Below are 72,089 nucleotides of genomic sequence, written 5' to 3' on the forward strand. Positions count from 1 at the left end.
TTTGCCCCTGATTTAACTAATCAGCAGATATATGATGATCAAGTTCGCATGAGCTATGAAGAAGAACGAGGAAGGCTTGCAGAAGATCACAGAGATCAGACTCTGCAACGACTACCACAGCCGGACAGATACATTGCAATTCCTTTAGCTCCTCCTGTTGCTCCACCACCAGAACCTGCACAGCAAGCAGAAAATCAGCGACATGTTCGCATGATTATGGAAAGAAAGTCCACTTACCCGATGGTATGTAATACACGGTGGATTCCAGATACCAGGATGCTGACAAAACAAATATATGATGAACTCCGATCTGTTCATTTCACAGCCAGCAGACAGCTTCTCACTGATGCACTCATCATCAAATATCCATGTCAAGAAGCCGACCCAGAAATCTCTGCTGCTATAGGAACCATTGCTACATATGCATCCTGTTACGAATGGCCAATTGCGTTTTCCACAAATACGCATGGTTCGTAACAGGATGCATATGTAGCAATGGTTCCTATAGCAGCAGAGATTTCTGGGTCGGCTTCTTGACATGGATATTTGATGATGAGTGCATCAGTGAGAAGCTGTCTGCTGGCTGCGAAATGAATAGATCGGAGTTCATCATATATTTGTTTTGTCAGCATCCTGGTATCTGGAATCCACCGTGTATTACATACCATCGGGTAAGTGGACTTTCTTTCCATAATCATGCGAACATGTCGCTGATTTTCTACTTGCTGTGCAGGTTCTGGTGGTGGAGCAACAGGAGGAGCTAAAGGAATTGCAATGTATCTGTCCGGCTGTGGTAGTCGTTGCAGAGTCTGATCTCTGTGATCTTCTGCAAGCCTTCCTCGTTCTTCTTCATAGCTCATGCGAACTTGATCATCATATATCTGCTGATTAGTTAAATCAGGGGCAAAGTATGAGCTATTATACAGATTACATACAATATCCGGCAATGTCTGAGCAATAGGATTCGCTCGAGGACGGATATACTCCTGGTATTCTTGTTCTTCATTTAAGGCGTTCACATGGTAACCTTCTCTGCTGAGAAAGTCTGCTAGGACATTTTTGACGCCTTCGACATACTCAGTCTCGAAATCAAATGTATCAAGGAATTGTGCCCATTGCAGCAAGCAACCACGAGCAACCTTGTGTTTAGATTCCTTTTTGAAGAAACTTGCTAAGTGCTTTAAATCACTTCTTAAAAAAAATGGCTTATCACCGATAAACAACTGGAATTTGGTGAAAGCATGAATAACAGCAAGTAACTCTTTGTGTGTGCTATGATAGTTAAGTTCTGCACCTTTAAATGAGCCAGATTCATACCTGACTACTTCTTCTCGAACCTTACCTTCATGTGGAATTTCTTCGAGAAGGACAGCTCCCCATGCTTCGTTGGAAGCATCTGTCTGCACAATCTTTTTCCCATTTCCTGGAATTCTAAGAGGAGGAAGCTGCTGACATTGATCCTTGATATTCTGGATGATCTGGTCATGTTGTTGAGTCCAAGCTGGTGCATTCTTCCTTAGAAGCTTATTCAGCTCCTTTCTAGCTTCTGCTATCCTGTGGTAATATCCGGCTATGTAGTTAACCATTCCAAGAAACCGTTGAAGGGTTTTCTTATCTTTTACCTCTACCTTAGAGATGGCAGTCAGGAGATGGTTCTGCGGATATAATCGACCATTAGGCTCAATTCTAGTCCCAATGAAGATGAGACTCTCGGTACACCACTGAAGCTTGGTTGGATTCAAACATAAACCATTGCTTTGGCATATGCTCAGGAACTGCTTTAGATGAGTCATATGACTCTGGTAATCCTGGCTAAAGATCAAAATATCATCAATATAAGGCTGAATGAACTTTGCATATGGACTAAAGATTCTGTCCATGTGGCTCTGAAATATTGATGGTGCTATCTTGATACCGAATGGTAGCACATTCCATTCGTATAGACCTTGAGGCACTGAAAAGGCAGTCTTGTATCGATCTTCTTCTTTTATCTGGACTTGCCAGAATCCTTTGGTCAGATCGAACTTAGTAAAGATATTGCAACCTTGAAGTCTCTGCCAAATGTAATCCTTACTGGGAAGTGGATGCTGGTTGTTCTGAAGACATACATTTAGAGGTTTGTAGTTTACAACCAATCTTTTCTCTGGGATTACATTACCATTTTCATCCTGCTTTGGTACATACATTACATGGCAGGAGAATGGGCTATTGCTTGGCCTTATGATGGATTTGGCTAGAAGCTCTGTGATATCTTTATCACACAATGCCTGTTCCTCTGGAGATAGGATAAAGTAGTTAGCTTTACTGGTAGGAAGCATTGGCTGGTTATTTCCATCTATCTTAAGGGGAAGTGTACAACTCATGTTGCGCTAATACTTATTGAGATCTTTGGTAAGAACAGTAGCGCTAAAGTCTGACTGAATGTTGGCTAAATCCCCCCGGGCGGCAAGAGATTGCGTGGCTAACCAGACACGCGATTGTGGCGGAATGGGTTTCGGCACAGAAGGAAATGACAATTTTGGTGAATATGCCCGAAACTCATTAATCTGGGACACACGACCAAACTGAAAGTCGATAAAAGTACCTTGGTGTCCGACAGTATAAGGCGACCATTGCTGCAGAGTATGGCTGCCAATAATGCAGTCATATTGGTCGACAGGAAACTGAAGAAAAGTAACAACACAAGTTTGCGAAGCAAACTGGATGGGGATATGTGCTTGGAAGCGTATTGGATTGTTTGAGTGGGTGACTGAATGTATACTGGTAGACGTGGGAACCCAACAATCTAATGGAAAAGCTTCCTTTCGAGCGAGATTACAGTTTGCGCCTGAATCTAAAAGAGCACATAGCTGGTATGGTTTCAACCCAGATAGTTTAACAGTTAACAGAAATGCTGGGCAAGGATTTCTCATACCTTTTTGGTAACCGAACACTTGCTTCGGTTCTTCCTCTGTAGATTGCAGATGAATGCTGGAATCTGCAGGTTCACTCATTGTTTCTTCAGGGACTGGTTCCTAAATTAGTTCGCTTTCCAGAAGCAATTTGTCGAAAGCAATCATGGAACTGCTGCTAGCTTCATATTCTTTTAGCTCAATCTAAATCTGATGGATCTCACGGAAGATATCGGCTTTTGCTTGATACAGAAAGGCTAATCTTTGAGACAGCCATTCCTTACGCGAAGCTTTGGCAAAGGCTTGCTGTCCTTGCTCATTATGCACATAACCATGAGAACCGGATCTGGAGCTTTGGCCTGGAGCATCTGGATCATATACAGGTAGGATCTCTTCTTGCTCTCGCAATAAGAGTCTATTCCGTTGCTCTTCTAAAGAGGCTAGCTCTTTCTTTATCTGTTCAAACTGGTAGGGAGTCATGAACTCCTCTCTTCTTTTCAAAAATTGATTACTACGAGCTTGTATCCTGTCAAGCTCTTGCTGAGGAGTCAATTTCAACCATTGAGGGTTGATTTGACTGAGGGATCGATGTCGATTTGTGAGACGGTCAGCTCGGTGAAACATATTACAATAAAAGGATACATCCGACTAATTATCTTCATCTGGTGAGAAGAAATGATCACTTTCTTCTTCTGTAGATTCTGAGGCAATATGCAAGTGCCGAACTTGCATAATCTCTTCGTCATCTTCTGACGAACTTTCTTCTATGCAGAAGTCTTCAGAATCACTGGCATTTGAAACAATTGAAACTGGTTCATGAAATAGATTAGCTGATCGTAACGCGCGGACGCGTTTACCTTTCTTGTCACGATTTGGACATTTGTTTGCAAAGTGCTCTCCTTTGCAGATGTAACAGATAGGCTTGAAATCTTTTCTTTTTATCTTTCCTTTTCTTCTCAAGAATACCTTTCTTTTCTTTCTGAATTTAGGCTTATCTTCATAAGACCTATGAGCCTTATATTTCTTGAAAGATTTGGACTTTGATCTATGCTTATCACAGCCATAGGAGGTAGACTGGCAGTGACAGAGTCCAGCTTTGAGGTAAGGTAATACCTCTTTCTTCTTTTTCCGATTTTTCTTTTCGCTGCAAAGATCGCTGTTGATCTCTTTTATGAATTGGCAAAGCTGCGGAAAGGTTACATCATTTATACTCATATCAGGAGTATTCATTATACTATACAAAATCTTTTCCCTATAGAAAGATTGCAGTTGTAAGGGAAAACCATTGAGAAACGTATTATACATCCAAACATTATTATTAGTTTGGCTAGATCTATAGAGGTTGGTGTATTGATTGCTACAGTACTGATCCAACTTACTCATGTCACAGATTCTATTTTCTATGAACTTCTTCAGCGCTGCTCGCTGTTCATTGTCATGTTGACCCACGAACATTCTGTAGAGGGCACTGCTAACAGTAGTGACACCGGCATTGATGAGATCATCTTTGTAATCCATTGGGAGACTGTCCCAAGCACTTCTAGCAATGCCTATGAGGGCATTCAGGCCTTTTCTAATTGCCTGATCTGGTGTCATGTCGGCGGCGTAAATGGCATTATCCATCCAGGTACGCAGTGCATCTAATGTTGCTTTATTCTTCACAGGGTCATAGCTGTCAAGATTAATGTACGGAGGTACATTCTCATTGAAGGCATACAACTGATCATAGGGGTCTTGAGAGACCATGTTAACTTGTTTCCAAGTCCCAGTCTTAGGATCAAATTCTTGAGGTTTAGGCTGAGGGACATGGATGACTAGGGCTTTACCAGAGTGTAGGGCTTTCAACCTTTGGTGATCTGCCTGAGAACTAGGAAAGCTACTTGGTGGCTTGGCAGGTGGAGGTTGTGGTAAAGCATTCAACTTATCAGTAACAATATCCTTAACAGACTGTATGCTACTATGGATGCCTTGTGCATCTGCAAGTTGTTGAGAGCATACCTGTGTAGTGGTCTGTTCTATGACTGATAACTTCTTAGCAATAGTCTGTGTCGTTGTGGTGATGCTTTGTGCTGTAGTGGCTATGTTATGTGACGTTGCAGACAAAGAAGACAGACGATTGGTGCTATCTGCCCACCACACTTCGCTGGAGGTGCGAAAACTCTGATAGTTAGACCTGAGACTATTGATGTCAGACTGCATTATGTCAGCAAACTGCGTAGAGAGGCGCGACTCAAGGGATTGCAAGGAAGCCATCACAGTATGAAAGTTAGCGTTGGTGCTGGCTTGAGCTTGCTGGGCGGCTAGTTCCATTTGAACAAGCTTTTGAAAGGCATTTTGTTGAACGAGCAAAGCTTTTTGCATACACAGATTAGCATAGTTTAGCATTTTGATTTGTGTTGGAGCGGCTGGTTGGCCAGAGGCGATGACATGCTGGGGCCAGCAAGGGATGCTATACTTGTCGTCGGCAGATTGCAGGATGAAGTCATGGAAAGTAGGGACTTCAGGGGATTGCAGTCGAGGCTGGTCGAAGGTAGTGTGTTGACTAGAGAGTATCATACGGATATAGCGGGGACGGATGAACAAGCAATTAGTACATTGCATTTCTCCATTATCCAACTCCATGAACTGAGGGTGTTCACATGGAGCAGCAAGAGGATTAGAGACGGCTGTTGGAGAATGCTTGGGAACTGGAACAGTTGGGTTGACAGGTACTATAGGTGGTATTCTCATTGGTGGCATAGAAGGTTGTCTGACTATATTGGGTACAAAAGAGGAACTCAAAGATGATTGACTTCTAGACAGAGGTTGTCTAGCAGGAGTAGAGGCTGAGGATGATGTTTGGGAAGAACCAAACGAAATACGGGCCTGATTGTAGTCTTCTTGTACATTGGTAATTGTAGTCATATTGCTAGGACCTTCTAACTGGCGTAAAGCCTTCATATCAATAATCCACTCTTTAGGAACTTGTATGTCTGTCAATTGCAGCATGCGAGGTGCAGTGATCTGCGCACCCTTCGCATCTGTCTGCCAGAGCAAAGAATATCTATTCTGGCTTTTATCTATTCTTGGATCTTTAACTATAGGAACAATAGTGTTAAACAGACGGCCATAGAGGGCAAACCATAAGGCATGTGTTCGTGAGCCCTTCTTCATATTCAAGTATTGTGTTCCAAACTGGAACATTAGCACTTTGTCTAGGTGGTCATCTAGCAGACTAATTGCAAAGTTAGGGATGACGTCAAATGCGGTGGCTCCTGCGGCCATGGGTGCAGAGATGCCTCCCATGAGCATATCGCAATACCTATTGTGTCTAACATCAAGCAAAGTCATCATGACTGTTGCTGGTATTCCTTTGCGATATAAAGGTTCTATACCGGCCATGATACTACCTATGTGTAAATACTTGTATCCATTTTTGGTCTTGGCTTGTTTAACAAGGTTCTGTATATCTTTACTAGATAAAAGATTAATAAAGCTATGTGGCTGATCATTCTTAACTACTACTTGCAACTCTATCAATTTACATATGGTTTTAGACTTATAAGCTAACAAACCCAAATCACTGTAAATCTCATTCCATTTTTTTACTGGTAACTTAAATCTATCTGTAGGCATGGAGTATGCCTCAGACGTTGATGCTTCTTCATCCATATTGATATCTTGAATAGAATCAAAAACTGAACTTGGAGGAAACTCTGTAGTTAAGCGCACTCAGGCTAGAGTAGTACTGGGATGGGTGACCTCCCGGGAAGTCCCGGTGCTTCACCCCTGTGAGCATCACCTAGATCCAATGAGTGCTAAGTGTTCCATTTATTCTCATGAGAGATGGATTCATGTTGAATCACTACTCATGAAATATGGGTCATCGAGTTTGACTCAAAATCACACAGTTAAATCTTGATATTCATATCACAATTTGACTAGCTATGGAAATTATCTCCTACTTATCAATTGATGAGCTTAAGAGGCTTTCTAATGAATGGTTCATAAGGCGCAACACTTGGTTGCAAGCTTTGGGTTTAACTATGGAGGAAACTCTGTAGTTAAGCGCGCTCAGGCTGGAGTAGTACTGGGATGGGTGACCTCCCGGGAAGTCCCGGTGCTTCACCTCTGTGAGCATCACCTAGATCCAATGAGTGCTAAGTGTTCCATTTATTCTCATGAGAGATGGATTCATGTTGAATCACTACTCATGAAATATGGGTCATCGAGTTTGACTCAAAATCACACAGTTAAATCCTGATATTCATATCACAATTTGACTAGCTGTGGAAATTATCTACTACTTATCAATTGATGAGCTTAAGGGGCTTTCTAATGAATGGTTCATAAGGCGCAACACTTGGTTGCAAGCTTTGGGTTTAACTATGGAGGAAACTCTGTAGTTAAGCGCGCTCAGGCTGGAGTAGTACTGGGATGGGTGACCTCCCGGGAAGTCCCGGTGCTTCACCCCTATGAGCATCACCTAGATCCAATGAGTGCTAAGTGTTCCATTTATTCTCATGAGAGATGGATTCATGTTGAATCACTACTCATGAAATATGGGTCATCGAGTTTGACTCAAAATCACACAGTTAAATCCTGATATTCATATCACAATCTAGACCAGTTTCAATCTGAATTTCAATAGAAATAGCAATACCGACAAAATCAAGACTCGTATGAATGCCAAGGAAACCTACAACAGTTATGATGCTCCTAATAGTCCACTTCTGTAGTAGAAGTCAACCGTTTGGTACTCAGTAATAAAAAAAGATTAAAGCTAAATAATTCCTCAGATTGAGACTTCTATTCATTCCCAAGATTTGTTACTCATGTTGATATGCTTTCATCTCCACTCTCACATATCTATATAGGGGAAGAATTCCTCCTGGCACAGAAGTCTTAGACCTGATGAGCTCTTGGGTAAGCCATCTTCTAGTTGAAATTCAATACAAGAGAGTAGTTGGTCACGATCTTAATCCCCAAGAGCTTGCAAGGAACCCTAGGCTTGATTATTTTTTCGTGAAAGACCTAAATGAAGATCAAACCTTAGAGGTCAATGATTGTAGCTTCGATGTTGTTCTGTGCATAGTTAGTGTTCAATACCTTTACTAGCCAGAGAAAGTGTTAGCAGAGATTTATCAGATCCTTAGACCTGGTGGGTTGTGTATTGTGAGCTTTAGCAATAGAATGTTTTATGAGAAAGCAATCAGTGCATGGATAGAGGGTACAGATTATAGTGGAGTTCAGCTTGTTGTGCAGTATTTTCAGTGCACCATAGGCTTCACACAGCAAGAGGTGGTGAAAAAATCACTTGGATTAGAGGCAAAGTATTCATTTGGTTAGGGCTATTAGGGATAAAGGCTAATGACCCATTCAATGTAGTTATTGCTTATAGAAATTTCAAACTTGTCTAAGTTTGTAGAAATGTGGGAATGGAAGAGGGGATGCCCTATTAACAGAGGATTTCTCCTATTACACAAAAATGGGTCTGCTGAGCACTTAACTATGATGGAAGATCACAGAGAGGAATGTGTGGTTGAAAAAAGCATAAACTCAATAAGTTTTCCTAGGTTCTATATTTTGGGTTCTAGTTTGCCCTTGTTGAGAATCCATCCCTGTTTTATCATATCCACTTTACTTAGAGTGCTACTATAGAATGGAGTGAATTAGGGTCTTATGAGAAGATTTTACTGCTTTGTATCAAAGCCAAAATTAGTTTGATGTTGTTATGAGATACCAGAAATACTCAAATAAAATCCAGAAATACCCAAATAAAATCCACAAATACCCAAATCAGTATCCAAAAATACCCAAATAAAATCCAAAGTCATGTGACTTAAACAAATACCTGAGAATGGATCACAGAAGATACGCTTTGTCCCATAGCTCCAGTATACTTCCCCTCCCAGCTTCTAACGATGACAGACGCAGACGATCGAGGTTTATAACAAGCAGACAAGCAAAAACCTAGCAAATTCAGAAAGCTCCGCCATCTGCAAGTAGATCCAGTTTCGTATTTAATCCAACCATTGAACGTTGCATCCATCGAAGAAACTTAATGCCGCATTGAATACTAATTATTAAGAGAAAAAATATTGAAGCATCCAAAGCCAGACAACTGTCCTATCAGATAGTAATAAAAGCTTTACAGTTGGCCACTGCTCGTTTTTTAGTCCCTATTTTTAATTTAGAAAACTAATTAAACTATTGGCAAAAAACAACCGACCAATAAGAAAAATACATAAATTTCCATAAATTTCAAAATTCAAGATCTTAAATATTATGAACCTAAGATATATTAATAATTTGGAAGTTTCAAAGCACATTTAATTGTTTATAATTCAAGTGAAAACAATAGTCGCCGCCTTTTAAAAGGCAGACTAATAATCAAGTAATCTGGTAAAAGACTTCCCATCTAAAACTTGAACTCGTAATAAGAAAGACCGAAGTGAAGAAACGTTAGGATATACCTCTCTTTAGCTTTCACTTTCATTTTTTTTGATTTAAAATATACAGTTTTTGTGGGGAAGCCATGAATGTTTTTCGCAGCTCTATGAAGATGCAAGATCTTTGGTGAAATATTATTCTGGAAAGCAACTCAGCAGAACATAACATGTCTAATAAGATGCGTAATTTTTTCGATTCCATGACTTCCTTCTTTGGTGCTGGGGACGATCTTCCTTGGACAGATGCTCATATCATATCAGTAATCTAATTTCTCCCTTCAATTTCTATGATTCGGGTTTTCAATTGACTTAGAAACATTCATGTTTGGATCTTTCCTTTTAATATTTCTCTGAACGGTGGGAATAATTTTCCAGCTCAATTCGGCTTAAAAAATGTATTTGTTCCTGGCAAATTAAATTTGTCAACTCAAATCGATTTCTAATGGAACTCCAAGCCAGGTTTTTTCTATGCTATCAAACAATCATTATCGAATCAAAATCTAGGTAGATTTTGGTTTCATGTTTAAACGCTAACTATGCTAAATCAACCAATTCTTGTATGATTATAACATCACAGCTGGGTTTGTATAGCATTAAGAAGGCTTGGACAAATAACGGGATTGGCTGGGTCTGAATACAATTCTGAAAAGCAGTGCGCCGAAAAGATTGATCTGAAGATCGAAGGCTGTTTATGCATTTACTCATAAGGACATTGTATATCTCGTTTTATTCTAAGCTAGTGGAATATTCAGCAAACCCTAAGTTCGTGTTATGGAGATCTCGAGTAAGTTTAAAAAGAACACATCTCTTACAATATCTATATGGCGCTTAGTGTAAACTGGGATTGCAATTGCTGCGCAGAGCATCCTCAGGTAGACATGCTTCCATGATTATATTATACGAATAACTACAGCTTAGCCCTGTTGTTTGAGATCTGAGGTTTTCCATGGAATGAAATCAAAATAGTGAGTTGACATACTCTTGTGGACCTTGAAGAAACACGTGACTTGTAATCGAAAAATATCGTGTATAAATTGGTCGAATTTAGCCAGCTTTTATGCAATCTGTAAGCATAATAATCGTGTCCGTTGACAACCTTGGAGCCTGACGCACACTTTTTGTGATGATATGATTGCTATTAACGCGTAAAGATTGCTAGGTCGTTGCACCACCATTAAAGGATTTTAAGGTCTCTATTTTTCACAAAGAATTATGTAGGAAGAAGTTAACAACCAAGTTTACCCGTCCAGTTTGGGTACAGCGGACAGGTTTGGGCAATTTCTTTGGGGGGTTGGGTTCGCTTTGGGTTTGTCCATACAAAAATATATACATATGTGTAGCGGTAATTAAGTTCAAAATACACTACTATACTAATAATTGAATAACATAGCAAAATACACTACAACTAAATAGTCAATATGCAGATATATATTAAATTTTAAATTCAAAAATAAGTCAAGAGTCAATAATCAGCCACCGTTGATCAAATACCATGTGGGTCATCAAAAATATCCTCCTCCTCCTCGATATGCTATGATAAATTAGAAGAACCACAAATAGTGCCACTCACGTTGGCACTAGCACTGGCACCATCATGCTTACTAGGTGGCTCATAGCCATCGTCAAATCCAAGTGCACCAATGTGAGAAATTGTACTCAGTATGGTCTAGCTTGATAACTTACTTCTTTTTAGGCATTTTCTATCAAGACAAAATTAGAGAGTTAAGAGTCAAAAATAAAATCAAAATATAAATAAAACTTAGAAGTTTTTTTTTTAATAGTAAAAACTCTCAGTTTTTTTTTGATGGCGGAGATTGTAGGTGTTGGTATGATTCTCCATGGAAGTAACACCAACTATGAGCATCAACCATATACTTGTTCCAATGAGCATCAAGATCACAATCATTTGTGCTTGTGAAACTCATAACTCATTCCTCATTGCATCTTGTATGTCAAGATCATAGAAGAGCTGCCTTGTACCCTTGAGGAACTTCAAGATCTGTATATTGGGCAACTCTTGTGCCACTACCACCAAAAAGGTGTTGAGAACTATAATATTTGGGATTTAATGCAAAGGCAAAATGATGCAATAGAGTGGTCATTTTGTTCCATCTCTCTACCATGATTTGGTGTTATTCTTGAAGAATTTTTCTTTAGGATATCGCTCTTGTGCATTTATGATGACATTCATCCTCTCAACCTTTGAGTTGATGCTATCATATACTTCACCTAAACAAAAGCCTATTCATGTCAATATAATGCATCATGCTCAATATAGTCTTAGTGAAACTGAGGAAATACTCAACACAATCCCACCAAATGTCATCTATATGATCATTTTCCTAATCTTTGAGGCCCTTGTAGTGCTATTACCTACATATGGTCCAATTAGTGCCGATTGCCATGTTAGATAATGCCTTATGAACCTTCAAAAGTCGACTCAAAACAATTATGTTGGAGGCGTAATCAGTCTATTTCAAATTCAAAATAAGAAAAAATAAAAACTAAACTAAAATAAAAAAGTTTACTAAAGTAAAACATATTTATTAATTTAATTTACCTATAGAAGCTCCATTCTCGAGGATTGTCTGAATATGCCTTGTGACATATGGCGGTTGGTGATGAACACTTAAATGTCTTTAGCATCAACATGCACCTATTTGATCCATTCATCTTTCTTGCCAATTTTTTGCAGCATTAGGTTGGGGGAGTAGACAACCCAAGGCATCTAAAAATTGTGTGAATAACACTTAACCAATAACCCAACAACTTTGTAGTTTGGAAATGTATGTTATTTAACTTGTACAACATTTCAAGGGGTAGGGCGTAATGGTGAATTTGAAATCCTTAGCGCGTGCGTAGTCTTAGCCCTCTTCCTTAATGAAGCCATCAATGGAGGGTAGTGTTGTTGCAGGTGGACCTGCTAGGGGTGAGCCTTTGACTGTGCGATCTAAGGATCATGATTTCCCTTCTAATGTGGAGGGGGTGTTTCTCCTCTGGTTGCTGGGTCTGAGGTGCTTCAACCAAGGGGGATTCTTTTTAGGCCCTCGTTATATCACTCTGCTGTTGATGAAGCAATCTTAAGAGAAGCTGTGACATGGAAAGAAGTTGTGGTGGGAGGTTTGGGGGTTTTGAATGGGCCCTCTTACGCCCTGTTTGTCAAAGGTGGGGGTTTGAGGGCTAGCAAAAAAACTCGTCTCTAATGCCTTTCTGACCTGTCAATCCATTGTAATTGATTTGGAGGAAAATACTATCTCAAAGATTGAGCGAAGGGCTGCCGCCCTTGAGGAGGACGCTGTTATTTGTCGTTTCAGGGGCTTTTGGCCCTCTCTTAAGGAGCTTCACGCTTGGATTGTAAAGCATTGGGAGTCATTTCTTTCTAGTAGTGTTCAGATCTTTCCTATGGTTAAGGGTTTCTTTGTTGCTAGATTTGATGCAATAGAGGATAGGAAAACCTTTCTATGTGACCATTTTTTCACATGGGAGAACTGTTATCCTGTGATGGTCAAACCTTGGCACAAAGACTTCAATCCTGTAGTTGAATCTTTTTGCAAAATACCTTTATGGGTACCTCTTCCTAATCTCCTTCTTCATCTATGGCATAAGTTTGTTCTTGAGGAAGTAGATGATGCTTTAGGTGAATTTTTAATGGACTCGGATTCATCTGATCTTTTACATTCTACCTATGCTCAGATTCTTGTGGATGTTGATGTGTCTAAAGGCCTACCAACACAGATGAAACTATGTAGTCTTATTGGATCCTGGATTCAGTCCTTCGACTATGAAGGTCTTCCGTTCAGGTGTAGGATTTACTTCAATTCTAGGCATGTTGCAGCAAAATGTGAGGCTAACAAGGTTAAATCTAAAAAACCGTCTGAATGGTGGAAGGGTGCTTTGTTGTAACATTATTCAAGAGGCAGTCTTTTGTGGTAGAAGAAGTTGCTGAGGCTATTGCTGATTGTCACGAAGGAGTGGTTGTCCCTTCTCCTGATCATGCTGGTATTCGCAGGAGGATGCTGGTGCTGCTGTCCTTCTTGTGGATGGTTGTGTGGACCCTGGATTTACTTCAGTTGCTGATGTTGATTGGATCAATGATGGTGCCTCTGCCTATATCTGTTTGGTGATTTCTAAGGGAAGATCTCAAGTTGATGGACCAGTCCTAAATTGTGGATCTGGTGTTGCTGATTCTAAAACTTTAGGCCCTATCATTAATGCTGATGGGGTTGTTGAAGCTATCAACTCTTTTGATTCGTCGACCTGGCATTTTGTGGCTGCCAAGATTGAGGAAGGATGTGTGATGTTCCTATCTTAGTATTTCCATCGATTGCTGAATGGCTATGGAAGGAGCAAGGGGAATAGTCGTACAGCCTGTTGGTAACCCATACAACAGATGGAATTCTGCCTGTACGGTAGGCTGAAGTGATTGTACGGTAAGTAGAAGATGGTGTACGGTCAGGGATGAAGCCGTACGGTAATGCAAGGGAGACAAGGTGAAGTCTGTACAGGATCCTCAAGAGGCCAAACGGTAGTGGGGACAACATTGAATGAAGTCGTACGGTATATGTGTAGAGGCTGTACGGTAAGTATATGGAGGCCGTATGGTTTGTTGGAAGGCAGTACGACTTAGCTTGGAGGTTGTACGATTGAGTAGTGGTAGTTGCACAGAGTGTCGTGAGAAACGGATGGGGTACAAAAGAAAGAATGATTTCAGATCTGCACTTTAAACTATTAATCTCAAATTTATTAGACAATGCCAAACAAGAATAGAGATTTGAACACAAACAACCTTCAATTAATAATTGCCAAAAGATGGTTTTCCACTTTGCTAGATCTGAGCAAAGTATTACATGCAACAGAATAGGGTAAGGGATGAATCCCACCAAAACCGCAGGAGCTAAATAGGGAAGGTCTTTTACTTCCGAAATGGCGAACAACAGAGAACTCCAACAGAAATTCGTAGGACAAAGAAAATAATCAAAATCACATACCTAGCAACTACCTACAAGCTGTGCTTAAATATCCATTGGGGAAAACCTTTTTGAGGATGTACAAAGATAGCCGATGGCAATACCAACTTACGGAAACAAAACAAAAATGGGTCTGAGATAAACTAAATCAAGCAACCCATTAACAATAGTTGGATTAATAATTTATTTTATGACGGGAACATTATAGTCCTCCCGTCCCAAATTTTGCTTGTCCTCAAGCAAATGCAATGCCGGATGCTGCAGAATGTGCTTGCCCTCCCACATTGCGTCGTCCAACGACAGGTGTCTCTAGTGTACCAAATATTTCTTCACCGTGCGGTTCCGCAGGGTCTTCTCACGTACTTTGATGATCTTGGTTGGTTCCAATATGAGCTTCCCTTCTTCATTAAGTAGTGGAAGGTTTGCTGCTACCGTGACGCTTTGTCCCACAACTTTCTTCAAGCAGGAAACATGGAAAACATTATGAATGCGACTCCCCTCCAGAAGTTCCAGCTCATAGGCGACTACACCGATGCATTGAACTACACAATAAGGGCCATAAAATTGTGGCTTCAATTTTTTTTCCCTTTTCCATCAATGAGGATTGTCGGTATGGCTAGAGCTTGAGATAGACCAAGTCTCCTACTTCGAAACTCCTCTCTATTCGGTGTCTGTCAGAGTACATCTTTTGTTGATTTTGTGCCCATTTCAAGTTTTCCTTCAAGCATCTTAGGATGTCCTATCCCTCTTGAAGCTAGTCCCTCACCCTTTGTGCGCGACTGTCACCTAGAACTGTGTCGATGAAGGAAAGGGGTTCGTACCTGTATAAAGCTTTGAATGGTGCCATCCCGATGGACATGTGGGACGTGGTAGTGTAACAATATTACTCTAGGTGTATCCATTTGATCCACGTCCGTTGTTGTGTCGAAACGTAGTTCTGAAGGTAACCTTTGAGCCACTTTTTCACAATCTTCATTTAGTACTTGGTGACAATTCTGTCCCTGCCAACCAAAACAGTTTCGTCCAGAAAATATTGATAAATCGTCCATCTCGATTACTAACAATGTTTCGGGGTAACTCATGTAGACGAATGACTTATCTGAAAAATAGATCGACTACTGTGCGGCTTGAAATTTTGAAGGGATGGTGAAGAAATGTGCGTACTTCATCAGTCTGTTAACCATTACGAAGATACAATCCTTTTCGTTCACCTTGGGAAGTCCAATAATGAAATTCATCGAGATGCTTTCCCACCTCTGCTCTGGAATAGGCAAAGGTTGCAGTAACCCGATAGGTAGAGTATGTTCAGATTTGTTTTGCTGGCAGACCGTACACTCTCTTACATACTACAATACGTCTCCTTTAAGACCTTTCCATGAAAATTTCTCCTTGAGACATCTGTAAGTTTTGAGGAAGCCTAGGTGTCCTGCCAAGGGTGAGTTGTGAATCTCCAAAATTTTTTGCTTCAACTTGGATTCCGACACTGAATATATCCTATTCTTATAGTAAATGATGTCATCCACCACTTTGTACCTATCATTCTGAGTGTTATCATCCATTAGCTCACAAGCAAATGCGTTTCTGGAATATTCCACCAACAAATGTGCTTTCCAGTCAGTGGAAATCTAGGTCAGTAAGCAGATGGTGGGTTTCCTAGATAAAGCATTTGCAACCACATTGTTCTTTCCTTTCACATATTTAATGTCAAAATCAAAAGCCTGAACTTTGCTTACCTATTTTCGTTGCCCCTCATTCAAGTTCCGTTGCTCCAGAAAAATATCTCAAACTATTATGATCCGTATGAACGACAGACTTGGCACCCAGTAGATATTGCCGGAACTTGGTCAGTGCGTGAATGATGACCAACATTACTTTGTCATAAATGGAGTATAAGTGCTTTGTTTGTGTAAGCTTTTGACTCATAGGCTATGGGGTTTCTATCTTGCATTAATACCGCGCCAATGCCCTCTCGGGATGTGTCGCACTCTAGAATGAAAGGTCGAGTAAAATCAGGTAAGGCGAGTGTGGGACAAGTGCTCATGGCTTCTTTTAATTTATCAAATGTGAGTTACGCCTTTTCATTCTAGTGAAAAGAGCCTTTTTTTGTCAGATTTGTTAATGGTGCATTGAGCTGAGAGAATCCTTTTACAAACCTCCAGTAATAATTGCATAGTCCAAAAAATCCTTGCAACTTCAAGAGTGATTTTGGGGGGGGGGTGGTAGTCAAGGATAGCCTAAATCTTCTCCTAATGAACTTGTATTCCATATTTGTTGACAACGTGCCCTAGGTACAATATTTCTGTCATACTGAATTCACACTTGGATCATTTGGCAAACAAAGATTGATCCTTCATGATCCTTAGGACTTCATCCAGATGCTTCAGGTGTTCTTCCCATATCTTGCTATAAATAAGGATATCATCTAAAAATACAAGTACTTACGTAGTTGTTTGTTGAAGATGCAATTCATGCACGACTGGAATGTAGTGGTGCATTTGTTAATTCGAATGGCATGACCAGGAACTCATAATGCCCGTAGTGACAACGAAAGCCATCTTCTCCACGTCTTCTTCCCTCATGCAGATTTGATGGTATCCGGAACGAAGATCAATTTTTGAAAAATAAACTGCACCATGTAATTCATCCAACAACTCATTGATCCTCAGAATAAGATATCTATTCTTTATTGTCTTTTTACTCAATGCACGATAATCCACACGCATGCGCATCGTTCCATCCTTTTTAACCAATACTGCTGATGACGCAAAAGGGCTAATTGGGATGGATCCATCATTTCTCAAGTAGTTCCCGAATTGTCTTTTCGATCTCATCTTTGAATTTCTTGGGATGGCGGTAGGGTGTGGTTATGACTAGCTTGGTGCCTGCTTCCAACTTGATAGTATGTTCAAACCCACGATGGGGAGGTATGCGAGGAGGAATGTCTATAAAAAATTTATCATGATCACTCAAGATATTTTGGAGATCATCATCTTGGTAGGTGTCGTCGGTAGAAATTGTGTCAGCCGACGGAGTGATTGTCGTCGGTGTTTCTGTAGCCGACGGGGTAATTGTCGTCAATGTTTCTGTATTTTGTAGCCGACGGGTAAATAGTTTGTAGCGGACATAATGTTTGTGGCCGACGGACTCTTTCGGGAAGGTTCGACAGATAGTATTTATATCCCGTCTGGGATCATTGTAATTCATCTTCTTATCTTATGAAGCATAATATAATGTTCTGGCATATGCGATTAATCTAAGGAATTTTGCTGTTTGTGTTCCATTGTCTGTATGCATTCATTTATTTTACTCGTACGATAAACAACAGGGTGTCTGTTGCCCTTTTATAGGTTTCGTGAGACAAAACAGTGTGCAGCCCAAGCAACGTCTTCACGCCGAAAAATTCCTCCATCTGATGTGCAGAAACTTCCTTCGTACCCTCATTTGCCATTCTGCGGAGAACAATCTTCTTTCCATCGACAACAAAAGTGAAGTCCATTCGTTTGAAGCTTTGAGTGTATTCATCAAGTGTCTCCATCCACTGTATGCCCAGAATAACCTCCATATCATCAAGGTCTACTATGAAGAAATCCTTGGTCACCGTGTCATTCGCCATTGTGATACTTAGCTGAGGAACAAGGTGTGTGTAGGGCAGGGGGGTCCCTCTGGCAACCTTGACTTGGAATCCTACGTGTGACTCGGTAGGTAGTTCTCTTCGTTTCACTAGGGATGAGTTTATGAAGTTGAGAGTGGCTCCGCTATCAAGCATCATTGTGCTCTTTGTCCTTGAAGGGTTTCTCGTACACGAAACACCGTACACCTCGGGCTCTTGGCCAAGGCGATAGTTCCTCTGCGCTGTATCAATGTTGCAATCCTCTTTGTACGGTTTAGACTAACCATTTTGGTGTCTTTGTGGGACTAGTTGCCCTCGGAGGGTGGATCTTCCTGTTCGTCCTCATCATCGGACACAACTTCAATGTAGTGAATTTTTCCTTTCTCGAGGCGTTCGTGCCCAGGTCCCATGGTCCCTTGCAGTTGAAACATAGTTTCTTCCTTTAGAGCTCTTGTTTGGTAGCTTCATCCAAAGACGGCTTCCTCGGCGAAGGTTAATTATCTTTGTCTCTTGGGAACACCTGTAGTTTGGAATGTGAGTAACCTCGAGAGGATGACGCCGATGATGAAGCCATACTTCGTGCCTTCTTAATGGCCTCCAACAGGGTGGTAGGATTGAACCCGTTTACCCAACCTTTTAGTGGTTGTATCAGTCTGTCCATGAAGAGCACTATCCGTCTTCTTTCAGAAATGTACGTGACCAAATTAGAGTTTCTGAAATTCTGCAATGTACTGGTCAACCGATCCAGTTTGCCTCAACTGTGCCAAATCTTTGTAATTGAGTTCTGGATCTTTACCATCAAATTGATCTATCAGTCTTTCAGTGAATTCCGCATAGGTATTTATTTGATCGTGCCCTAGTGTGATCGTACCGTGATGCCACCATTCATGCACTACTCCCTCTAGGTGTAAGGCTACAAATTTAATTGCTTCTTCTTCTAGCATGGGATTAAGTTGGAAGTAAGTATCCGCTTTCATTACCCACGCTTGTGTAGATATGGATCTAGATCCATCAAATGGTGATAGATTTACTTTACTCAACTTTTTCTTGAGATCATCATTAAAATATCCTTTGTTTCCGCCTCCCGAATATCTCATTCTTAGAATTGCGTAATCTTTGTAGGATATATCTTCCCCCAAATTCACATTCTTCTAGTCTTCTCTTAGCGTTTCTTGCATTTCTTTAAAGGTCGGCTGCTTCCCTCCGTGTGGTGCCTTCGTTAGTAGGGGAAAAGATGACATGGAAGGTCGAGAGCATGTTGGATGAGGGTTTGCTTTACCTGACACTGAGTCCACACTGTGACCATTTTGTTCATGGAATATTGTATTGTCTGCCAACTTCCCGAGTGTTTCTTCCATGAATTGTTGAGTATCATTGATTTGTGCCTGATTCCTCGCAAGTTCTCTTAGTAGTGCTACAAGATCGACAACTGTAGGTTCTGGTTCTACAGCCATTCTATCAACGGAATGGGTTCTTCTTCTCTTCCGGCTATAAGCTCTCATTCACTGTCCACAGGTTGGTAGGATCAAAGCTCTGATACTACTGTGATGTTCCTATCTTAGTATTTTTGTTGATTGTCGAATGGCTATGGAAGGAGTAAGGGGAATGGCTGTACAACCTGTTGGTAATCCATACAATAGATGGAATTTTGTCCGTACGATAAGCTGGAGTGACTGTATGGTAAGTAGAAGATGGTGTATGTTCGGGGATGAAGCTATATGGTAATGTAGGGAAGACAAGGTGAAGTCCGTATAGGATCCTTAAGAGGCTGTACGGTAGTGGGGGCAACAATGAATGAAGTTGTACGATATATGTATGGAGGCCGTACGGTAAGTATATGGAGGCTGTATGATTGGTTGGAAGGCACTACGACTTAGCTTGGAGGCCGTACAATTGAGTAATGGTAGTTGCAAGGAGAGTTGCAAGGAGTGTTGTGAGAAGCAGATGGGGTACGAAAGAAGGAATGATTTCAGATCTGCACTTTAAACTATTAATCCTGAATTCATCAGACAATGCCAAACAAGAATGGAGATTTGAGCACGAACAACCTTCAATTAATAATTGCCAAAAGATGTGCTCCAAATTGCCAGATCCGAGCAAAGTATTACATGCAATGGAATAGGGTGAGGGATGAATACCACCGAAACTGCAGGAGCCAAATAGGGAAGGTTTTTCACTTCGAAATGGCGAACAACAAAGAATGCCAATAGGAATTCATAGGACAAAGAAAATAATCAAAACCACATACCTAATGACTACCAATAAGCCGTGCTTAAATACTCGTTGGGAAAACCTTGCCGAGGGTGTACAAAGATAGCTGATGGCTATACCAACTTACGGAAACAAAACAAAAATGGGTCCGAGATAAACTAGATCAATCGGCCCATCAACAATAGTTTGATTAATAATTTATTTTATGATGAGAACATAACGTGACGGATTACGGTAAAAGGAAAACATTCAAAGAAGTTTCCATCCAAATCTTCTCCTTTTGTCCATAAGTCGGGGCCTAAGGGGAAATCTTAATTCTTTTGCCTTTCTTCTTTGTTATCATGAGCTTATTTCTTTTGACCACCAGCCAGGGTGTGTGGGGGTGATGAGATGTCAGTATCCCCCTTTTTGGTCCGTGTTTTGTTGTTTCTATGTCCTGTTTGTTCTTTGTAGAACTTAATGCATATCTTTCGGTTATATAGCAAGCTGCCTAGCCTTGCAAAAGCTATGTATTCGGGTTTCAGGGCCCCTTCAAAAATTGTTTTTCTAATAAAAAATATTTCAAGGGCTCACTTCCTTAATGGCTTGGCATGTATTATTAATAGTAAATGCATTATTTTTCACTTGTTCGTCAAAATCCATCACTTTTAAAAAACATTGCCTGTTAGGGGACATTGCAAAACATTAATCAACGATGAATTTCTTGCATGTTTCTGTCCTTCAAATATGATGAACCTTGTGTCGACCCATCAATCCTTGATGGGTTTTAAGGAGTCCATTGCATGTTTCACCACTTTGTCCAATAAGGCAAAAAAGAACCTTTTCATACACATAGCCTAGGCCATTGTACCTCTCAAGAACCACATTCATTGATCCCACTATTTTTTGCCAATATGGTGATTGAACAATATTGAATGTTAATCCATTGGCATAGACACATTTAGCTATTAATTTATCGGAAACCTCTCTACCCTCATTGTTATTAAAATTATTGTAATGTTTCTTTGTAATGCCCCTTTTAAGATTTCTTCAATTCCCACAATCCAATGATTATGTTTATGAACTTTGGGATTTTATTGAAGGTTCTAATGGATTCCTTTATATGCAATGTTACAAACTTAGAGAGCTTGGTTTGTGAGATCTGTATGTATTGAGAATGCTATGATAAAATCATCTTATTCAATTTAATATTAAATATGTGGTGAACCTAAACTTTGGTGTTCTACACAATATATTTTCAGATCTTAATTTGACATAGTTTGCTGTCTTAAAGGAACAATGCCAAACTTTCAAAGTTATAATGTCCCTTATTATTAGATCTTATAAAATGGGATAATCCATTTACAAAATGAATTATATTGTTATAAATATCCAAATGTATTATATTACCCCTTATAGTGTTATGCTGTTGTTCACGAAATACTCGTCACAAAGATATATGATGCTGCCGAATTCGTCTTGATGTGCTTGCACCAAATTGGGGCCTTTACTAATATTGAGTTTGTTCTATGTACAACTAATTTCCATACTAAGCTAAGTGCCCCTATTGAGTGATCCCATGAAGAAAAAAGAAGATAAAAGATTGATGATGAACTCAACCATTTGGAACAATGAATTGGAGGACTAGTTGTTCAATGTTTTTACTGTTTGATTGATGTTCTAATTTATGTAATTCTCCTCCTATGATCCCGTATGAAATGAAATTGAACTTCATTTTATATCTTGTACCTGGGAGCAGTTAAAACAGATGTCTTTTCATACTAATTATTTGACTTTTCTTTAAATGGTTGACTTAATCACTGCCATTTTCTAATCTAATTCCCCCTCATAGTGATCTATTTTTCATTGATTTAATTATAAGCAGTTATCACTGTAACCCTTCTAATTCCCTATTTGTTGTTCTTATTAATTGTTACGGTTTAATAATATCTACTAGGCATGTTCAATGATATGTATTGAGCTCGTTTTATTGTGCTGCAGTTAGAAGCCATCTCTAATGCTATCGCTGAATATGAATTATTAATTTTTTTTATGTTATGTGCATATGACTGCATTGACAATCATTCATATCTGATCTGAAGAAAGAGTTTGAACTGTATACATCATTAGACTAGATGTGCATTGCGAAAGATGTGTATAACATTGCAGATAAATGGAGAATTGTCTTCTCCACTCAAGACACTGAATCGTGCTGTGTATAGAGTGATCAAGTCATCCATCGTTGACATTAATTATTATTATGTATTAAGCTTGAGTAGACTTGAACCCAAGACCTCCCAGATGAAAGGTTCACAATTTATTGTTGTATTTGTAGGCTCCTGCCTAATATTAATAACATATTTATTTATTAATGTTATCATTATTATTTTAATTCAACTATTTATCATCATATTGATTATTATTTATTATATTGTATTCCTTTAATTGTATTTATCTATTTGTTAGATCCTTGCTCGAGAAGGGGACATCACATTCTTTAAGGGTCATCTTAGTCTTTAGTTTATTAGGTAGTTTCTATTTTTCGTCTTTAGTTCATGATTGTTTCATAATAGAAACATCATCTTTGTAAATCTATATATGGAGCTTTCATTTCTTCTATTTAATATAATATTGATTTACCATAACATGACATTAAAGTAGGTCAATGGGATATCATAAAACTTAGCAAATTTTTTAAGAAAAAATTGAGCCTCTTCTGATTTGGATTTTTGTTTTCAATTTTTTAAAATAAAATTGTTGGAGGCAGAAAAATCTGTAATTTGTCTTGAAAGATTTTTGCTAAAAATCGTGAGCTTGGTTGAAGGTTTTGGTCGTGCAATTTCCTGGTTTGAGCAAAAATTTCTGATTTTTAGGGTTGCAAGCACTTTACATATACTTGCATGTGCTTTTTGTGAGTTGCACGATGCTTTCATGTGCTATTTTACCACATGAGGCCTCATGTTTTTCTGCATGAAGGTTTCTCTAATTGGTTTTCTTAAACTTTTCCCTTAAAAAGTTCTGATGGGTTTTCTTAATTATTTTCACCTCATATTTTTTATGGGTTTTCATATTTTTTTTCCCTTAAAAAATTTCTAACGGGTTTCCGTAATTGTTTTCCTTTTCCCTTTAAACTTTTTTTGTTGGTTTTTAATAATTTTGTCCCTTAGAAGAAATTATTTCAGTTTTATAATTTTTTCCTCAAATAATAAGGATTTGCTCTTGTCAAAGAGAGCTCTTTGGTTTTAATAAAGTTTTACTGATTTTTTTTCCTAAAAAACGGTGTTTTGTATGCTGATCCATGTCTCAAATTTTGTGCCAGCTATCTATTTGCTTTTTTGATTTTGTCCTCAATAATTCTTTCTAGATTTTGTAATTCACAAAGTTGTGTGGGATTCCTTTGTGGATTTTTACCATTTTTTCCAAAAATAATGATGATGTGTGTAATCTTAGGTTTGGTGATCTTTTCTTCAAAAATGGCGAGCTTTTGTAATCTATTTTGGTGCATTGTGCTATTTTGCAAAAGTTTGGAGGGTTTGTGTATCTATCCACAAAATCATCGAAGTTGTTCTTGGTGTGTGTCTTTGGCTACAGGGACCGATATCTCTGCTATCCAAAATCTGGTTGGACATCTTGTGATGATTTTTGATCAAAAGTTCTACAGATATTGGGAGGGCTTCTAAAATCCCCTTTTCCCGGGCCTTTGCTAACAATAATCATAGCACTAAGCAAAATTACTTTTCTTATTCATGAGCATGAGAAGGAAATTATAGTAGTTATTTTACATGTTCATAAGAAAGCGATCAACAGTTATAATAGATTAATTGAATTTCCTTAACCAACATTTGGAAGAGCATTTAACCCACAATGCAATACATATATAACTGTCATCATTACTAACCATTACTTAGTGGAAATAAAGATACTTTACATTATAAACTCACATGAAGATAGTTTTACAACTACTTACATATTTGGATGGAAGAGAACCAACGACTATAACCAAGTAACTGAAAATAAGATAACTGATTAAATGATATTAACCATCTAATATATCTTCAATCTTGATATTGCAAATTCATAAAATTAAAATACATGTTTCTAGCAAATATTTGAATGCATACCATAACTCTATCTTGTGCAAGTCTTGGTATTTGATGCAGAGGAGAAGAATTGTTTGGGGCTTAACCTCCCAACTGCGGACCCTTAAGTATCCCCACACAATCTCAACTGAGAAAGGCCCTCCCTACCCTGAATGGACATGGGATACCTTGTCCAGCCATAGAGCATCCTAGTATTAGAGTATCAACCCACCGCTTGACTAGACAACAAGATGTAAACATTGATCGATCATGAGCTGACTCAATTTAAACTCTTTTTGACACGCTGTCTAGCCACGAAGCATCCTAGTATTAGAGTATCAACCCACTGCTTGACTAGACAACAAGATCTAAACATTGATCGATCATGAATTGACTCAATTTAAACTCTTTTGATTACTTGCTTATTTGGCATTGATTGTTCTTTCCCTTATCGTACAGCGATGTACCCGTGGTTTAATGAATATCAATGCACACCCTTCATCTCAACTATGCTGGTCTTCCTGGATGAATGTCTGGGGTGATTTGCCTTAACATTATATATATTCACAGCCATGCATACTGCCCGACTTGGATCTATGGCTTCACCAAAAGATTCATAATACTTGACTTTCATAAGAGTACTGAAACATTTTATATTCATAGCCAATGCATTATGCCCGACTTGGGCCTATGGCATTATAAATGTGAATTATAACTCTTTTCAGATTAGTTCATTATTATACAGGTGCGTCACTCATCTCGAGCACATTTGACAGAGATTTATTAAGAATGCATGATCATACTCGATATGCTTTCATGAACATTTTTTGCTATTAACATGGTGGCTCCTTAATTATATCAGTTCCAGAGGGAACAACAAAAGGAATACGCAGGCTGAAAAGCATTCCAAATTCTGGACTATGAAGAATATTGAATCATTCCTTGATAGGAAATCGATAATTGAAATGTATAATTTTGGAAGGATGCAAAGAAGTTTAGATTATAATGCATGACTTGGTGAGAGGTATAGCTCGACTTGCAAAAATAACCAGGTGAAGCTGAGTAGGTTGTCTCTCTTGTGCAATCTAGACTTATGATATCGTCCTGTATATGGATGTTGGGTATCTAGTCCCATACATGACTCTTTAGAGCAATGCCGATGATTACTCACTGGCTTTAGATAGAATCAAAAACTATGGAAAACAAGAATGGTTCTCGACACAAATGAAACTTGAGTGTTGTAGACCGAAGAGGTGAGAAGCAATGATAATAATCCCTCACCATGGGTGAGCATAGATATGCAAGAAAAGCTCCCGTGTGCATGCTTAGTTACACAAGAAAGTTCTAAGGTGGCAAGGCGCTCACAAGGCCACTGGTTCAAGTATGAATAATGTATGATGAGCCATTACTCAAATATAAAGTTCGATGTAATAAGAGAAATATGCAAGGTGGCCGCTCTAGCCAAAATAATAAAGCTATTGCCAACGAGAAAGAATAATAATCCAATCTCTTAATGTTCTAATACAAGGACATCATCGTACTTAGCTATACTCATAGATGTATATACACATACGTGCATATATTCATAAATCATAAACATATGTATTTTATGTATACGTTCAAAATAGGCACATACCTCTTAATTAACTTATGCACATATACATATATATGTGGGTAAGGGTACATGTAAGAATATACCTAGGTATCTTGGTGTCATTCTAGTATGCCATAAGCAACAAAAGGTTCTCGAATTATGAAGGTAACAAATTTGTTAATGCTTTTTTAATTATATAAGTTGATTGGTTAGTTCATGGTCATCCAACATACACTTTTGCTTGCCTAGCCCTTTACCCTTAGCCATGGTGGTTTAGGACTCGTACCTATTGCCCAATGATAGGTGGTGCCCCATGTGCCCAATTCCTTTTTGGCAATGCTTTCCCCCCTTTGACGTACTCTTGCAAAGAAAGAAATTCCTCACAATAATATCGTATTCCCCAATATAATCACAATTACTATAGCAAGTTATTATTCATAAACCATCATAACAGCTAATCACCATTTCACTTCCCATGAATTTATGATGAATAACCCACTTTCCAAGGTTTCAATATAACAATATAATAACATCATACGATTAACTAACATGTCATCTTCATATGAATTATAACAATTAACCAACATGTCATCTTTATATTAAAATAAAATGATTAACCATCTTGCCATTTCACGTGATCATAACTAATTTTACCTGTCAATTGACTTCACTTGAAACCTCAACTGCTATATGAATATTTTTGAATTAAGCCAAAAATTGGGATGTAACAATACCCCCCCCCTTCGCCCCCTTTCATCGTCCTTGATGAATTTTACAATTTTAAACACTAAAGAATATTCCAAATACTATATATATATATATATATATATATATCATGAAATCTTCTCATTTGAAATTTGAATCAAAATCTAAGCCATGGTCAAGATCAAGGTCTATCATTCGTTTATTTTAATGCTTCAGAAAAATTTTTACACAACACCATAAGATCAAAAATGAAACACACATACCTGTGTTTACTCTACCATACCTGAGCTCACTTCGGCTTCACTTTGAATTGATAATGTTTTAGGATATTCTATTTCATGTTCTTGTCACACTCATGTAGACACTTATAATATTTTTAGTTCAATTCTCATACTAGTGTTCAATATAAAAGAGCAAAGATAATTTCCAATTCCTCAACTATCATGCTCTAGATCATAATTTGGTCATAGAAATTAAATCACTCATACATACCATTTGATATGTGGTACTCATTAAATGAGTAGGTCATTGCAAGCACTCTGACTATCCAGTATGTTGTACTTATACATACCTGTCTTCTAACTACTAGCACTCTGACCTCTAGCGATCATAACAACAATCTTACCACTAAGCCTACCTTGGCTAGGGATTTCCAATGGACACTGTGTGCCCGATCACCCACTGCTCGACTTCCAAATTATGATAATTGTCATTCTGATTCATCTTTATGATATTGCAAATTTATCCATCTGTCCAATTCATATGGACCACACCATTATCTCATCCCTTCCTGACTATTCTGGATGATCTTTGGTGTGATTTTCCAGCTTACATTGTAAAATATTTAGTTTTACAAAATAAATATTCATTTTGTATCATTCAACATATTTTTCGCTCCCTTGCAATAGTGTTGGGCCCAAGGTTCAGTGTCGAATCTAGAGCTTTGATACCATATGTAAAATCCCCTTTTCTCGGGCCTTTGCTAACAATCATCATATCATTAAGCATGGTACTTTTTTATTGATGAGCATGAGAAGGCAATTATAGTAGTTATTCATATGTTCATAAGAAAGGGATCAATGTTTATAACAGATTAACTAAAATTTCTTAACCAACATTTGGAAGAGCATTTAACCAATAGTGCAATACATATTTAATTGCCATCATTACTAACCATTACCTATTGGAAATAAAGATACTTTATATACTCACATGAAGATAGTTTTACAGCTACTTACATATTCGGATGGAAGAGAACCAACAACTATAATCAAGTGACTAAAAAGAAGATAATTGATTAAACGAAACTTGATATTGCAAACTCAACTGAGAAAGACTCTCCCTACCTGGAATAGACATGGGACACCCTATCCAGCCATTGAGCATCCTAGCATTAGAGTATCAACCCACTGCTTGACTAGGCAACAAGATCCAAATATTGAACTACCAAGAGCTGACTCAATTTTAACTCTTTTTATTACTTGCTTATTTGTTATTGATCGTTCTTTCCCTCATCATGTAGGGACGTACCCGTGGTTTAATAAATATCTTAGTTACTGGTTTGAGTTCGGTTTGAAATACGGGTTCAAAGAACCGGTTCGCTGGTACGACAAAATTTTGGAAAGGGTTTTGGGTTCGTTCATACAAAAAAGTGTAAAAATTATATATATACATATCTATGAAGCCTAGAAGCATAGAGTATCATAAAATCATATGATGTAAACTCCAACTTGCACAAACGTCTTTTGCTCAATCACCTAGTTGCTCACAAAATCACCTATTTGCACACCACAAATGATGTTAGAAGCCAAAATAACCTACTTACATTTACCTTTTAGGGCAACCGGAACTCAAAAGATATAAGATTTGCCCAAATTCATCCCAAATTCGATCTAGGCAGCCAAAATTTGCTCGGGTTCAAATTTGGAATTGTGGGTTCAAACTGGCCCAGAGAAATTTGAACCTTGATTGAACCTAGGTCAAATCAAACCCATATTTCGAACTGGTTCAAACCCAAGCATGGTTCTTGGGCGAAATCGGCGAACTTGGGTAACGAAGATGAATATCAATACACACCCTTAATCTCGACCATGCTGGTCCTCCTAGATGAATGTTTGGGGTGACTTGCCTTAACATTATATATATTCAGAACCATGCATACTACCCGACTTGGGGCTATGGCTAAACCAAAAGATTCATAATACTTGACTTTCATAAGAGCATTGAAACATTTTATATTCATAGCCAATGCATTATGTTCGACCTGGGCCTATAGCATTATAAATGCGAATTATAACTCTTTTCAGATTAGTCCATTATTATACAGGCACTGCACTCATCTCAAGGAGTATATTGACAATACCCTTGTACGAGCTAGCACATTTGATAGAGACTTATTAAGAATGCATGATCATACTCGATATGCTTTCATGAACATTTCTTGCATGATGTCTCCTTAATTATATGAGTTCCAGAGGGAACAACAAAAGGAATACACAAGCAAAAAAGCATTTCTAATTATGGACTATGAAGAATAATGAAGCATTCCTTTATAGGAAATTGACTAATTCAAATACATAATTTCAGAAAGATGCAAAGAAGTTCAGATTATAATGCATGACCTAGTGAGATGTATAGCTCGACTTGCAAAAATAACCAAGCGGAGTTGAGTAGGCCGACTCTCCTGTGCAATCTATACTTATGTTATTGTCCTGTATATTGATGTTGGGTATCTAGTCCCATACATGGCTCTCTAGAGCAATGTTGGTGATCACTCATTGGCTTTAGATAGAATCATAAACTATGGCAAAACAAGAATGATTCTTGGCACGAATAGAACTTGAGTATTGCAGACCGAAGAGGTGAGAAGCAATGATAATAATCTCTCATTGCGGGTGAGCGTAGATATGCAAGAAAAGCTCCCGCATGCATGCTTAGTTACACAAGAAAGTTCTGAGGTGGCAAGGCGCTCACAAGACCATCAATTCAAATATGAATAATTTATGATGAGCCATTACTCAAATATAAAGTCTGATGGAATAAGAGAAATATGCAAGGTGGCCACTCAAGGAAAAATAATAAAGCTATCGCCAAGGAGAAAGAATAATAATATCTCCAATCTCTTAATGTTCTAATACAAGGACATCATCGTATTAGCTATACTCATAGGTGTATATACACATACATGCATATGTGTGTAAATCCTAAGCATATGTATTTTATGTATACGTTTAAAATAGGCATATGCCTCTTAATTGACTTACTCACATATACATATATATATGTGGGTACATGTAAAGAGTATACCTAGGTATCTTGGTGTTGTTCTATTAAAACATGGCATAAGCAACAAAATGTTCTCAAATTATGAAGGTAACGAATTTGTTAATGCTTATTTAATGATATAACTTAACTAGTTAGCTCATGGTTGTCCAACGTACTCTTGCTTGCCTAGTCATTTACCCTTAGCCATGGTGGTTTAGGACTTGTCCCTGTCTAATACAACATCAATTTACCTTAACAACTATGAAATGCCATTTCCAATGGTCCCTTTGATCTCTTATGTGTCACAGGTTGTTCTTCAATCATAGACCATAACAACTGTGAAATGCTGTTTCCAATAGTCCCTATCTCTTATGTGTCACAAGTTGTTCTTCAATCATAGACAAAAATGGATGGCCCTCTGTAGGTTCAAGACTGGAAGGTGATAGAGAGGCCTCTGATCCTTTCTTAGTCTTTAGCAAAGGATGAGCACTTGTAGCTTGTTTCATTGCTGCTTGATCTACTTTTGCTTGCTCTTCAATATATGCCAATACTTGTTCCTCTATAAGGAGGCCTTTACCTTTTGGCTTGTCGAGAGTTTGATGCCTTTTTGAGGGATAAAGCACAAATGTGCTTTCTCTCAGTTATTGTGCTTTGCAATGACCATAAGTCCAAGTGGAACCTCCTTCACCTTGAAGTTGGTGTACTGTTTGCACATATTCCCAAAGGAGAGAATGTGAGTTTGTTTTGAAGCAAGGTTGGCTCTCAGAGCTAGAAGCAGTTGCCATTTTAATACCTAACAGAATATATTTTATAGACAACATGGATAGGCACAAACCAAAAAGAAAAATTTTCAAGACAAAACTAGAGAGTTCATTTGTTAAAAAAAAAATGTAAGGAAAAAAACAAAAACAAAAACAATAAAAAAACTTATCTCTTTTGAAGAAATCTTCCTCTACAATCTCTTTGCAAACAAACCAACACTATAGTAGCACTACAAACCAGCTTAGTAATAGCACTGCAAACCAGCTTGGAGCTTTCAACGACCAATTTTTAACTCTCTTTGTGCAATGAAAAACAAATAATTAAGTTTAGTAATGGAGCAAAATGTTTTTGTTTTTCATTCAAAATAGCATAGAGACAGGCTTTGCCTTTTTGGTATTTTCAATGGGCAAAATTAGGGCCAAGGGTTCAAAATGCACTTTTTGCAAAGAAAATACACTTTAAAAAATAAAAATAATTCCAAATTCGGCCTGGGTTCAGCTGGTGGCACATTTTGGGTTGCAAATTCGTTCAGATCTGCTTGGGCTCGACAAGACTGGTCCAATAGGTTGGATCCAGTATTGCCTGGACATACAGTGAACTGGCTCGACACTACGAACCCAGTTCAAACCGAAATGGGACCCATGGCCTGTGGACAGATTGATAAGTCTGAGGAGAACAAAGATCTTGGCAGCCATTTGCGCTTTTTTCTATTTCATATTAATAATCTCAAATATTTTTCTTCTTTCTTGATATTTATGTGACCTTTTGCCCACCTCTATTATTTTTACATATCTATATGAGCAAACATATTTTTCCTATTGTTTGATGTTTATGTGATTTTGTGCTTGTAAAATTCTTAAAATATTAACATTTGCAAGAACAGCTAACGCATTGAACTTTGCAAGAATAGTGCATTCAGAGAATTTTGTCTTTTCCAACTTGTTTTTTGTTATAGTATCATATCTATTGTCAATAATTACAAAGTTATCATGAATGGTAAACAATCAATTGCTTCATCATACCTATTCAATATAAAAATGGACATTTCAAACACTTAAATATAAAGCATTCCATCACATGTGTGATGAAATAGCAGTTGCGCGACCCTACTAATTCTCCAAATTCTACATGGTAAGTTCTATGTTATTTTTGACAATGGCTAATTCCAAGACTAAAAGGTATATTATTTATGTACATGAATGCAGCCTACTGAAAAAACATCAGTGCATTTTGAGCAACGCATAAAATTGTAGATTCTTGAAAACAATATGTAAATCAGATTTTTTTATGATGGGTAATGAGCTGAAGCTGAGATTAGTTAATTCTTACTTAGCTTGCATGGGTAGATGAGTTGGCTTGAGGTCATGGGTAGTTCCCCATAATCTCGGGTTCAAGCTTCTCCCAGGATTAAGAGGTGAGACATCTTGTGGATGGCTGATCTCACCCATGGGGGACTAGTCTTGCCCTAGCTCGCATCAACCGCTGGTCATCGCTGGCCTAGGTTGCGGGGACACCTCCATGTAAAAAAAATAAAAAAATGATTACTTGTTGAGATTAATTATTATTATTTGTTAGGTTCAAGTAGACTCGAGCTGAAGACCTCCTAGATGTCACAGCTTACCGTTGTGCTATAGATTGCTGCCTATGCAAATCAGAAATTTAACTTTACAGATTGTTTTAGATTAACTAGAAACCTAAGTTTGTAAAAGAAATCTCTGAAAAGGTACAAGTTGTTATTTTTTAGGACAGAAATGTAAGAAATCAGAAAAAGCAATACATAATGATAAGGCAATGAGCACAATGTTTACCCTAGGAAAATCCTCTTTGAGGGAGAAAAGCCCAACAAATAATCTCTTACATATCAGATTAGAAAGTGCAGAATATACAAAATCAGGCCTTATACAGGGAAAGTCACATACAACAATAGATATGTCTCTTCTCTTGACATGAATACGAAAACAATAAAGATTTCTTCTGAATATTGATCTCCTTGAAGCAAATATGTCTGTATATCTATCTCACAAACTGAATGCTTCTTTGTGAACTTGTCTTGACACTTCATCGTCTTGACCCTTTGTTGCCTTGACCCTTCGTAAAATAAAATGTAGATAAATAAAAAACACAATAACACTAGGTATGCCCTGGAAATCCCTCCTACTCGTGGGAAAAACCCAGCCACACCAAAAGTTCTCCTTTATTGAATAATCAATGGAACTCAATACAAACCTCACAAGCTTTATCAGAAGAATCACTTCTTCACTGAGCCTCACAGATGCTCAAGACAAAATGATTTACACATCAAAATGACCATGCACTGATCATTCACAAATGATGCCTGCAACAAACACGGTGATAGCTTTGCTTCACACTGATTTTCCTCACTCAGAATTCCCTATGATCTCACAATACGAGAAAACTGCAGAAGTCAAGACACCGCCAAGAGAATGTCTTCAGGCAGTTCTGATGTTACGCCATATAATATGCACCTGCAAGAAACTCATGATGAAACAGTATAATACTTGAAAGATATACACACAAACAATTATATAAGATGAACGCTAACAGTCACCTGCAAGAAACTCAGTATCTCAGAACAATGCACATATCTTTCATAGCCACTGAGAAGAAGAAAACTTGAGCACGATCCTGCCGAATATATAATTATTACAAGGAGATGAATCTTTATTGAATTTAGTGACTCAAAGGCCATGTCTGCAGCAGTTACAAAATAACTCTTTAATATGCAAACATGAAGCCCTTCAAATTCTGAATGTTGACAAACTTGAAGACTCTCTGTAGTCTTCAGAGGTATCCAAAGATGTGACTCTTTAAAGCATAAGCCATGTACACAACAGTTAAGATGCCAGACTAATCACTATGAATCATAAACACTATCTGCTTGGAATAGGATGGGACCATGATGCCATGTCATTCTTATACCCAAATGAAGAAGGAATGCATAATACAATTAACAAATGACAGTGATTACAGATTCAGTTTCCAGCTATTTACACACCATTACTATAATGCTGACCGTAGTTTGATAATAAATGAAATTGTTTCATCCCACAGGAAAACATTTAGCCTCTGGAATAAAGACCCAAGAATAGTGGTAGCAGATACGAAGGAAATACAATTGGACAATTTGACAGAAGCTCCCAAAGGTGCAAAGCAGAGAATCAATAAAACATACAAGTGAGAATGATCTCTCATGCAGTGAAAAAACACTAACAATCTTGACCCTTGAGGTCTTGAAAATGAAGCAACACACTACTTGAGTTGTCTTGAAAAACATTTCGTTTGATTTTGTTTAGAATATGAAGGCCAATCTGCCTTTAGCTAAGAGAAATCGCTCTTGAAGCTATAAAACACTAACACTCCCTCTTAGCTATGGAGATATTTTCTAAATATCTACATCATGGAGTCTGTCAACATGAGGCCACAATGGCTACAACCATTTGTGGAAAGCTCAAAGGTTCATCGTAGAATCTCTCAACCTGATGTCATCATGGAGTCTCTCAATATGATGTCTCATCTCAGTCTTAGAGATGAACAAGGGCTTTCACCCTAAGCTACCTCATATTTCTGTCTCAGGGAAATATACACTAGAATGGCTTTCACCTCATATTTCTCTCATAGAGAAATATGCACTGCAAGTGCTTTCACCACATATTTTTCTCTCACAGATAAATATACATTACAAGGGCTTTTACCTCATATTTCTCTCTCACAGAGAAATATACATGACAAAAAATATTCATGATGATGTGACTCCTTATGAATCTCCAAACACTTGCATCAATCTGCTGACCTCCTTGGTCAAGATTGCCTGCAATGCTTGCCTAAGAGGAACAATTTTCAACACACACCTGCAGAATTTCTGACATACTAGAGTCCAGGATTGTCTTCCTTTATTTCATCCCAGATCACCCTATTCCGGGTAAGTTTGTGGAGCTACCAATGTCAAATCCAGATTGGCTGTGTAATCCTGTTCTTTGTAGATGAATTTTTTTTCGAGGACTTCAGCACTTGACCCTGCAACACTGCAACTTACTTAGTTGACATCTTCACTTCTTCACAGAACTCTTTCGAGTCCTGCCTGAGAGATTGCAAAGAATTTCTCTGGAAGTGAACTCCGCTCTATTGATCTTAGAACATTAAAGCCCTCAACTCTCAACTCGTGCCTTGAATTCTTGGGATGTAACTCCCTCTGTATGGCATTTCCTCCTCTTAAGAAGAAATTGATCACAAGACAATCTGAATAGGTTCTTCTTCATCGAGATAAGTCTCCAGTTATGTGCCACCAACTCAGCCTTATGACAGCAAGCTGTTCTCGATTCTTCAGCCTTCGTGACTTCCTCACAAGATGCATAAAGTTCTTCCTCCCTTGAATGCAATCTTTCATCATTCTTATGATCCTTGATCCATCCTGGAACCATTTTAGAGAGATTATTAATAGTTCATAGGATCAATCTATCCTGAATAGAAATACCAATGCTAGAAGCATATTCAAGGGTATGAAATACTTATCTCTTTATTGTCCTATCTTCTTCACAATCCACCAATTGTTCTTTCCTGATTTTTGCACCCAAAGATTGAGATCTCGAAATACGCCGTATTTCATATATATATAGCATATTCGACTTTCGCTTCCTTTTGAGGTCCTAATTTAGTTCCAAATGGTGCTGGCAGAACTCAGAAACTGTAGGTGGAGAAGGGCTCTGATTGGTGAGTGGCAAGAGCCAGAGGCTACACAGCCATGAGCAAACTGGGAGACATTCCAAATGATAGTTGCTATACTTAGATCTGTGTGTCCTTTACGATCCCTGATGATGTATGGTGTCCGCAACCCTGGAGTCGATTGTGTATATTGTGAATGGATCTTTTTCTCACGCTGTTCTGTATGATATGATAAGAGCTTCATAGTAGATGTGAATGTTCAGGTCCTAGATGCCAAATTGAACTTCATTGAGAATTAAATCTGATCAGGTATCTTGAACCCAGTCTAATAGCATGTTAGTTTTTAGAAATGGAAATATAAGCAACCAGAGAAAAACAATCCAAAAGACAATGAACACAATGTTTACCCTGGGAAAACCCCCCTCCTCGAGGGAGAAAAACCCAGTAAATAATCTCTTATGTATCAGATAAAGAAGTGCAAAATTCTGTATACAACAATCAGGCCTTACACTGGGCAAGTCTTGTACAACAATAGATATGTTTCTTCTTTTGACGTGATTATAAAAACAATAGAAAATTCTTCTGAATATCGATCTCTTTGAAGCAAATATGTCTCTTCATCTATCTCACAAATCAAATACCTTCTTTACAAACTTGTCTTAACCCTACAACGTCTTTTGAAAATGATGCAACAAACTACTTGAGGTGTCTTGAAAAACATTTCATTTCATTATATTCAGAACAAGAAGGCTGCCTTTAATTAAGAGAAAATAGCTCCTGAAGCTATAAAACACTCACACAAGTAAATATGAATGCATAAGTTTTTGTAAAACAATTTCAACGGATTCTATTATTCGCAGACAGAAATGGATAATTACATATATGGATGCTGAATTTGGATGTGCATATTCCTTTTCCTCAAGCTTCATCATTTTTTGCGATCTTTCCATTCATTCTCAATGTGATTTGCCACACATAGTTGCTTGATTGGACTGATATCTTTTCATAAATGTTTAGTGCATCTGCCTTTTAAACATCACATCCATGTTTATTGAAGTCTAGTTTTGGTCAGTGACAAATTTGTCTACGTAGCTATCTAGCTCCTTGTTGGGTTTGCAGCTTGATTCTTGTTTCAAGGTCCATAACATCCAGATTAGCCAAGAAATAATTTCTTCAAAACTCTACACTTTCTTTGGCTCCATTTTGTAGAAGCTCAATTTATTTTTAATAAAGTAAATATCTGAAGATTTTATGTAATGGTACCTTGCAACGTCTATATGTACAGTAGTCTGGCATCTATCCTGTTTGTTTGGAGTACAGGCAAAGTGCAGAGCATTATTGGCATTCAGACAATATATGTGTTCTTCATGATTTCTTCTTCAAAAGTCTGCCTTGGTTAAGAGCTTGACTATGCTTTACACCAAAGTAGGCTTGTAGCCTCGAACTAAGTAAAATAAATATTGAATCTAAACAATGCTTCTCAATCCTTTGTAATATTTGTAAGCTTATCATTGTCTGCATGCTTGAGAGAAATAGTTTCCTCATCATAGTATGATGTAAATGACTGTTATTGGCTCCATGGTTTTCCGATCATATTATGATGTAAATGATTGTTATTGGCTCCATAGATTTTTCTCTGTTTTATAGGAGAAACAAAATTATTCTTGAAAAAATGTATTTCACACAATAAAACAAGTGTCATATCCACATGAATATTTTTTCTGAGTTATTGTTGTCCTGGCATAGCTTGTTGGTTTGTATTTTATCCAACAAAGAATTACACCATGTGTCTTTTGCAATTTTTTCTCTTGCTTATCCATCTGGAATGTGCATTTTATGGGCCCTTTACTGAAGCATGTTATAATAATAGAAATACTGGAATGATTTTTTTTTGGATTGTTTTCAAACTTGTATTTTTCAATAATGGGTTCTTTGTACACAAGCAGACCTGTGAACGTGAAGCTGCTGGAAAAGGAGCTGGACTCTCAAAAGATTCAGATATGAGTGACACCATCATGAGGTTGTCATGGGCACTTGTACATTCACGTCGTTCATCTGATGTTCAAAGAGGAATAGCAATGTTGGAAGGTTAGTGATCTTCAATTTGATTTATTATTTTGTAATAAGCACACTGTAGTCCATTTCACCGCCTTGAGAATACTCAGTAAAAGTACAAACAAGGGGCTGACAAACTCAAAAAATCACTTATAAAGCATTCATCATTCTGTTTCCTATTGAAAGGTCTAGTAAGATGCACTATTCTATTTCTTAATTCTTCCTCTATTGCATTAGTCTCCACTACAGGATTAAGTTTTAAGAGAAGGTGCTCAATCACCATGGAAAAATTGGTGTCCCCAAGGCCCATGATGATTTAAAAAATGGAATCAGTGAGACAATAATTAGGAAAAAAATGTTGCCTTGTCTCTGGACACTTGGAATGAGAGTGATGCTTGTAGCCTTGCCATTGAAATTTTTACTGGTGCAAACAATTTAACAAGCAAGTCCTTAAAACTCATCAAGGTTATAATTTGAGTTGAATTTGAAACTAAAACATCGGATTCTATGCTTTTTAATATTTCTCAAAAATCTAGCATCTTGAAAAAAATAGCCATTATTTAGGGGAAACATGAGTGGACATAGGGTTCATGGTTAGCATTCAAAAATATATGAGAAGAAGAATGGACAGAAACTTAGGAAATAATTGCTGACATGTTTCCAGTGAACACCAGGAGTGAAAGTGATGCTTGTAGGTCTGTCATGGAAGTTACTACTTGTGCAAGCAGTAATACAAGGAAGTCCTTGGAATGCATCAATGTAATAATTTGGGTTGAACCTAAAACTGGGACATCTGATTCTATGTTTCATCAAGTTGAAAAAAATTAGTCAATCATTTATGATAAATCAATGTTGTTGTAAAAAAAGGAGATGAAAGCACCTTATATAGACTTACAAAGAGGATGTTTCTAAAATAAACAATTGTGAACTAAAGACGAAATTAGAAACTACTTAATAAACTAAAGGTACTGAGTTGACCATTAAAAAAAAATTGCGATACTCTAATACCCTTTCTTAATGGTTGTAAAATTTCTGCAAAACTCTGATGAAAATATTCAGTAATATTCTGCAACTACCTCTGATCTAATACCTTTCTTTCAATGGAGATTGTCTAGTTTTGTTTCTTAATAAGTATGAGATCTTCCTTTGCTGATAACTGATCTGCAAGTAATATTTTATATTCTGATATAAATCGCTGAGGTAATGATTGCTAAAGAGGCAGACTTGAATGTATTTTTTGTGTGCTCTTTATCCACAAAACATTCCTCTATAAATAAGGCGACTAAAGAACATGACCCTAGAAGGGACATGTCCTTTCCTAGATCGGCCAGGACTGTCTCTTATAAATCGGCGCCTATTTAAGGATTTGGACAAGGTAACACTTAATAATCTTGTTAGTGTTTAGACAAACAAGAATTAACCTAAGATAGACGCTGGTTATCTAGAGGACAGTATAACATATTTATAGGTCTTCAAAGCCATCATTTCTATAATCAGATTTGTATGATCTGTTTTATCAGAACAGTAGGATTATGAAGTTACGGAATTAACACTCCCTCTTAACTTGATAATCATACTGTGAGATTAACATATCTAGCATCATCAAATAATATGAATAAGCATAGAATGATACTCTATATCTATTTGAATCCTCAAACATGAGGTATTATAGAACATATGATACTTATGTCATATCACTATACCTGTGATGTGACTTATCACTTACACTAGTGATAATGATATTGCATGAAAGCAATATACAGGATAAAATCTGAAGAATAATTGAATTCTTCATTTATCCAAGTTGTGATTCATAGATACTGGCTCTTCTATATCACAAGTTCCTGAGCTAAGATCTCCAGAACACAGGATAAACCCTGAAGAATAAAATTCTTCCTTTATCCAAATTGTGACTTATAGCAATGTCTATATCACAATATGTCATGAACTCATCCAGATCTTACTGTAGAACTCTACTGTTTAACACATTATCTAAGAGATCGTCACCTCTTATAATGTCTTTTATACAAGTGTTCATTATCTCAGAGATCGTCACCTCTTAAATAATGAATACAAATGGTAGAGCCCATAACAGTCAATAGCCTGACCAAATAAAATTACTTTATTAATAATTTAAAGAGTACAAATGGATTACAACTCAACCAAACCATTTCTCCTTCTGAAGTGTTCTATCTTCACTCTGGATAGAGGTTTGGTGAGTATGTCTGCTATTTGATTTGCAGTGCAAATGTATTCTAATTTTACAGAAATCCTATCTATCATAGCTCTTACATAATGGTAAGGAATTTCAATATGCTAGGACCTGTCATGAAAAATTGGATTCATTGAAAGCTTGATGGAACTTTGATTATCACAATGAATAATTGTAGGATTCATGGCTTGCCCAAATAATCCCACAAGTAACTTCCTTAACTAGACTGCTTCTCGAGAGGCCATCGCTACTGCAATGTATTCGGCTTCTATGGAGCTTTGAGCTACTGAAGACTGCTTTCTGCATATCCAAGATATCATCGCTGATCCTAAATTGAAACAACATCCTAAATTACTTTTCCTGTCTTTGACACTTCCACTCCAATCTGAATCAGTGAATCCATGCAAATCTAGATCAACTTTCTCATATTTTAGTCCAAAGTTAAGAGTGCCTTGTAAGTATCTCATAATGTGTTTAACTGCAACTAGGTGAATCTCCTTTGGCTCACACATAAATTAACTTAAGGCATTAACAGCATAACAAATGTTTTGTCTTGTATTTACTAAATACATAAGGGACCCAATCATCTATTTGTACTTTGTAGAGAGTAGAATCTATGGAAGGTGATTCTGCTGTTGCTTCCCTAAGTTTATGTAGATTAGTCTCCATTGGAGAAGACATAGGCTTGCAATTCCACATTCCAAATCTCTTCAAAATGTCTGATGTATACTTCTCTTGATTAAGTATGATACTGTCAGAATTCTACCGTACTTCGAGTTCTAGGAAGTAATGAAGGAGTCTCAAATCTTTCATCTTGAATTCTCTAGTTAGATCTTTCTTGCACTGATCTATGAGATGATCATCACCTGTTATTGGTAAATCATCAACATACAATATCATAATTACCATATCATCTTTATCTCTTTTATAATATAAATTTGGATTTGCTTCATTTTTGGAGAATCCTAAGCTGGTGAGATACTTATCAATTCTTTCATACTAGGTTCTGGAAGTCTGTTTAAGCCCATAGAGAGCTTTCTTGAGCTTGCAAACAAAAATGTTAGAATCATGAGTTTCAAATCCTTCAAGTTGCTTGAGCTATACTTCTTCTGTAATCTTTCCACTTAGGAATGCTGTTTTTACATCCATTTGATATACTTTCCATCCCTTCGATGCAAAAATTGCTAAGATTGCTCTTACGGAGGTGTATCTGGCAACAGGAGCAAAGGTTTCTTCATAATCAATCCCTTCTTTCTGAGAAAATCCTCTGGCTACAAATCTAGCTTTAGATTTTTCAATGCTACCGTCAGCAGCATGCTTTATTTTAAATATCCACTTGGAAGAAATAACAGATTTTCCTTTAGGTCTTGGAACAATTTCCCAAACATCATTTTTTATAATAGATTGGTATTCTTCTGTCATAGCTTCTTTCCAAGCTGTATGTTTAATAGCATTAGAAAGATTGGTTGGTTCTGTTTTGGATAGATCACTCATTTTTGTAATATAATTAAAAAATCTTTTAGGTCTTTTGCTTTCTCTGATTGTTCTAGAAGGTGCAGCAAAGTCTTGTGCTTCTTCTACTATTTTGATGGCCCAAAGTGGTTTTTTCGTTGAATTTTGAGTTTCTTTAGGATTCATATTTTGAATTTCATCTTCAATTTCTTCTAAGTTCTCCCTCTGGGACCCAAAGTCACTATTTCTTTCAGAACTAGATAAAGGAGAAGGTTCTTTAGAACTCAGGGCTCTTTTGAATGCAAGATCTTCAAAAATCACATCCCTACTAAGTTCAATACTTTTCTATCCAGGTATGAAAATCCTATATGCTTTAGATGTTTCACTATACCCTACAAAAATACCTTTCCTTCCTGAGGGTTCTAACTTGGTGCTCTTTTCTTTTGGAACATGGATATATACAGGGCACCCAAAAATCCTAAGATGACTTATATTGGGTTTGACCTTAGTAAATACTTATTTAGGAGTTTTATCTCTAAGGTAGGAGTGAGGGCTTCTATTTTGAATATATATAACAGTACAAGAGGCTTCTGCCCAAAGATAATATTCTAGATTTTGATAAAAAATCATAGCTCTAGCAGCTTCTATAATTGTCCTATTCTTTCTTTCTGCTACCTCGTTTTGTTCAGGATTATAAGGAACAATGTACTCCCTCTTAATCTCTGATTCTTTACAAAACTTTTTAAACAAGTCTGAGGTATATTCCTCTCCATTATCAGTTCTAAGGGTTTTAATTTTATGTCCTGAAAGATTTTCAGTTAATGTTTTGAATTCTTTAAACCTCTTTAAGATTTCTTCTGATTCTTTGCATTTTAAGAAGTAAATCCATGTTTTCCTAGATAAGTCATCTATGAACAAGATATAATACTTGAATCCTCCAAGAGAAGGTACATACATAAGTCTACATAAATCTAAATGAATTAATTCCAAAACATTATTTGTTTTCTTAGTACTATCATGAAATGGACTTCTAGTGTTCTTACCCAGAGCGCACCTTTTGCATATGCTTGAGTGGCCTTTATTTAGTTTAGGTAATCCAGTAACTATTTTCTTGATAGTTGATAAGGTTTTGAAATTTAGATGTCCTAATCTTCTGTGCCATATTTCGTTTATGTCTGTAGCTTCCTGAACTAAGGCTTGAATAGGTCGACTAGATTTTGTATTCAATTCATACAAGTATCCTTTTCTCTGACCAATCAACTTCACTTTCTTGATTGAGGAGTTCTTTGCCCAAGTTAATACTTTGCCATCCACGAATGCAACATTATGCCCATCATCTTCAAGCATTGTAATTGAGATTAGATTTCTTTTAATTCTTGGTACATAGAGTACACCTTTGAGAAGAAGAATATTTCCTGATTTTAGTTTCAAGGTGCAATTTACAATTCCTTCAACAGAGTGTGCTGAATTATCACCTATGGTAACTTCACCGTTAACCTTCTCTGAAAGAGTCTAGTGTTTCTTTGTATCCCATTATATGTCTAGAGGATCCACTATCAATTACCCATGCTTTATTTGAAATTTCATTTGATAGTGAGGAGTACAATACATGATTTTCAGGGTCATAGGTATCGTCTTCCCTAATAACATTTGTACAGTTTGCTTGTTGTTTAGAATTCTCAGGACAATTTGATTTGTAGTGTCCAAATTTTTCACATTTGAAACACTTTATTTTTGATAAATCTTTTTTGGGTTTTCCATTCTTTTGATTTCCCTTTTCCTTCTTGAAATGCTTCTTCTTGCTCTTATAGGAGTTAGCATTAAGAACATGAAGTTCTTCATCTTCTATTTTTAGTTTCCCTCATTTCTTTAATTTTCTAGATTCTTCTTGAAGACGATCGTTCTTAAGTCTGTTGAAGTTAGGAAGATTATCTTTGACACTTATTCCTTGTGCAAAACTCTCCCATGAATCTGGTAATCCATCTATAGCCATTAGTGTTAATTTTGTATCACTAATAATGTTTCTTATACTTGATAGTTCATCTCTAATGATGGCAACCTATAGGAAGTAAAAATTTATTGATTCTTTTTTCTTTATTTGAATGTGATTTAGTTGCTTTTTTAGTTCTAAAACCCTAGTTGCATTGTTGACCTCATATGCATTTCGTAATGCATTCATCATATCAAATGCAGTTTGATGTTTTGTAAGCATGGGTACGATATCATTTTTCACTCCATCTAATATGATTTGAATTGCTTTCCTATTTCCTTTGCTCCAGATGGATTTATGAGGTTCAACTGACAGTTGTTTGGATGCTTTATCAACGAATTGTCTTACATCGTTCTCTTCAAGAATCATCATGATTCTGAATTTCTAGGCCTCAAAGTGTTATTTCCCATCAAACCTGTCCTCGGGTCTGATTGTGTATGCCATTGAAGATAGGAAATAGTTGCTAGATATATATGAAGTTTGATAACTGAATTTTGCAGAGCCTAGGTTCGACAACCTGACTCTGATACCATGTAAAGTTTCTACAAAACTCTGATGAAAATATTCAATAATATTCTGCAACTACCTCTGATCTAATACCTTTCTTTCAATGGAGATTGTCTTGTTTTGTTTCTTAATAAGTATGAAATCTTCCTTCGTTGATAACTGATCTGCAAGTAATATTTTATATTCTGATATAAATCGCTGAGGTAATGATTGCTAAAGAGGCAGCCTTGAATGTATTTTTTGTGTGCTCTTTATCCACAAAACATTCCTCTATAAATAAGGCGACTAAAGAATATGACCCTAGAAGGGACATGTCCTTTCCTAGATCGGCCAGGACTGTCTCTTATAAATCAGCGCCTATTTAGAATTTGGACAAGGTAACACTTAAGTGAACTAATCTTGTTAGTGTTTAGACAAACAAGAATTAACCTAAGATAGATGCCGGTTATCTAGAGGACAGTATAACATATTTATAGGTCTTCAAAGCCATCATTTCTATAATCAGATCTGTACGATCTGTTTTATCAGAACAGTAGGATTATGGAGTTATGGAATTAACAATGGTCATCATCTAACTACTATCTTTTGGGCACAAATTCTTCAAAAGATTCTATTGTTGTTGAGACCATCTTGGACCTGCAAAATGTTAATAACCAAGAAGCCATCCAATTTGATGTTTGGATAACAAAGATATTATAGCCTGTAGCCAGAGACACCAAGATGAAACTGAAACCACAATTTCTAGGAATATCACCAAACCCTTTTGCAGATGACTACGCCCCAAAATAGACTGTCAAATGATTCCGCAAGAACTTTTGTAGATGACCACTACGGCTCAAAACAAACTGCAAGAAGCCACAATTTTTAAGGAGAAAATTTTGAAAAACTAGATGTAATTTTGAGGTGAAAATTGATCAAAACTAGACAATAGAATCCAAGACAGATCAAATAATTCAGAGCTTCGTTATTAAGGAAAATCAGAAAAATCCAACAGATAATTTTTGAGGAAAAAATAATTATAACTCAACAAATATTTTGAGGAAAAATTATCAAAATCCATTAGAGAAACCTTCAAACGGAAAAACATGAGACTTCGTGTGGTAAAACAACACATGCAAGAAAAACATGTGGCCCTTGATATCAGAGACTTTGCTCAAACCAAGAAATCATGCGATCAAAACACTTGACTAGGCTCGCAATTTTCAGCAAAAATCTTCGAAGACAGACCACAACAGTTTCATAGAATGCTTCCAATGATTTTTATTCAAAAAAAATGAAAAACAAATTTCTAGAAAAAAATTCCATATCAGAAGAGGCTCATTTTTTTTAATAAAATTTTTGTCAAATTTTATGAAATCCCATTGACCTGCTTTGATACCATGTTATGGTGAATTGATGTTGTAAACATAGGAGATGTATGCTCCTTATATAGATTTACAAAGACGATGTTTCAAAAAAAAACAATTGTAACCTTAAGATGAAAATAGAAATTACTTTATAAACTAAAGGCTAACTAAGATGACCACAAAGAAACATTACAATATTCTAATAAGAAACACACACTGACATATGGTTAATGGTTTATAATGCAAAAATGTGTAATGGGAAAAAAATGGCCACAACTTCACAATGGTGGGGGATTATTCCAAAACTCGATGCCTCGTATTTGTATGCTAAGATTTCTTCTCTAGGTTCCAAAAGCCTGCAAAACAATACTAGAAAAAAGAATTATGATTGATGGTTGGAAGGGATGTTATAGTGGCTCCTGTTCAGTGTTTAATGAAAAACATTAAAAGGTGTGTTGCATGGGTAATTGTACCCACACCTCTGGGATGCATGCTGGGTATTAGTACATGTAACTATACCTCTGGGATGTGTACTAGGTATTGGTACACATACCCAAGTACCGGGTACTTGGTATTCGGTACTCAGTGGAGAGCATCATATTTCAGGACCTTGTTTAAGATTTCTGATATTTGTTTCAGTTTTTTTTGTTTGCGTATCAGCTTGCTGTTTATCAAGCTTCATTCAATATGTAATAATTTGAAACTTTGATACAGTACTGATTAACAGTAAACTTTATCACTGTTCAAGTCGGAAGTTTATCATTTACAATAAGTCATTGTTATATGATTTATGATCTTCCTGTTTATGTTTAAAGTTTGCCTTCTCTGTTATGCATCGAAACCCTTACCATATATTATTATTACAAACATATTGCGAATCTAAAACTGAAAACAATATATTACATCTGCATACTTTATCATTGTTCTTGTTTTGAAAACTCATTGTCATGATTCAGATCTTCAGATTTCCTATAAAATATAAAAATACATCAAACGAAGGTTTTTGACGTACCCAAGTACCCCGGTCTCTGTGTAACCTTGATTAAAAGGGAGAATATCTGAACCTTCTAGCCATATACCTGGACTAAAGCATTATATCTGGCTACCATTGGTCAATCGGAAATATTGTACCACTTGTAATTTCCTATTTTTTAGGAAATCATAAGTTTTTCAAAGATTTACTGGGAAACAAAAGCATCTAATAATGACTTCAAAGGTAATATATCCTCTCAGGGCATAACATAAAAAAACTCTATGAGAGAATGCAAGATTAGCTGAGAATGTGAGTAATATGCTGCCAAAATGCTTACACATTTTGTTAATGTTGACCGGATAAGGCAAATCACAAGCACATGAAAAAAGTAGAAGAAATTGCTAATCAAAATGAGTGATTCTTATCATCATGCTCTTGTTGAGAATTTGTCCCCAGCTTCTTCAGAAGATGGACAAATTTCTCTTGAAAGGATTGATAGAGAAACAGTTTCCTTGTGGTGGTAGAGAACCTTTGCTTGTATTGCTTAATATATCTCACATTGACAAAATGAATGTGATAGTAACCCTACACTTTTCCTACAACTGAAGTTTTAGTTAGTATCCATAGTGTTCTTGTCATGATTGTTAAGTGTTGGATAATTATTCTTGTCAATCTTTACGTTATTAGCTAAGTGACCGTGGTACCTCCCCCCCGCCCCCCCGGACCATAAGAAGTTTGAGCTGGTCCAGTTTGAACTTGGTTTGGGCAGGGTTCTCTTTTTTCCCTGCGGGTTCAATCAGGTTCGAACCCGGGGTGACCAAGTCAAAACGTTTGAACCCGCAGCGAACTGGGCCCCATGGATGGCTGGAAAGTTGTTTTTTTGGGCAAAATTACAACTTGCACCTTCTTTCGCATAAGAGTAAATAATACAAAGAAGGGGAGACAAAAAAGTGGGATATAGGTGCAGAGATTAGGGACTTAGAAGCTTCCACTGCTCGGCTTATAATGGATGATTTTGATGACTTTGATGCCAATACCATTATTGCTTCTGCTGCTGATCCCATTGGCCTTAGCTCAAGTAATATCGGAGAAGAAGATGAAGATTGAAGAACTTAGAATAGTAATAGATTTTCATTCCATCAGTTGAAAAATGAATGTGAAACAATGATACTTGAACTTGATGTTTTTAATGTTTAGAATATTTGATGTGGAAGTTGATTAAACTATATGATGGTATGATTACAAGTTTATGGTCTTTTAGTTGTTTAAATTTGTTTATGCTACTATGCTACATTCTAATTTGAATTCATGCTTCATAAATATGTATATATAAATATATTCATTTTTACATGTTTTTGTACTTATGAACCCAAACCCCTTTCCAAAATTTTGACTAACGTACAAACTAGTTCTCGAACTCCGAACTTGGAATCAAACTAGAACCGGTAACTTAGTTTATTAGGTGACCGCTTTGTTCATCTACTAACAATGTTCGCTATGTAGTCATGGACAAGGAATGGAAAACTACATTGAGTTTATTCATCATAGTTTGCAAATTCTCCTCAGCATTCCATTCAAGAAAATTAAGGGTGAACTCATGAATATAACCAAAGTGTAACTAGCAAAGGTGAATTTAAACTTTAAGTGAATTTGCACATTGTTGTTGACACTGCCATTCCTCCCATGAATAAAATTGTCCAAGATTTGCAAGTTGTTAATATCCAGTTTTTAGGGTGGAATATACCAGTGCAGTAAACAGTGCAAACTTTCAATAACTTAGTCTAAAGCAGGATCATTAATTCCTAATCTAATTTTTAGATTAATATATTGACTCAGCAAACTTACCCAGAATTTCTATAGCCCACAGAACATTAATCAGCTTCTTTATTTCGTAACACCAGTTTGACATACCAAGACAGTCTTATAAGTGATCATATCTTATTGTTCACAAACAGTGTAACCTACAGAACCAGATTCATGAATTACTATTAAAGATATGCCACACAATTCCATACAGTTTCCCCATTCATCATGCAGAGACAGCAGATTTGACGTTTGCATTTAAAGGTGCAAGCATCAAAGTCTTTGTAGACTGTGATAGGCTAGAATCTGGGAAAGCACAGGCCCGCATGGAATATAGGGTCCCTCAAGACTCCAATGACTTCCCTCATGATGATTCTTCTCCAAAGACCAGCCTTCTAGATTGTATTATGCTGAGCTCAAACTCCTTCACTGTATGTGTTGATAGAAGTCCATATATGCACCTAAATGAGTCTCGGGATTTGTATACTTGCTGCTGTTTGGGACGTGCAGCAAGGATATGCCTGTTAACCATCCTCTGCAGATATTATCTTGAGCTGACTGGGAGACTCTTGGGTTTGCCTTCAAAAGCTATGCCTTCGTTCAATGCCATCTGGAATCAGGACTGCAATGATGCGATTAGTAATGTTGGCAGGGATTCTGTTCCACCAACAATGAGCCACTCAGGTTTGTGTTTGAGGAAGCCTGACTTTGCATTCATTTAATGCTTAGATCATAGAAACCTTTGATGTCTACATTCGCCTCTGACACCTGTATATATACAAGTTGCTCCTCAAATCGTCCAAGATTAAGGAAACTGTACCAATAAAATTCCATCCAAGTGAGCCTGGAAACCATTAGGAAAATTATTAAATATTTTAGACTCTCTTATATCTAATTAAACTACTGGTGGCCGACACTGCCTTAAATCGATGACAGTCCAGTTCTCATGTCCTGGAGATTACTTGTCCTCAAGCAGTCCGCACCTGTATGCCATGATTTCATATCAACCTCAGAATCACTGATCCACCACTCTACTGCATTACTCTGAGATGAACATCTCTCTTCCATATTCCATCAATGACTTTATCAATTTTGTTACAAAGGAGTGTGAATATTTCTTGGCCCATCTCCACGCAATCAGAGTGCATATTATAGGGTTTTCTAGATGAGTTTGCAATTCTTCTTCATGGGGCTCAGTCTCATTCAGACCAATCATCACAACATCGCATCTAATATGTTGCATAGTATTGTATGTTCCAATCATTCGCATACATTGCAAATCATCATCACACGAAGCAATTATGTCCATACCTAGGATTTGGGCTGATGTTTCCTGGACGTTACTATCTTCTGTTATTGAGGAGTTCTCTTGTGTGACATCTTGGAACTGCGATCTTTCTTTCTGCTTCACTATCATCATTTCTTTCCTGACCTCCTCTCATACCTCAGTACTCTTCATCATTTCAGGCTCCACCTTGCTGTTGAATATTTTTCTTCTCTTCCCATCTGTCTTAGGTTGTCATAAAGTCGCATTTGTTTGGATTTATCCAATCTAGATATTTGAGATGATCATCAAAAGGAAAAATAGATTTGATACATTCGGACATCCCTAAATAATCGTCAAAGATATTGGTGGCTTCAAATGCGTATCTTTACTGATCCCATCATTTCATTCTGCAACTCTTCTTTTCCTTTGTTCACTCATTTGAAACTCAAATTATTTAGTAAAGGTCATATCTTGACATTTGACAAGACTTAAGCACATGTATTCAGCATGATATGTTGCCAATTCTTTTGGTTGTCGTCCCTTCTATTAGGGATTTTGTGTCTTGTCTTTCTAGCAATTTGGCTTTGAACAGCAGAAATGATGGTACTCAATCCATAGCTTTTTATTTTCATGAAGCTGTGTCATTTCTTTCCTGACCTGCTCTCATACCTCAGTACTCTTCATCATTTCAGGCTCCACCTTGCTGTTGAATATTTTTCTTCTCTTCCCATCTGTCTTAGGTTGTCATAAAGTCGCATTTGTTTGGATTTATCCAATCTAGATATTTGAGATGATCATCAAAAGGAAAAATAGATTTGATACATTCGGACATCCCTAAATAATCGTCAAAGATATTGGTGGCTTCAAATGTGTATCTTTACTGATCCCATCATTTCATTCCGCAACTCTTCTTGCAAGGATTCTCCACATATCTTCTTTTCCTTTGTTCACTCATTTGAAACTCAAATTATTTAGTAAAGGTCATATCTTGACATTTGACAGGACTTAAGCACATGCATTCAGCATGATATCTTGCCAATTCTTTTGCAGATTCTTTTGGTTGTCGTCCCTTCTATTAGGGATTTTGTGTCTTGTCTTTCTAGCAATTTGGCTTTGAACAGCAGAAATGATTGTACTCAATCCATAGCTTTTTATTTTCATGAAGCTGTGTCACCAAACTCTCACAGGGTGACAGGAAGGTGGGTCTGATGCCACTAAAATATGCCAGTGTAGTAAACAGTGCAAACTTTACAATTACTTATTCTATAACAGGATCATAAACTCCCAATCCAATTTTCAGATCAATATATTGACTTAGCAAACTTAATACTCAGAATATCCATAGCCCACAGAGCAGTAAGGAGCTTCATTATTCATTACAGTTGTTCAACATACCAAGACAACCTTATAAGTGATCAGATCTTATTGTTCACAAACACCGTAATCTACATAACCATAATTAATGAATTACTCTATAAGATATGCAACATGATTCTATATAGTTTCTCTATACATCATGTGTTGCATTTCTGATCACAGCCAAGATGGTCGACAGTAGGTTTTAGGCTTGTGTTATAAGGTGCAAGCATCAATAAATGTGTAGGCTGAGATAGGCTATGAATCTTGATAGCTTAGTCTTTGAATAATTTGATATAAATAATATATGATTTATGAGGGTTTATTTGTCCTCTTGCCTGGGCTGACTTGTTTTGCTGTTTCTTAAAAAGGGAGGAGGCAATTCTAATTGAAGGCATCACAGAATTAGTTATTTCATCTCTGCTTGGAATGCACCTAGGTTGAGATGGAAATCTCAGTGCTAGACATCACAGGTAGAATGAAACTCTACCTGAACAACCATCTGATAATCATAATCGACTAAGGCAAAAACATTCTATCTATTTCCAGAAATGGCAAAGGTTAAAGTCACTCACCTCTATTGATTTTAGGCACCAGACTACGGCAGCTCTGCAAGCAAGGACTGGACCTGTATGTGCCGAATTTCTGCCCTCTAATCTGTTTGCTATAGGGTGGTATCTGAATAAAGATCTATTTCTGCACTTTGATCAGACTTCTACATTTAGACTTTTGAATTGTATGAACTGATATATGTTTATAATGAACTGAATATTTTGAATCAATTGGTATAAATGTCTTCACCTTGGAAGATCCGAGTTTTTACATTTCATGCTTGCTCTGAGATAATAAGTTGGAGCTGCAAAGTATTGTTTTACCAGGAAGGAATCTTGTCAGCCTCTGGATTAATCTTGATATGCAGATGCAAAAGATTGACAAAGGAATCATGAGTTACTAAATGTCATTATTTAGATGTCATTAGAGATAGGGATTCAGAGAGTTTCAATTCTTCATGAGAGTCCAACGCAGAAATAGCTCAGATCTTGAGGGAAATGAATCATAAATTAAATGCTTCAAGACCAAGTTGGAATATGGCAGATGGAAATATTTCAAGCAATGAGAGTACTAAGGCAGTCAGAGCCAATTTTTTGCAAAGAGAGGAAGATCGAGGTGAGGAGCCACAATTACCACTTTGCTCAAAGGATAAAATGCTAAAGTACAATGCAAAATATAATGCTTTAAGTCAAGTAATTCTTATTGATTTATCTTTTGATGAGTTCTACAAATGAAAGACACGAGCGAGCTCAAGAAGAGGAAGAAGAAGGGAGTTGAAGGAAAAGGAAGTTGCTAAGATTAATGACCATGAGTCCAAGAACATTAAAGAACAATTAAACACAGAAGAAAACTGATCAAGTTAAGAGTGACAAGGCATTGCTTGTTGAATATGAAGAGGCCATGGTAGAAACAAGTGTTCTAGCCCATGAGTTGCTCATCACTCTACCAAAAGGAGGTCATTGCAGGAAGTAATCTTTTTCCAGAGTTGCCTAGTTCATTCTAATGCTGAGATCACAAGCCACAGAGATGATATTGTTGGTATGAATCTCCTAAAAGCATCCAAATCTAAGGAGTTAACTACTTTCATCATTCCTGCCCAAGATATGAGACTAACAGAAGAGATTTATTTCAGTTTTACCATCGCAAAGCGTATTTATAAGTAAACGTGAGATGGATGGATGTATTGGCGAAGTTCTTGAGTAGACAACATGTTGAGAGTCAATTTTCAAATTGGAGTGGTTAATTATCAGCATACACTATGAAGTTTGAAGGCTGTCATATGTTGTGTTCAGACTTTTTATTGTTGAGAACAGCTGATTGCACAAGTTGGTGTCAGCGAGACTGTTTTAACTTCGTGCATTGGAGCATTGATGAGAACCAGATGACAGAATTTGGATGAGGTGTTTATCTCATCTAGAGGATACATAGCGGTATTCTTCAACAGAACATGATGGGAGAATATGATGACATTAGGATTTGCATGATGGTTGGAGTGCTTCATAGGATGTTGTAGAAGAGCAGTGTTGCACATGAGTTATATCGAAGTAGTGTAATGGTGTGGTAGAGCACTGATTCCAAGTTTTGATTTGGGTCCTAGTATTTTGTTTTGGCATGCAGGTGTGAATTGCTTGAGGGTGAGCAATCTCCTGGAAGGTAGTATTGTAATGTCTCCAATCAGGAGCCGGGTCATCTCACGTGTTTGCTATTATTTTTAAGCAAATAAAAAGAGTATTAAATAAATAATAAATAAAATTATCAATAAATGAATTTATTAAATAATTAAGGTGAGGCTGACCTTGGTGGATATCTTTAAATATACTAATAATAAAAAATAAATAGTATTGTGTTTTACGATGCTGACTTGCAAGGTATGTTTCTCATTTCTCCTGGCTGACTTGTATGGCCGAGTCCAATAAAGGAAGGAGGCAGTTCAGGTTAAAGGCATTGTGGAATTAGTTATCTTATTCCTGCTCGTGGTGCACCTAGGCTAAGAGGGAAACCTCAGTGCTAGACATCACAGGTAGAACAAAAACTCTACGTGAACAACCATCTGTTAATCAGAATTGACTAAGGCAAATACATTCTATCTGTTTCAAGAAATCACAGAGGTCAAAGACGCTCATCTGTATTGATTTTTTGGGACTAGACTATGGAAGCTCTGCAATAAAGGACTAGACTTTTTATGTGCTAAAACTCTGCTCTCTAACTTGTTTGCTACAGGTGGTAGTTGAATAAAGATTTGTCTCTGCATTTTGACCCGACTTCTGTACAAGGGTCTTGTGTGAATTGATATATGTTTATGATGAACTAAATTTATGAATCAATTTGTATTGGTTTATTCATTTTGGAATTATGTGTTAGATCTGAGCAGTTACATTTTATGCTTCTTCCAAGATTATAAATTGGAGCTGCAAAGTATTGCTTCATGTTTATTCTGAAACAACAATCTTGAACAATTGCAAAGTATGGTTTTTTTCTGTACTTGTATATTTCAATTCCATGGATGTTATTTTCTGCAGCACAAGTGTGTAGCACTATTTCTTCAATATTAGCGGTTGAGATTTTAGATATTGAACAAATGAACAGCATTTGCCTGCTCTTTCAGTAATAGTGTTGCCCACTTAAATGAGATGAGACATGCACTTATGGAATTTTAACTCCAGGACCTTCACCTAATCCTTGTGGATCATGTATCTATTGAAATTTTTTACATTTGGAATTTGTGGATGCTTTTTAGTTAACAAAAATCTGCTCGATCAAACTTAATAATTACTCTACTGTTTGCAGCTGCATTAAGCAATGACGTTGGGCCCACACAGAAAAGGGAGACACTCTATCTTCTGGCGGTAGGCTACTACAGGGTTGAGGATTATGGAAGGAGCAGGCAATACATATCCCAAGCATTAGAGGTTTGTTTATGCTAACAGCTGCCATATTTCTAGTTAAGCTGGCATCCGAATTTGACAAAACATATGTTAGGGTCTACGCCTCTTTCTGATCTCCTGTTTCTTGCAGATTGCTCCAAACTTCAGGCAAGCATTGACGTTGAAAAAAATAGTTGAAGACAAAATTGCTAAAGGTGAGGTGAAAGGTTGCTAAATGCCTAGAGATATTTGTGGTCCATATTGCAAGCATGTTTTCAAACTGAACAATAATATCATGGAAGAATTAAGGAGGGCATACACAACTTGGTCCATCTCTTTAGTATTGTATAGAGCTTTAATATTTTATTCCTTTGTTCTACTAAATAGAGTAGCTTAATGCCATTTATTAATTCAACTGAAAGGTCTTGTGTGGCAGATGGTGTGATTGGCATAGGTATTGCAGTTGCTGCAGCAGGGGTAGTCGCAGCTGGGCTTGCTGCAGCATTGACACGAAGGAACTAAATTGCAAGTTATAGTCAGAACCGGTGAATTTTTTAGCCGTCATGAACCATGTGGAATTTGATACCAAGGAGATTGCTTACCCTTTTATTGCTACTCACCAGTGGACAAGAATCTACTACAATAAACTGTTATTTCATTGTGGAATTTGAATCCCTGTTTGTATATTTTTCAAACATGATTTGAAACTGGGAGAACTGTGATGCAGTGATTTTATTTTGATAGATTCTGTAGGAACTCATGAATATATATATATATATATATATTGGCATATGATTTTATGCTGTAAGGAAGATTTTGTCCTCAACATTTGTAAAATATATTTGTTTTCATCTGGCTCTAAGATCCTAATATTACTGGGAAGAGGTCCTGCAGAATTGCCCAAATTATACTCATATTTGAATTCAAGGGCGGAAGTATTCTCAACCCTCTTGTTTTATATTGTCAATTGTTTTTTTCCTCGTTATTTTTAGATATGGGCTGTTTGCCTGTCATACTTTTAATTTCCTTGGGAATTTTTTTTCTTGAAAAATAAACGACAGGTGCGAGTGATTAATTTCCTATTTGAACTTTTTGTTAAATCCTTTCTTGGATAAATATTTTTCACTAGGCAAGTATCGATCCTGAAACAGCCCTGATCATTGTACAAGGAGAAAGATATCACAATAAGCTCAGAAGACACCAAACAGAAACTACAGAACAATTATCGAATGCCCTGACCTTTGTACAAGAGAAAGATAAAACAATAAGCCCAGAAGACACCAAACAGCAGCTACAGAACAGCCACATATCTATTAGAGACAAGGCAAGACAAAATCCAATTGCCACCTACCCCAAAGATAGGGTGGAAGCCTGCCCAAGGTTAGGGTGGTTTAAAAACTTGTTCCAAGTAACTTTTCTTTGTCACTAGGATGTCTTGTTTGTTAATTATAGTGGATCTTTGATAGATAAACAATTACAAAAGAATGCTTGCAGATAAGTTCTGATTTAAATTAGTACTTATCTCTAACTGTGACTTGCAGCAAAATCTTTGATAGTCTTCCTCCTTCAGCAATGTTTAATGCACTGGACCGCTCCATAACAAAAGAGATGAAGGTGATAATAATAATATTAAACAATACTTATGTTTCTCTGCAGGTACTCAGATGCCTTAGATAGATACTTTTCCCTGCAGCAGTAAGTATATATAGGCAGTGGAAAGGCATGACTCCGAAGAGTCATGTCTCTACGTGGCCCAAGAGCCACGTAGGGACATGTGTCTTCGGAGGCATGTTAGTTAAGAATAACTGCCAAAACAAATTCATAAGCCACCGCCCAATAATAAATCAAGGGCCCGATAATGATCAACACATGATAAAGGCAAAGCACGAGGGTATGAAATCCAATACAAGCAAGACATTAAAGTCGCTGATAATATGAAGCCCGACCATTATAAGTTGGTCAATAATATGCTCTCTTTATTGTCAATAATTCCGATGCATGATAGAGGTGTAAGTATACGTATATGTATGCATATGTCAATATGGATATATGTAGGTATGCTTATATCTTTGTGGTGCGAAGCAAACAGTGGTAACATAATTCTGATGCTTATATCTTTGTGGTGCATAGCGGTTTCATGTTTTGCTTTTTCTGACGCTAAACATTGACACTCCCTCTTTAGCTAGGGAGAAGTAAAATATTAATTAAATCAGAGTCATCATATAAGCAACACAATATGAACAGTAAATGATCTCTACTTGCACTTAAGCAATGTCTAGAGATAGCATATAAAATCTCTACTTGCACTTAAGCAATGTTTAGAGATGGCACACAGTCTCTACTTGCACTTAAGCAATGTCTAGAGAAGCTCATAAATAATCTCTACTTGCACTTAAGCAATGTCTAGAGACAGCTCATATAATCTTTAATTGCACTTAAGCAATGTCTAGAGAAACTCATAAATAATCTCTACTTGCACTTGAGCAATGTCTAGAGAAGCCCCAAAATAGATTTATTATTTACAAGATCGTCATTTTGTAAATAAATTTCTACAAATGAATATGTCCATGAAAGATTGTCACCTTTCATTACATATCAAATATTATTAAGTAACCAATGGAAACATAATCTCAAATGAAATAAACCTTTTATTTTAAAAATTTGTCATTACAATTAATCATACCAAGTTTTTCTCTGAAGTATTTCAATTTCACTTTAGCAAGAGGTTTGGTAAGGATCAACCATTTGATCATTTGTACATATATATTCCAATTGAATGACTCCTTGATTAACCATATCTCTGATGTAATAAAATGAAATTTCAATATGTTTGGAGCGACTGTGAAACATAGGATTAGAAGAAAGCTTAATATAACTTTGATTATCACAATAAATCATTGTGAGCTTCAAAGGTGTTTTGAAGGGATCTGAAAGCAACTTTTGTGGCCATACTGCTTTTCTGGGACCCAAGGAAGACGCAATGTACTCGGCTTCGGTAGAACTTAATGCTACTGAAGTTTGTTTCCAACTAGACCAAGAAATCATACCAGATCCAAGATTGTAACAATACCCTGAAGTGCTCTTTCGCTCAATAGAACTTCTAGCCCAATTAGAATTTGAGTATCCAATTAGTTCAAGGTTGACTTTGTCATATTTGATTCCCATTCCAATAGTACCTTTCAGATACCTCAATATGTATTTAGCTGCATGCAAATGTATCTTCTTAGGAGCACACATAAACTGACTCAAGGTGTGAGTTGCATAGCATATGTCTGAACGAGTATTAACTAGATACATTAAGGATCCAATAATTTGTCTATAGTAACTAGGATCTATAGCCTTAGATTCATTCATATCATCTTTTAGTTTGTGTAGGTTTATTCCCATAGGGGTAGTAGCCGATTTACATTCCATCATTCCAAACTTGGTTAATATATCAATTGTATATTTTTTTCGATTTAGTATAATATAGTTGTCCAGTTGCTAGATTTCTAATCATAAAAAATAGTGAAGTAACCCTAGTTCCTTCATTTCAAATTCTATAGTGAGATCTTGCTTACATTTCTCTATGAGATGTTCATCACTTGTAATTAGCAAATCATCAACATATAATACAAGATTAACCATATCATCACCTTCAGTTTTGAAGTATAGATTTGGGTCAGCTTCATTTTTGGCATATCCTAATTTTAGTAGGTGATTATCTATTCTTTCATACCAAGCTCTGGAAGCCTGTTTAAGACCATAAAGTGTTTTATTTAATTTACAAACACGAGTCTTGTAGTCATAGGTATTGAACCCTTCTGGTTGTTCAATGTAAACTTCTTCTTCAATCTTACCATTGAGAAATGCTATCTTGACATCCATCTGATGTACTTTCCATCCTTTGGATGCTGCAATAGCTAGGATTGTTCTGACTGAAGTGTACTCGACAACAGGGGCAAAGGTTTCTTCATAATCAATACCTTCTTTTTGAGAGAAACCTTGGGCTACAAATCTTGCTTTGTATTTTTTAATATTTTCATTTGCAACATGTTTAATCTTGAACAACCATTTGGAAGAAACAACTGATTTGTTCTTAGGTCTTGGTACAATGTCCCATACATCATTTTTCAAGATAGAGTTATATTCCTCAATCATAGCTTCCTTCCAAGATTGATGTGAAAGTGCTTCTTTAACATTAGTAGGTTCAGATTTTATGAGTTCAGATAGTAGTGCAACATAACAAGATTGATTTCTAGTCCTTTTGCTTTCTTGAATTACATCATCTGGTTCAACTTGATTTTCTGCTAACATTTTTCTAGCCCAAAGGGGTCTCTTCTTATTGGTATGGTTGATGTTTTCTGATTCTGTATGATTAGACATGGAAGAGATGTCAAAATTATCCTCCCTCTCAATTTCTGTAGTTTGATCTTCTTTTGAAATGGATTCATCACTATTACTAGAAATTTTAAAAGCTGTATCTTCTTCAAATATTACATCTCTGCTAATCTCAATTGTTCTTTGCCCAGGAATGTAGATCTTGTACCCTTTTGTATTTTCACTATAACCAATGAATATTCTCTTTTTTTTGTATTTTTTTTGTAAATCAGTTTTTGGATTAGATTGTGTGAAGATTTTTACCATCAACGTTTCGAATCACACTACGTGATCCATCATCAGGATGAGAGAGCAAGAGATGTCAAAAAAAGTAAGTGGCAGATTTTTCCGGAAGGCTCCAATTTGGTTCTCTTTTCTTTTGGTATGTGAATATAGATTGGACATCTGAATATTCTTAGGTGGCTTAAATCTAGTTTAACACCTGTAAATACTTCTTCTGGAGTGGTGTTTTCTAATATGGAGTGAGGGCAATGATTTTGAATGTAGACAACAATATTGGATGCTTCAACCCAAAAAGAGTAATGAAGAGTTTGATTAGGTAACATGGCTCTGGCTAATTCAATAATAGATCTATTTTTCCTTTCAGTTATTCCATTTTGTTGAGGATTATAAGGTACATAAAACTCCCTCTTAATTCCAACAGAAATACATAAATTTTTAAAGATATCAAATGTGAATTCACCCCCATTGTCAGACCTTACGGTTTTGATCTTTTGACCTGATCGATTTTCAACTAAAGCTTTAAACTCTTTAAACTTGGATAAGACCTCAGATGACTCATTTTGTTTCAAAAAATAAATTCAGGTTCTCTTAGAGTAATCATTAATGAAAATTATATAGAAAAGACATCCATTAAGGGAGGAGACTAACATAGGACCACAAAGATTTGTATGAATCAATTCAAGAATGAATTTAGATTTATGATCACTTTTGGGAAATGAATGTTTAGTGTTTTTACCTAAAGCACACCTTTTACAAATACTTGAATGATCTGCTTTTAGATTTGGTAGGCCTTTTACAATTTTACCTATAGATGATAAAGCTTGAAAGTTAAGATGACCTAGTCTTCTATGCCAGATTTTAGTAGAATTTGACTTATCATTATTAAGGGTTAAGTTTAACTTCGGATTTTGATTATTACAAAGCTTATAAAGACTTCCATCCCTGACTCCAATGGAGATGACTTTCTTAATAGATGAGTTCTTAGTCCAGGATAGAACTCTATCTTCTTGAAATGCAATTTTGTACCCTTGATCAACAAGTTTGGAGATGGAGACAAGATTTCTTTTAATCCCTGACACATATAAGATGTTCCTGAGTTGAAGTGTATTCCAGAATTCAGTTGAATAGAACAAGTACCAATTCCTTTAATAGGGTGAGAGGAATTATTTTCAATAGTTGCTTCTTTTGGTTCATGATTTGAGAAGGTTTCAAACTTATCCTTAAATCCGGTGATATGACGAGAAGCTCCACTATCTATGATCCAGGTGTTGTGATTAGTATTTAATTCGCTTGAGAGAGCTACAAGAAATGCATAATTTTCTTTATTCATTTTCTCATTATTTTCTTCTTTAACTTCTGCTAAAGTTGCTTGGATTTTTTGTTTTTCTGGATATACATAATAGGAGTGACCAAGTTTATCATATTTAAAGCATCTTACTTTGGACCAGTCTCATTGTTTGTGAGATTTGTGATTTTTGTTGAAATCCTTCTTGTTATTCTTGTACGTCATTTTCTTATTTGATTTGATATATAATGCTTGAATATTACCTTCTTGATTTGAACTTAGACCTCTGAAAGTTAGTCCAGACTCCTCTTGAGTGCATTCATTCTTTAGTTGATCAAATTTTGGAAGTTCAAGGTATGAACTTAAACCTCGTATGAAAGTTTCCCATTATAGAGGAAGACCTTTAAGAACAATCATGCTTAGTTCCATATCATTCATTTGATTTTGCATAGTAGCAAGTTGATCTTTTAATTCAATGATTCTTAGGGAGTAAGAGGTTATGGATTCTCCATTTTTCATCTTTATGTAAAGTAGATCTTGTTTTAGAGTTAATAATCTACTTGTATTGTTAATTTCAAATGTATTTTGAATGGTGGAGAACATTTCAAATGTAGTTTTAAGATTAGCTATAGATGGAAGTATATGATTCTTTATTGAATCTATAATGATTTTCATTGTTTTATTATTATGCCTTTTCCATGTTACTTTCTCAGATTCATTTTTAGGCATGGGTAAATTTGTTTCAATGTAATTTTCTAATTCCATCTCTCTTAGAACTATTAAAAGTCTGGTTTTCCAAGATGAGAAATTTGATGCTCCATCTAGCCTGTCTTCTATTCTTACGTGATTCACCATTTTAATGCTTTGTTTAAAATAACTTTTCCTTCCTTTAACTTTTGAATCAGTTTAGAATAAGTATTTTGTAAGAGTTTTCTTATTAGAGCAGCTCTGATACCATGTTAATTATAGTGGATCTTTGATAGATAAACAATTACAAAAGAATGCTTGTAGATAAGTTCTAATTTAAATTATGCAGAATATTAGTACTTATCTCTAACTGTGACTTGCAGCAAAATCTTTGATAGTCTTCCTCCTTCAACAATGGTTAATGCACTGGATCGCTCTATAAAAAAAGAGATGAAGGTGATAACAATAATATTAAACAATATTGATGTTTCTTTGCAGGTACTTAGATGCCTTAGATAGATACTTTTCCCTGCAACAATGAGTAAGTATATATAGGCAGTGGAAAGACATGACTCTGAAGAGTCACGTCTCTATGTGGCCCAAGAGCCACATAGGGAAATGCCTCTTCGGAGGCATGTTAGTTAAGAATAACTGCCAAAAAAAATTCATAAGCCACCGCCTGATAATAAATCAAGGGCCCAATAATGATCAACACATAATAAAGGCAAAGCACGAGTGTATGAAACCCAATACAAGCAAGACACTAAAGTCGTTGATAATATGAAGCTTGACCATTATAAGTTGGTCAATAATATGCCCTCTTTACTGTCAATAATTATGATGCATGACAAAGGTGTAAGTATACGTATATGTATGCATACGTCAATATGGATATATGTACCTATGCTTATATCTTTGTGGTGCATAGCAGATAGTGGTAACATAATTCTGATGCTTATATCTCTATGGTGCATAGCAGTGGTAACATAAGAGATTCATGTTTTGCTTCTTCTGACGCTAAATATTAACATTGTTTGCACCTAAGGGTCCCCAGACCAGCCATGGTACGAACTGGTCTTTGGTTCTTGTTGGGTCTGCTTGTGGGTTCGGACAAGGTCTGGTCCAAAGGGGGTTTGGTTAGAACAAGACCACAGGCAGTTCGGACCTGGGCAAACCACTATTAAAAAATGAGGGACCACAATCAAATTAGATGTGAACTTGGTCTCATGAATGGTTGAAGTTAGTGGCCAACTTGCTTTTTGATGCAAATTTAATTATTTTTTGACTTCACAACCCTAGAAAGTGGATTCTAAAGGCTTTTGTTGGCTTCTAATTCTCATTTGTGATGTGCAAAAAGGTTTTTTTCTCTTGAGTTGGAACAAATAAGTGGCTGAGCAAGAGTTTGGTTGTGCAAGGAGTACGAAGATTGATTTGTGGATCTTCTTCAAGTGTTTGTGCCTCATCCTACACCTTTGCAAGCTTTCAATGAGTGGAAAAAGTAAGTTTTTTTTTTTTTCCATTTTCTTATGTTTTCGTTTAAGTTTTTTTTTTTCCCTTTTTTCGTTTCTCTTTCATTGTTCATAAGATCTAGCTACTCTTCATTCTCTTGTTTTTATATTGAATATGTATAAAATTTCTTGCGAAGGGAAAAGGACCTAGAATGGCATCTACCTCTTCCTCCGTAGACAATATTGAACAAAGAATAAAACTCTATTCTGATTCTCCTTTGTGAAAGTATAGTAATATTGTAAGTCTCCTCCCAAGAGGTGGTGCATTCTGTTGGAAATGTTAGGGTTGTGATATCGAAATGAATAGCTCATATTGTTGGGCGTTAGGCCATTTGTGTGGAATCTTGGGAAGAGGAGTGACGAATGTCCTAGGAAAAAAAAATGCACTCAATACCAAATGAAACAGTATTAAGATATATTGCAGAGCATGAAGTAGCTGAAGAGAGAAGTACATAGACAAAATACAACCATTGACATCAAAAGTAAAAGAAGGCAAAGAGAATGCAACACCCCTCTCCAAGTATTGTGTTAGAAGATCACCCCTTTTATACTAGTCAAGCTGACCTTGATATTGAAACTGAAACACCTATTACACACACAAAAAAGGAACCCTTGGAAACTACATTTCAAAATGAGAGTCGATAAATTGCCAGCATTTATGTGGCAAGTTTTTTATATACAAATGGGATACCTACTTGCTTTCCAAATTGGAAGACATTGAAAAATGCTAATAAAGCTCCAAGAGGGTATAAGATTCTCGATTATGAGAGAGCAGGAACCACCTTGTTGGATAGTGAGGTCAAGGAGATTGATGATTCACTAAAGCTTACAAGGGATTCATGGGTTGAGAAATGGGTATTAGTTGTTTTATATGGGTGGAAAGATGCAAGAACTTGTCCCTTGCTCAATGTCACAGTGGTGTCCCCTGAAGGGACAATATTTTTGAAATCTATGGATTGTGAAGGACGAGTAGAAGATGGACCATTTATTGCTAATATTCTCATCTCTTCCATTGAATAAATGGGAACTAGAGACATTGTCTCGCTCATAACAAATAACACACAAAATTGTAGTGTTGTTGGTTGGTTGGTTGGAGAGTGACATCAACATATCTTTTGGACACCTTGTGCAATCCAATCACTTAATCTTTCACTACAAAATATTCATAACAAAACTGGGTAGATCAAAGAGGTGTATGAAGACACCGAGGACATCTAGATGTTTTTCACAAACCACCACACGTCTCAAGAAATATTTAGCTTATTCTCACATTTGGAGCTATTGAAGGTAAGTGTACTTGAACTCAAGATTGTAATTTAATTTAAAAAGATAAAATTAGTAATTAAAATTTCTAATTTTGATAATTTAACTGTGTAACGTGTATTCTTTTTTAAAGTAAGTCTCTAGTAGTTTTTTTTTGCTCTAATTTATGTTATAGGGTGTTGAGATCAATTTTGGTTCAAAGTGAACATGAAAGTTAATCATCTTGAGATGACTTGTGCAAGTGAAAGTAGCACTTTAGCATATGGTAATCAACAATCACTGGTCCATATGGAGGCCAATCAACACTGAGAGTGTAACCACAATAAAACAAAGGGTGTTGGTTGACTCATGGTGGAACGTGTGTAGTAATCTCATTAAGTTCATTATGCCCATTGTAAAAATGCTTTGACACATTGACATGGATATGCCTCGCCTCAGAGAGATCTATGATGACATAGACTTAATGCTTGAGAAGATCAAACAAATTATAAATGAAAAAGAGCAATATCACTAGGGAAACTTCTTCAAACAATTGCTTCTTGCAAGCAATTGTTGTAGTTCTACATTTGCTTGCCTATGCATTGATGACCAAAATATTATAGTACCCAAGATACTGATATAATAGGAAGGCTACCGTGATATAGAGATTTAGAAATGTCTGATGGGTATACGGTAGCATTTGAAAGACTCTTTCCTGATGATGATATGCAAGATTTGATTACATATGAGTTTACACAGAGTTTGTGAATGCAAAAGGTCTAAGTAATAATGCACTTCATCACAAGTTTAGGAAGGATGCTCATCGTTGTTGGTACCTCCATGGCCAAAGATTTCAAATGTTGTAGCCTTTTGCAATCAAAGTTATATCACAAGTGAGTTTTATTTAAACAAAGAGGGGGAGATAAAGAGGTGAGATATAAATGTAGAGCTTGTGGACTTGGATGCTTCCACTTCTTGGCTTGCACTTGATGAATTTGAAGATTTTGACACCAATAATATTATTGTTACAATCGATCTCATTGGCCTTAAATTTTTTTGTGAGTTAACTAATGCAAATGAAGAGGAATATTTATAAAGTTTTAATCCATTGGTTGAACTTGAAACAATGATACTTGAACTTGATGTTATGATGTATCATTTGACATTTTAATGTTTTGAATCATTGATGTTGAACTTGGAGTATATGATGCTATGATAGTATAATCATGATTCATGATGTTGTAATTACAAGTTTATGGTGTACACATGCACACACACACACAAGGACGCACACACACACACACACATGCATACACGCATGCACATGCATGCCCACACACACACACACATACAAACGCCCGCGTGTGCACGAATACATGCTTGTACACGCACACACGCATGCACAAACACACACACACACACACAAACAAAAACATAGACACACACGTGTGTGTGCACAAATACATGCTTGTACATGCACATGTGCACACACACACACACACACACGTACACGAATACACACTTGCACACACACATATGCATGCACAAAATCATGCTCATTTTCAAAATACTTCTACGCACACACACATGCACAAACAAACCCATGCTCATTTTCAAAATACTTTTGCGCATGCATACACACACACATTCTCATTTTTGAAACATTTCCATATCTGGGAACTAGTCCTTTGAACCTAAACTTGAACTTGGACAATTCAGTACTTGCAAACTAGTCCTTGGAACCTAAACTTAAACCTGAAATGACAAGAGACTTGTTTATAGTCTTTCTAGATATAAAGTTGTTGGTGGATGTAACACCCTATCCATGAACCCATGAGAAATTAACCTGACATTGAGTTGATCCATTTTTCTTGATAAATATTAAACAATATGAATGCAAAAGCAAGTACAAAAATAAGTGAACTTCATTGACTCATGAAAGTTATTATATTGATGTACATAAACTCAATTAACAATTCCAAGGGTTCTATGGAATTTTTACTTTATACTACATTGATAAAAGTATAAAGATCAACCATAATGTATTCACATGATATATCTTACGTTCATTTTAAAACCCAAATTCAGTCACAACAAAACACTCAAGCTAACTAACTACTCACAAAAAAAACACTCACATAAACAATTACCAACTTTATGATCATGAATGTAACCATAGATCTTAGTGTCGTAACATGGGTTCCAACAATAGATCGAGCCTCAACAAATAATTTACCTATGATAACCAATTGACAAAGTACCATCTCAAAACAAGCTAAGCAGTATTCGACACATAATGTTTAGTTGCATAGAATGGTTCTGCAATGTAAAAGAGTTGTGTTCATGTTTTTGTTTCAAGCTTACTACAAGTCCCCTAATGGATGTACAAATCCAATAGTTTCCAGTGTAGAAACTCGAGCTCTGCTAGTAGATGGAATGCCTTGTCTGGGAACCTATGAAAATTTAACCTGGCTTGACACTAAATTAATGTATTTTTATTTAGTTTTAAAAATACTAAATAATACAAAAGCAAAACAAATACAAATACAAGACAACATCACTAATATATGACACACCATTATATCAATCTACATTAACTCAATTAACAACCAATCCCGAGGATTGTTAATGTTCACAATTGTCTTCCTAAACTGCTGCATCGTCCTCTACAATTGTCTTGAGTGCATCTATTGGGGGGCTTGTCTTGTCCTCCCCCTTCCTTCTCTTCCCTTGTGCATGATCTAGTCCATGTTGGCATGTTTGGTGTATATGCTTACCCAACTTTGCCTGTGTAGGTTAATGGTGCAACTATATTGTGTGATGGCCAACTTGCTTTAGGTTCTCTAGTGCCTTCCCTCATGTGAGGGTAAGCTATTTGAGAGGTTATGCCTTACAATGTTGGTTTGAAGGAAAGAGAGAAGGTTGTGATGGTTAATTTTGGCAACAATGGTAGGGTTTCAAACACGAAGAAGAAGGTTTTTGAGCGTGCACCAATCCTTGTGACCAAGTCTACTTCCATTTTGTTGGGAAAAGAGTTAGAAGAGGAAATATACTACAATACCTCTGATTTCTCTTGCTATGCTTTAATCTACCATTTTCACTTTTGGCCCAATCTTTTAGAGCTACATTCCTGGATCATTGTTCATTGGGGGCCCCTTCTTGCAAGATTTTTGCATATCTTTTTTATGGCATTGGGATTTTTGTTGCAAAATTGGAAGGTGTTGATGACAAATAAAATTTCATGCAATCATTTCTTCTTTTGGGAGGACAAATTTATGCCTGTAACTAAGCCTTAGTGTGTTGAATTCAACCCTACTACTAAAACATTTAATGTTGTTTCTACTTGGGTCCAACTACCTAATCTCTTGCTCAACTATTGGGTTGATTCTTTCTTGAGAAGGTTGGTAACAGTCTAGGATATTTTCTGATGGTTGATGAGGAATCTTTTGATATTTTTCATTCCACTTAAGCTTGTATTTTAGTTGATTTGGATATTTCTATGGGACTTCCAAGAAAAAATAATATTGAATCCTCCAAGGGTTCTTGGATCAGCCTTTGGATTATGAAGGGATTCCCTCAAATGCAAAAGATGTTTTAAGACTAGTCATGTGGTAGCTCATTGTGAATTTGAAAAGATTAAAATTCTGCTTCTTGGTGGAAAGGTGTGTTTGCTCAGCATTTTTCTTTTGAGAAGCCTTCTTCATAGAGGAGCTTTTCCCAGGTGGTTTCACAGGATTGTCTTTCCTTTTCGGCTCCTCATGTTCGAAGTTTAGACAATGGTAATGCTAAGGCCAGTTTGGGTTAGATAAATTCTACTTGTGCTTCTCTAGCTATTGGTTTTGTCATTGTTGGCCTTGATTCCCAAATTGTTGTGGATGGCTCATCCTCTTCACCGTTGGATGTTGTGGTGAGTCATGAATAGGTTCTTCTATGGCTTCTGTGTCCAAGGAGATGCCTAAGTTAGGTTCGACCCATTTAGTTGTTGCTAACTCTATTTCTTCAAGGGCTACTAGCACTTTCCTCGTTGCTAGTCTCCACTCTTTGGGAGTGGGGTGTTCTGTGCTTGATCATATTTCTTGGTAGGATAAGGTTGCTAAGGGGGAAGTATGTTGGATTATGGTTAAAAAGAAGAAATATAGATCAACTTCACTCTCATTTTACATGAACCTTGGATCCCATAAGGGTAAAACAAAATAAAATCTTAATGGCTTATGGTTGATTTTGGGGATGGACTATATTTTCATGTGTCTGATTGTCTTTTTCATGAAAAAGTTGTCATTGGTGGTGGGAGTTTCTTGGTTTCTCCTTTGTTTTGGTCTTTTTTTTCTCTAGTGTTGTCCTATCCCTTGTAATGACCTGTATTGATTATCTTTTGTTCTAGGTTTTAGGCCCCTCAAAAACCTTTACTCTAAAGGGTTTCAAGGCCCTTCAAAATCTACTTTTTTGGATGCATGAGCATCCAATGATGTAAGGGTAATCCTATATCACCCAAAAATACATTGAGTCATAGTTTCTATTTTACATGTTTATATTTTTGGATACTCATTTGTGTAAAACAAAGATTCCAACTCTCATATTTCCATTGCTACTTTTCTAGGTTAGTGGTTTTGAGCACCTTGGGATACGTGCAAATGTAGAAAATGAGTTCTTTTGTTATAGAGCCATAATTATGAAGATTTAGAGAGTGTAAGTTGGAGGGAAGGTTGTAATTGAATTTTGAAGCACTCTAGAAAAAGAATTAGGTCAAAAAGGTTTCATAGTTTGAAAGTTATGGCAGTTTTAAGTTGCCCGTAGACCTCTAAGAAATGCTTTGGAGCCTAGTTTTGGGGAAATAAAAAACCTCTAAAATGGGGGCAACCATAGGCAACCCATAGGGCTATTGAGTACTTAGAGAGCTTTCTATAAATGTAAATGGTTCATCAATCAGAGCCTCGGTCAAAAGTTATGCCTCCCAAAAGTTGGACTACCATCTTTAAAACCTTCTATTTTTGCATCGACTTGTAATGTGACTTCTAGAAGCTCTGTTTTGGTGCTGGCTGCTAAATGCCAAAATGTAAAATGTATTCCTAACCCTAAACCTAAGAAAATCTACTTAAGGCCCATTTCTGAGGTATAAATGTAGTTTTTGGTGGAGTTTGGGAGAAGGTACTGTGATAAGGGTTTTTCTCCAGAATCTAATAATATTGTAGCCCATAGGGCATGTAGTTGGATCTATTTTCACTGTAATGCATGTAGTAACTTCTTATTTCAAATAATATAAATCTCCTTTCCCATTGTGTTCATTTTTGTCTCAAGTTTTGCCCTCATCAAGTGGTATTAGAGCGGGAGCTCATGAGTGTGTAAACATATCATCGACTATGAGGCAATTTGCATTGGGATTGTGGTTGTGGGTTATGAAAGAGTGAGAAAATGCCTCCACAAAGAGATCATAGTGAAACAATTGGAGGTGTGTCCCTTCAGGTTAGAGCCCTCTAGAGGCAAGTGCAAGCATTTCAAGAAGAGATTCGTAGATGAATGAATCTTGTTGTATGGGATGAAAGTGATGAGGAAACTAAAGAAGGAAACGATGTACATGAAGGAGAAGGAGAAGGAAAAGTCCTTAAATGAGAGGATGAAAGGTTTTTTAGGGCCATTTCCAAGCTTGGAAATAGACCTAATCTTGGTCTCAATGTTGTTGTTTTTGGGAAATCTTAACCCAAAGGCATTGATGAATTGGATCAATAAATTTGATAAAGATATTATGGATCCTGATAGGGTCAATTTTGTGAAGACAAGATTGAAGAGTCATGCAAAAATCTAGTGGTAGGAGATTCAATTGGAGTGAAATAAAAGAGGAATGGAGAAAATCACAAGGTGGGATCGAATGGTGGACAAACTAAAGAAATAATTTAATCCCATTGACTATGAGCTTGATTTGTTCATGAAGATGCAAGGGTTAAAGCAAGTGAGAAAACCTATACAAGAATATACAAAGGATTTCTATTGAGTCCTTATCAGGATAGGGCATGTAGAAGCTAAAAATGAGAAGGTTGCCTATTATTTTAGTGGGTTAAGACCAAATATTCAGGAGGAGCTAAGTTTGGTTAGAATGACCAACATTGAAGGTGCATACTAGTTTGTCTTGAGGGTTGAGGAGAATCTAAACAAGAGATTTGATGGAAAAAAAAGACGATGAAGCCAAGGAGGAAGGAGTGGTGGGAAGTCTTTTGGAGGCCAAAATGAAGACCAAAAAGAAAAATGAAGATGTGGTTACCAACCAAAACTAAAGGAATGAAGGTTTCAACTATCCTCATGATCAAAATTATGGAAAGCAACAAGGAAGCATAAGAGAAAGAGGAAAAGTCTCAGGAAGATGAGGCTTCCGTGGTACATGTTTTCATTGTGGAGAAGAAGACCATCGAGCTTATGAATGCCCTTAATGCCAAGGAAGGATAGATCGAGAATTGAAGGTCAAAGAGATGTCCTAGTTAACAGAAGAGTCTTTTTGAGTGGTGAGAGTGAACTTTGAGAAATGAGGTGTTTATTTCATACTATGTGCAAGTGTGATGGTAAATGTTGTGATGTGATTGTTGATGATGGGAGAATTGACAATTTGGTGTCAGAGAAGATGGTCATGAAGTTAAAGCTCAAGAGGGAGAAATACCCACACCAACACCAAATTGCCTTAGTGTAGGATAACCACAAGGTTCTAGTTAGTAAACAATGCTTGGTGAAGTTCAAGATTGGAATGCACCACGATGAGATAATCTGTGACATCTTACAGATGGATGCATGTCATATGTTGTCTAATAGAGCATGGTAGTACGACATACATGCTGTACATGATGGTCATGCAAACACCTATTCTCTAATAAAGGATGGAGTTCGTCACAAGCTCAAACTCCCATTAAAGGAAGTAGAAAAGGTATGTGGTAGTGCTAGGGCATGTCTTGTTGATGGAAGAAATTTTATGGATGATATGAAACATCATCACTTGTATTATGCTTTAGTTCCTAGAGTGGATAAGGAAGGTAGTAAAGATTTTCTAGTAGAGGTTTCAAGTCTATTGAATAAGCTTGGAGATATTGTCGCTGATAATGTCTTTGAGGGGTTGCCACTAGTAAGACAAATCAATCATCAAATAGATTTAGTCCCTACATTTAGTTTTCCTAACAAAGATGCTCATAGGATGAATCCTATTGAGACTAAGGAGTTGTATATAGAAGTTCATGAACTGTTGAGGAAAGGTCTAATTCGAGAGAGTTCGAGTTTATGTGTAGTACCTACAGTGTTAGCATGAAAGAAGGATGGAGAATCAAGGATGTTTATGGACTCTAGGGCTATAAAAAAGATAACCATCAAATAAAAGTTTCTCCTACCAAGGATGTATGATCTTATTAACTATTTGAGTGGAGCTCAATATTCACTAAGATAGACCTCAAGAGTGGCTATCACCAAATATAGATAAGAGAAGGTGATGAAAGGAAGACTGCATTGAAGACCAAGGAGGGTCTATATGAGTGGTTAGTCATGCCCTTTGGACTAACTAATACACCGAGCACCTTTATGAGGTTTATGAATGAATTATTGAAGAAAATTGTGGGAAAATTTGTTATTGTTTATTTAGATGGTATTTTGATATCCAGTAATGCTCTAGATGAACATTTGTTGTATATTCATGGAGTCTATGAGAAGCTAAGGGAAGAGAATATTTTGATTAATTTGAAGAAGTGTATCTTTGCCAAAAGGGAGTTAGTCTATTTGGGGTTTGATGTTAGGACCCAAAGAAGGTGAAGGCCATCTTAGAATAGCCTACCCCAAGGTCTGCCACTAAGGTAAGATCTTTCCATGGTCTGGCTAGTTTCTATAGGAAGTTCATTAGAAATTTTAGTAGTATTTGTACACCCCTACTAGAAATAATGAGGTGGGATGGAAAATAGTTCAAGTCGATTGCAAGAATTGCAAGGAGTTTTGAGATGCTGAAGAAGAAGGTGATGAGTAACCTATTTTAGCACTCCTAGATCTTAATAAGGTGTTCTAGGTGGATTGTGATACTAGTGGTAGTGCCATTGGAGCTATATTGAGACAAGAAGGCAAGCCTATTACATACTTTAGTGATAAATTAAATGATGAAAATAAGTACTCTGTTAATGATCAAGAGTTCTATGCAATAGTTTATGAATTAAAGAAATGAAGGCATTATCTATTGCCAAAAGAATTTGTATTGTATACTGATCATTAGGAATTGCAGTACCTAAATAGCTAAGGTAAATTGAATTAGAGGCACTTGAAATGTGTAGAGTTCTTGCATAGCTATACATTTGTATTGAAACATAGAAGTGGATGATCTAATAGGGTTGCAAACACATTATGTAGGAGACAAATATGACTAACAAAAACATAGGTTGAGGTGGTTGGGTTTACTGAACTCATGACTTTATACCCTAAGGATCCCAACTTTGCAGAGGCATGGAAGGCTTGCAAGGAACCTATTTCTCTAGATAGGACAAGGTGGCTAAATTACATGATCCAAGATAATATGTCATTCAAAGGGATTCAAATGTGCATTCCAAGGAATTTTTATGAGGGAGAACTTGATCAAGAGAAACATAGTGGAGGAATGATTGGACACTTTGGTCGAGATAAGACCATTGCCAGTGTCAATGAATATTATTTTTGGCCTCAATAGTCACCTGATGTGAAAAGGTTTGTGGAGAGTTGTCAAGTGTATTAGACATCTAAAGGAGTCAGTCAGAATATTGGACTATATCAACCATTTCCTATTCCATCAAGGCCCTGGGTCATAAGTATGGATTTTTTTCTTGGGTTTCCAAGGACAAAAAAGGGTAATGATTTAGTATTTGTGGTGGTTGAAAAGTTTTCAAAGATGTCTCATTTCATTCCTTGCCACAAGACCATGATGTGATTCAAATTGCAGATTTTTTTTCAAAGGGTTGGTGAGGTTGCATGGTTTTCCAAAGAGTATAGTTTCATAGTGAGGCACAAAGTTTGTTGGGTATTTTTGGAGAACCTTGTGGAAGAAGTTGAAGAAGAGTTAAATTTTAGTTCTACACACCACCCACAAGTTGATGAGAAAACTGAAGTATTGAATAAAAGTTTGGGTAATCTGTTGAGGTGTTTAGTAGGTGATAAGCCCAATGGATGGGAATTGATTCTACCACAAGAATAATTTTATTACAATAATTTTGTGAACATGAGCACTGGTAGGTCACCAT

The 72,089-nt window shown here is 36.7% G+C and overlaps 1 protein-coding gene and 1 pseudogene across 1 annotated transcript; both read left to right on the forward strand.

Annotated features, from left to right (window-relative positions):
- The first annotated feature begins 6,153 nt into the window (after positions 1–6,153).
- Positions 6,154–8,290, forward strand: LOC149567351 (uncharacterized; annotated as a pseudogene).
- A 1,011-nt stretch (positions 8,291–9,301) lies between these two features.
- On the forward strand, positions 9,302–54,495 carry LOC149567352 (mitochondrial fission 1 protein A-like). Its single transcript, XM_089820530.1, has 5 exons — positions 9,302–9,582; positions 37,120–37,261; positions 53,474–53,595; positions 53,702–53,765; positions 53,987–54,495. The coding sequence occupies exons 1-5, from the start codon at positions 9,490–9,492 to the stop codon at positions 54,070–54,072; spliced, it is 507 nt and encodes a 168-aa protein (XP_089676656.1). The 5' UTR covers positions 9,302–9,489; the 3' UTR covers positions 54,073–54,495.
- The last annotated feature ends 17,594 nt before the right edge of the window (positions 54,496–72,089 follow it).

The sequence above is a fragment of the Cupressus sempervirens genome, chromosome 3 (assembly GCF_028749045.1).
Source record: "Cupressus sempervirens isolate cs-2001-9-10 chromosome 3, ASM2874904v1, whole genome shotgun sequence".
NCBI classification, from domain to species: Eukaryota; Viridiplantae; Streptophyta; class Pinopsida; order Cupressales; family Cupressaceae; genus Cupressus; species Cupressus sempervirens.

Excerpts from the sequence above, each read along its gene's own strand:
- LOC149567352 (XM_089820530.1), top strand. The coding sequence starts at position 9,490 with ATGTCTAATAAGATGCGTAATTTTTTCGATTCCATGACTTCCTTCTTT. Across the intron at positions 9,583-37,119 it reads CAGATGCTCATATCATATCA|ACCTGTGAACGTGAAGCTGC; the intron begins GTAATCTAATTT and ends GTACACAAGCAG. Across the intron at positions 53,596-53,701 it reads ACATATCCCAAGCATTAGAG|ATTGCTCCAAACTTCAGGCA; the intron begins GTTTGTTTATGC and ends TGTTTCTTGCAG.